Source organism: Brienomyrus brachyistius, chromosome 20, assembly GCF_023856365.1.
Source record: "Brienomyrus brachyistius isolate T26 chromosome 20, BBRACH_0.4, whole genome shotgun sequence".
Classification (NCBI taxonomy): domain Eukaryota; kingdom Metazoa; phylum Chordata; class Actinopteri; order Osteoglossiformes; family Mormyridae; genus Brienomyrus; species Brienomyrus brachyistius.
The window spans coordinates 2,313,894-2,384,182 of NC_064552.1; the positions used below are offsets into that span (position 1 = coordinate 2,313,894).

Below are 70,289 nucleotides of genomic sequence, written 5' to 3' on the forward strand. Positions count from 1 at the left end.
AACTGATGTAATATCTCCTATAAAGTTTTTAAAAATATTTTTTAATTTAAGGACTGATAATGACAACGCTGTAAAACTTCTCATTCCGCCTGCTTTAATCTGTTAGCATAGCTGACTGCTAATTATATACTAATAGTAAATTTTAAGGTCAGTTCCATTAGGAATAATTGAATCTGAGCATTAAACTCTTATTGTATATACCACCGCAGCCCTGCAGGAGGTGCTATGAGTAACATTGAATTGGCTGGGTTCGGGTTAACAAGCCCTCATGAAGTGGGACAGACCGTGTCTCCCAAGGCTCCGATTTTTATGAGGGTCAGATAAAACCTGAGATTAAGCTTCCAAACAATCACCTCGACCGATCGACCAGCAGCTGAGGCTGCATGAAAACCAGCACGGCCCCTGGTCCCTGAGGGCGGCGGCATTTGGGACGTGTGGCCGGAAGGGGGCAAGAGGGGGGCTTTGCTGGATTTCTGTTACAGGACTGACACACGAGCGCACAGCAGAAACGCCCACTGCGGCACCAGCCGTTTGGGAGAGACTGTCACATAAGACCCTGCAAGACCCCTAAGCTCCATGCTGGCTTATTACCAAGAAGTCACACTGTGTATTTTTCTTGCTAATGCTCCCTACTTAGGAGCCTTAAGGGGAAACGCCGATGGCAATGTGCAGGTCAGAGGGGAAGTGGACAGAGGTCAAAGGTCAAGACAGCAGAAAGCTGCTATACATGCACACAGGCAAACGTGGGGCTATTTCTGAAATGAAACTGAAAGGTCTTGCTTGCTGTATATAATAATAAAGTCAGCAATGAGCTGCTGTAAATTCTCCATCTCCACCCAGTCCCAGCAAACCATCTCTCCGGAACCTTCCATCTACAGTATCTCTGTCTGTCCCGACCCCGTGTCATTTTGACTCAGCTCTGTGAGGGTACCGACATGTTACCCTGGTAAACGAGGTCCCTGCCATGTCTGACTCTCACTGCACATACTCTATACCCAAAGGCAGTGACTGCAGTGACAACTGTCTAGCAATCTGCCCGCTTCCATTAAACATAACTTCGCTCCCAGCTCCAGAGAAACGCTAAATCAGGTTTTTGTCCTCTCTGTGTGGTATCGGTGTAAGTACAGTTTAGCTGCCTGGTCTTTAGCTCCTGCTCCAGTACTAACCTGCACTACTTACTGGTCATTCACTGGAAGCTCACGCTGGCCGTATTTATAGCCAGCCTACAGCTGCATGCTTACTGTCTATCTCGCCTGTACGCCACTTTGGACTTAGTATCTGCTCATTGTAATTGTGAGTGCTTTAACTTGGCTGTGCACAGCACAAATGATGACGAATGAGCAGGCTGACAGCTCCTGAGAGTCAGCCTCCTATTCTGTGTGTTTTTCTATCGATGCATCTCGTGTCTGCTGTGATGTGCCCCTCGCCCTGCCAATTGTCGGTAAGTGGCGTCTCCTTTCATCCAAGTTTATCTCTCTCTCATTGAGGTGGGGGGGGGGGGGGACACAATAGATAGCCCTGCATATTTTCCACGTGAGTGTTGGGTGCATGTAGGCAGCTCGCCTGCTGCATGTGCTGGCATTTTTATTTTTGATGTCACCCCATTTCCATGTATTTATGACCCCAGCCACTGGAGTGTGGCTGGACCGTACCATTTAATGGGGGGGGGGGGGGGGGTGGGCAAGGCGGCAGCTCAGAATGAGGAATGGAGAATGTCTCATTATCAAATGTTTGGCAAGTGCTTTGAGTTTAGTTGACATACGAACAACGATGAGTGTGCAAGAGTGCTGGAGTGAATTTCCATAGACTGTTCCAGAAAGTTTCAAATGTTCTCACCAGCATTGATAATCATTAGTCTTGTAATATCTAAACTACAAAGGGGAATGTAGCCTGAATTAAGATTTCATAAATTTACCTGGTATGTTACATGGTAAGCAGCCACAAGCAACACTAGGAAAAGCAATGGGAAAAGAACGATGATGATGACTGATAATGATGTTGATGACGATGATGAGGATGATGACTGATAATGATGTTGATGATGATGACAATGATGATGATGATGATGAGGATGATGACATTATACATGGCCACTATAAGAAAACAGAAAAACAATTTTCATTAAAGAAGTTACAGACATTTACATCAGGAAGTACAGTCGGCGCCACACCTGGGCACACCTGCTCTGGGGGGCATTGGGGGGCATTGGGGGGCATTGGGGGGCATTGGGGGGCATTGGGCTGTCCCGCCCTTGGAGAAGAGCCCCAGCCCCAGGAAGGCCTCTTGACGAGGGTGATGTCGTCATGAGGCCATGCCAGATCCTCTGAGATCAAAATATCTCCAGTGTGTTTATTTTTGAGCTGCCCCCCCCCCCCCCCCCCGTCGCCCTGGGATTTGGTGACAGAGGGCTGATCACATGATTACATGATCGTATAGTTTTCTTTCATTCTTTAATGGATAATCACAGTCCCACCAAGATCCAAAGCAGAGAATAAGTATCCAAGGCTGAGGGTCTTGCCTGTCTTTTTTTTTTTTTTGGGTGGGGGCAAAGCATTCTGATCCATCACATACTATTTAATATGTATTTTTATTTTGGTCTGCTCAGTTTAACCAACCCAGATGAACTTGATGCCCTTCAGTGTTGCAGTATGAGACCAACATGCCTCCTTTTTGCATAACCGTGTGTAAAGGAGAGAATATCCTGAGTGTCGGGAGGCTTTTCGAGGCTGAAAGAGCTAAGAGTTATATCCCTCTGTTACCCATAAATGTGACTTCATTCATGGTATGTAGACTATTACTTTGGAATCATTAAAATCTGTTACGGTGTCGCATTCTCACACTTGATTTATTTAGTCACATCTGTTCACTCCTGTGTGAGACGTTTCAGCAGAGAAATTCAGGGTAACTAAGCCCTCTCATTCATTCTTGTGGGCACACAGGTGACTGTTACATTATTCAAACTAACATAACATAACATTAGATAATGTAATGTGATCATTAGCTTACCGCTGTGTAAATGCACGTGGTGTCACCTGATCGCCGGGATTGTTATGTAACTAACAATAGTGTGATGTGACCCTCAGGTGACGCACTGGTGCTCCTGTCCGTTTTTGGGGGGGGGGGGGGGGGGGTGGCGGGGCTCACGCTCACCATTTATGCTGCTTCCACTGACACAGACATCCAGAAACATTAGTTAATAAAAGGTTAGTCAACCCAGGGTCAGTCAAGCCACAAGGGCAACATAGATACCAGCCTGTGAGGGGCACCAGCCTGTGAGGGGCACCAGCCTGTGAGGGGCACCAGCCTGTGAGGGGCACCAGCCTGTGAGGGGCACCAGCTTGCTCGCTCTCCAAGGAGAACCTGTGGTCTTTGTGGTGCTGGCACAGAACAGCTATGTGATTTTTGGCCCAACTCCGAATTGGCCAGCCCAGTTCACTTTGTCTTCCATGATGAGCATTGAACTGCAGGGCACTGGTGGTGAAACTCACCTAGGAGACCAAACGAGCTTCACCTGGCCCCGGGCGACCCCCCCTCCCCCCCCCAGCCCCGGTCATTTTCTCAGGCCTGCCTGGGCTCTGTGCGAAAAGGGGCTCGCTGGTACCTTGGGGAGTTAGAATAGAAAAATCTGTTAGCCTAAGAAGAGGCTATATTAGCTATGTGAATCATGGAGGCTTGGCATACTGCATATCCCCTTACAGGCCTTATAAGGAGCAGCAGGTCTCCAGCGCTATCGCTTTCTGAACAGGGGGGCTATTCTTAGACTGTCCCTCCAGCCCGGCGATCAGGCAAGATCTCTCTTCTTTTGGCTTTTAATGCATTTCTGTCTTACCTGTGTGATTTCGCGTGATTCTGTAGAGGATTCGGGTACGGGGTCGCAAGGTGCCAGGGCATCGTTTTCTTTTATTTTTGGTCTGTAACCTCAGCCAATCTGCATTTCCGAGGTTGCTGCCATTTACCCTCTCGCCTTGTACCTCTCACTGTTTGTCCCATGGTATCCTGTCTCATCTTCCTGTGACTCCTCCATTCCCCTGTCTTTTCCCCCCCCCTCATCAGGGTCGGAAAGAAACCTGGATCAGGGAGCAGAACCTACGAAGACTCAAGTTTTTTTTTTTTTTTTTTTTTTTTTTTTTGAAAGAAGATGAGCAATTACAGCGTGACCCTCCCCGGCCCGGCCCCGTGGGGCTTCCGTCTGCAGGGGGGCAAGGACTTCAACATGCCCCTCACCATCTCCCGGGTAAGAGCCCCATGCACATCCGCACTCCTGCCCCTCGGTGGGTCGTCGGGTTGCTGTTGCAAGACATACTGTGGTAATAGGGGCCATTTGGTCAGGACTTGCTCCAGTGATTTTAAAAATTCAAACACCCTAAGCTTGTGTGACGACGCAGTAGCACTGTGGGTTTGCTGGAAGTGCATGGCTGCCTGGTTTTAATGACCTGGACCGTTTCCACAAAAAAAGCAGAAATTAGCCTGAAGCCTAAGCAGAGCAGGCTGGGTTCATGCGAGTCGCCGTTAATGCTTTGGTAAAAAAAGCTGATCCAATTCATTTAATTCAATCACAGAATTGTCACAAAAGATGTGGAAATACCAAAACAAGCAGATCTGAAACATTAAAGACAGTAGGAATAAAACAGACATATTTTTAAAGTAGTGGCCATTTTTAACTTGAGTGCCAATTTGACAATATTCAGATGTCAGATCGGTGATGTTGCACCAGTCAAATCAGGCCAGATCATTAAAATATCGACCAATGGTTGCGATGCCTGAAAAGACTCATTTCTCAGGCGATGATCGGACTTCATGAAATGATTTCATAAAATGTATCTCCTGCGCAACTCTTCTGACTGAATAACAGCTAGGGCTAAAAAGACTTAAGATTCTTTTTCGAGCCAATGTTTTGTATAACTCCCAAAGTGAAACTAAATAAAGTGGTACCCACCACTGAGATATTGTGGTACAGTCCAAACTAAATGAAGTGGCGTTTACCACTAAGATATAGTGGTACAGTCCAAATGAGGGAACCTGTTAGAGTTAGGGTTAGGCCAAAAAGAGCATGGTTATGTAAGATGATGGTAACACTATGAGTCCATTCAACGTGTTAAAGGCATAGACATCCCATGTGTGGGTGTGGTTAGTGGCTCGATGGCTTCGTGCGATTTGTGCACTAGAGTTACAATTCGTCAATTATTGAAGTTTACAGGGATAAATTGGATAAGCATATAGCAACATGGGCCAGGAAGGACAGAGTTTAATGGCGATGGTCACTGACGAGAAGAAGTGTCTTGGTGTGTTCGGTCGGTTTTAAATGTTCCTGCAAACAGGCCCTAGCAGCATCAGCAGCAGACAAAGTGAGAACGTCTGCAATTCATGCGTGTGGTGGAATCATCACGCGAAAAATCATCACCTGCTGGATTCCGAGGCTGAAACAATAACATAAAAGCCAATTTGCAAACAGATTATTGCGAGAAAATTCCCTTCAATTGATACGAAGATGTTTTATATGGAGGACTGAGTACATAAAGCTCATATTAAGTATTTAATGGCACTTTTCATAGCTGGAACAGGGCCCCCTGCAGTACTCCCAAGAGAACTGACACATTTCCAATTAACTGTGCCTAAGAAATCCTTTCAAACCTCCCGCAATCAGTTTTAAATATTAAGCTGAATCATTGCAGCCGCAGAGGAAAAATTGACATGAGACAAAAGAGTTAATTAAAATATGAATTAGAAATTAAATACAGAAATCAGTAACAGCTCAAAAAATATTAACATTTATGTCTTATTGTTTCTGACTTTGGGAATAATATACCACTGATTGTCCAGGCACGAAACGCCCTTGTTAACCCTGATGCAGTCCCTGCACACTACTGCCAATTTCCATCGATACCAGAAGTGATTTGGGTTTAATTAAAAAAAAAAATAGATCGTGACTGTTTAAATTGGAGATTGTTAGCAGGTATCCCTGAAAACAGCATAGGCATGAATATCAACCGTGTTTCTGCTACACTGGGCGGGGACCTTTGCAGGCCACCATTTTCATGTTTACTTCATCACGGATTACCTCATCATGTGCTGGTATCAAGATGAAAAAGGAGCCAAGAGAAAATAAGTAGGGGTCGTGTTATGATGCTCATGGTGAGAGGAATGCGATCCCGGGCCGGGCCTGCGGATGCTCGCCGTATGACGTCACCTCAGAATCCCAACGAGGTAGCGCACCAGCGATGATGGCATTTGCTTGCCGGGGTATGTTGGCCCCCACCCCCCCAGCCTGGTCTCAGAGGCACAGCCCTGCTCTACTAGGCATGTCTCAGTGTCAGGGCAGTTTTGATGTCCGCTGGGGGTGGGACTGATGCATTTACCCCATGGCTCAACCAGAAAAGGACATACAATCTCCCGATCAGATGTTGGAACATAGCATTACTACTCCTCTGCCTGGCAGAAGCAGTGACCCATTTATATACCTGAATACCTGCCTGCTAAAGACATCAAAGACACATTAGAAATGCCTCTCAACACCGTTACTTCAGTGCCCCTGGTCCCTACTGAGCCCTCCACCCAAGATTGTTCTATCAAGTCTAGTACCCTGGCCAATACGCCACCTGCTGAATGATTTGTGTAGTTTATGTAATAAAAAGACCAATACCATGGTCTTCATACTGTTACTTGGAGCTTTTTGGCAGCAGAGAACCGTGATTGACTTCAGCAACGCTTCAACTTATTGAGGCCAACTACTGAGTTGCCTGTGGCCTGTGGTGGCATTGCAGGTTGGGCCCAGGCTCTGTCCAAGCTGACATAAGCATCAGAAGGCCTGAGCGCTGTCACACTGTCCCAGGAACCCAGCATCGTTTTCACAGTGTGGCTCGGTTGCAAGTCCAGATCGTAAAGTTGGCCAATGAGCCCTGCAATATTAGCTTTAGGTATGCGAAGGATGCATGCCATATAACACTGGTTTGTGTTTTTCCGGCAAACTAAACTGGTAACATCCACCACCTGCTTCATGGTTCATTAAGATTAAGATAAAATACTATGATGTAATAGCTTCTGTCCCAGCCTCCCCTCACAAGCAATGAGTTATTCTTTTTAATTAGTTACTAGCCAGTGTCGCTAACATTATCCCCAGCCTTTTAGCTATAAAACTGGTGTGCATCACTATTTTGAGTCATATTCTTTCCAAGAAAATAACACAGGTCCAGTGGATTAGCTGCTAGTATACGTTGCTAATGTTAGACTTGCTCTCGCCTCTAAAAAAAGGGTTTTTAATGAATGGACTGCTAACATATATGGCTAATATTAGCCCCGTTCCTGCGGGCTTTGGCATTTGAGCCCGGTGTTCCCAAGCCTTCTGCATGTTAACGGCCGCCAGGTGCCCAGTGGGCTGTTTTTAGCTGGCTGCTGAAGGACGGGGGGGCGAGCATTTTGAGCCAATCAGCAGCTGTAGTTTGGTGTCAAAGTTCCACTCAAGCTAAAGCTAAACTTTTTTTTTTATATATTATGCTGTATATGAAATTCCCCTTTAAACACTTTCAGTTATAATTATAATGATTAAATATGCTTATTTGCTTAAAAACTCGGTTTGTTAGCCGTTAACATATTTTTGTCTCCACTAGATCAGCTGAAAGCCAAACTCCCATCATCCATGCAAAGTATAACAGAGAATATCTGACTTTGAACCAGGCAGACGCCATCAGCAGGTTCTCTGCCGCAGTAAATAACGATATGTGTGCAAAGCAGAATGTCCGTTAAACGACAAGCTGGGGGTGTCCACATATCACAGCAGAACGTTAACGACCATGGACAAAGCTGAGGATCATAGACATCAGTGTTTGCCTTCTGCAGATGAAGGGTTTGATTATACAGCACTAAAGACTTAAGATGGGGATCTAAGGCTGAATTTGAAATTACATGGGGGGGGGAGTGCAGTCTTAAGCCATTCATTTAATTGGGCAGTTAGAGCAGTTAATCTGCCTGTTTGGCTTTCGGTGTTAGTGAGTTTTATCTTGAATGAACACCAGATGCAGTGTGAACTGGAGGTTAATCTCCACAAATTTGGCAGCAGTGGGTCCAAGAAGGCATCCGGTTTGACCATTTGTTCTGTCCTGAGGTGGGTCTCCACAGGTGAATTACTAATTTCTATGCTAGTGTTGGTCATGCTGATAACACCATGAACAAGCCATTAGCTCCTTGGGCACTGGAGGGAGGCCAGAGTGCCTTTGCCGTGTGCTGATGGGATGGGCTCCAGCTAGCCCCACCCCTCACAATTTGGCCCGATCTCAGAAGAGGTCTGGATGATCCAGCCTCTCATAGGTCATTCTTGACCTCATGAACATCATTTTCTCATTCAGTGCACTTTTATTCAAAAGATATTTTATTGTTTTACCCACCGCTTACATATTTTTCAACACCCATCTTAGCTTCCCGACAAGGCAAATTGCAATGGCACTAACCGAAGTGTTGATGACTCTCCAAACTCTCCTCCTGATTCGGAGGTGGATTATGCCCCCTTCGGTGAACCTCGGACGGATTCTGGGTGACTCAGCGAGTCACTAACTGCTCTGAAGGCTTCCCGAACTCTGCTCTACAATTAGAGCTTGATCTCACCCACAAGTGCAGGATGGACTTCCTGAACCTCCATAAAAAAGACCCTCCACCCCACCACAGTGGTGTCAGAGCCGGTGCCGGACTTTTACCCCAATCCAGAACTAGTTCCATGTGTTTCCACAGCAAAAACACTGGCCCTGGACCAGAACAAAATGATTAATAGAAAACTGGTCTCAGAATAACTCCAATGTCAGTGAAAGTGGGATGATGGGATATTGCGTCCAAACCTTCCACATACCCAGAAAATTTTATCTAAAACCGATATATTTTTGTGTAATATCACCACTGCTGGCAGGTTCTTAAAGGGCACCAAGTGAGAACCAGCCCGGCACCAGCACCGGCTCAGTATTGGTGGAAACGAGGCATCAGTGTGACAGGAAACAGAGCCTGGCTGCGTGTTCATACATCACTTTGGGCATAAACTTTACCGGAAATACATCTCGGGGCACTAATATAATTTTCATTGTTCCAGCTTAAGTGTTTATTTCATATGCGGAAAAGACTAAACAAACTAAAGGTTCTGATCCTAGCAAGTCCTTAAAAATGAAACAAATGGACAAACTAGCGGCTGTATTTCTGGGAGTTCAAGAAACTGAAATATCTGTATGTATCTGTTTATTCTTTTCAGCACTTTCTCAGTATGCAAGTGGCTTTAGTTCCACGAACCCCAAGGCATTTGTTGCTGCAGGTTTATCCATCATGCACCAATTTTGAAGAAAAAAACTTTCACAGAGGACATAAAATCATGAAAATGGCTGGAAGATACTTGGACGCTCTCTCATAGATGGATAAACATCCCAAAATCTGCTTAGGGGCTGCCCTGGGATGGATGATTGGCTGTGTCTTTACATGCTCAGTCTACATTTTATTTACTTAGCAGATTTTTTTTTTTCAAAGTAACACATAATTGAGAAAATGGGGGCAGCCAGTTGTGGGGATAAAGGTCTTGCTTATCACTCTGCTGACCTTGGAATCTGAACCTATAACCTTCCAAACATAAGCATAGCATTCTAACTCACTGAGCTACACACCGATCCCCCCAGGAGGAATGTAGTCTGGGTCCAGAGTCCACACTGAACGCAGCTTCTAAAGTACATTAGTGAAGAAAATCATTAACAGGAAATTGAACAAAGTCTGAAGCCTGAGGACTCGATTGGGCCTCCTGTCCTCTAGGTGTCCCCAGTTTGAGCAGACTTGCTTAGAAGCTCAGTGAGCGCTCTGGATGTTTGAGATTAATTTCAGTTGCTTCTTTTAAAGAAATAACAAGCTTTCGCCAAAGAAACGTCTCCTGTCAGCCAAACAGAATAATAAGAACATTGAAGTTAAGAGGAATCGCGTTTGTTTACTTTGGGAAAATTTGAAGTATGTGCGTCTGGTGATGGAATGAATTTAAGTTTGATGTGGTGGGCAAGGGGGAAGGGGCATGGGCGATTCGGGTGCAGGTGAAATTTCTTGGGTGGGCATGATTGATGTAAGAAATATGGAGGGATTATAAAGGGTCTGTGATTGCCAGCTCAGTGAAAGGATGGGTGATGCAGCGCTATCTCAGGCTGGAGGTGGAGGGATCCTCGAGACAGTCATCCGCCAGGCTCTCTGTTTTTTTTAAGGCAGAGAGAGCAGACTCTATATTTTGCTCGATGACTTTCTCCCTAACGCAGATCTCCAGCTTAAACAGTCCTGTCTCTTGTTTGGGCCTATTAATAGCTGTCAGGCACAATCTGCCAGCATTCGTCACGGGTGGCCTTGGAGTGGACTACGAGGCAGCCACGCTTATTCGCCAGCTACACCTATTCCAGGGGCCTTGTGTCACAGTGGATATGTCATGGACAATTAACTGGAAATTAAGAAACCCTGGGGGGCATTAAGTCCATGATTTGAAAACAAAGACTGCCAAACAGCAGCTTGCAATGTTTAATTCACAGGGTTCTACCAAAAGGCCAGATCTTGCAAAGAGCTGTACTGTTATACCTTCAGACTCCATCTTCAAATAAACACAGCTACATAAATGAAGAGGGCATGAAAACTAAGGAAGTGTGCAACAATATCTATTTTTTAATGATAACGCAGTTGGATGTACTGCATAATTACATCATCATAATTGTGACCCCTGTGCTATTCAACCTGATTCAATCTGAGATGGGTTGTTATTGGAAGAGAGAATATTTATGCATATGTATGAAATTTACATCCGTGGTTGCCAGATTGTACAATAGGTGGTGTTCGTAGTTGCCAGATTGTACTATAGATGGTGTGGATGGTTGCCAGATTGTTATCTAAAGTTGCCAAATTGAAATACTGATTTGACACGAAACCCACCTGGTCAACAACATTCTGAAGCTATCAAAAGAGATCCCCCAACATAGCCCAGGCGTCATGAATACCGCGGTTCTCCCATTTTGTTTTAATTACAGGGATTTGTGTTGAATGTGAGTCACACTGACGCCGTTTTCCTCCAGAACAATTGCAGTTTCCCATTTCTAACACAAAAAGATCTTGTCAGTGTTTAAGCACTGAGCGCCACACCTAGCTGGTACCCTAACCCTTTGTCACAACCAGACACTACTTACAGAATGTGTTCTCACACCGCCAAGGTTGTGGGTTCAAATCCCCCTTTCCTATGTGTGCAGGGGGGCTTCATGTTCAGCGTTTATTGTGAGGGTTTCATCTGGGTCCTCTGGTTTCCTCCAACCAAATATAATGAATATGATCGGAAGCTCACACCTCTGGGACCCGGGTTCGAGTCTCCGCCTGGATCACATATGTGTGGAGTTTGCATGTTCTCCCCATGTCGTCGTGGGGTTTCCTCCAGGTACTCCGGTTTCCCCCCACAGTCCAAAAACATGCTGAGGCTAATTGGAGTTGCTAAATTGCCCGTAGGTGTGCATGTGTGAGCGAATGGTGTGTGAGTGTGCCCTGCGATGGGCTGGCCCCCCATCCTGGGTTGTTCCCTGCCTCGTGCCCATTGCTTCCGGGATAGGCTCCGGACCCCCACGACCCAGTAGGATAAGCGGTTTGGAAAATGGATGGATGGATGGATGGATGGATGATCAGAAGCTTGCTGTTCGAATCTTGTGCTTGACAAGTGTAACTGCATCACTGCTGGATCCCTCAGCCAACCACTTAACCCCAAGAAATGCTCCAGGGTTACCGTCAAAATGACCCTTTGCTCTCACCTGTGTGTGTCTCAGAAGAACAAGATGGGATGTGTGAAGACTGAAAATTGTATTACAATATAAAGGCAATCTATTTGGAGAAAAAATAACCATTATTTTGGGTATATAAAGGATTTCCTGACGGTACAAAAGTTTGACTAATGGCAACAGGTGGGTTAGTGGATTTGAGGAGGCGCTGAGGTCACCCAGGGGTCAAACGCCGATTGCAGGCGCATGTCGACATTGACTTTTATTTTTAACATCCCAAGAGGTCACCGGCTATCTCATCTGCAGGACGGTATTTCAGTCGCTGGCCAATCAGCCTTTTTTTCATGACAGCTGCTATATTTTCTGAAAATGGCTCAAAGGAATCCAGTGTGGTTTGCAGGAGGATTATGGTGATGTGATGATTTCCAAGGAGCTGAAGTTTTAGGAGGACCTGCAGTACAGTGGGATATCGTTTCCATGCGTTTGATCAGTAACCTCAAAGGCGGGGACCCGCAGCCATATTAATTAGTAGCTGTAGGAAATTATATCCAGGTCACCTGGCTGTCTGAAGTGACAGAGCAGGAACGTCATGGAAGATCTCACAGCTTCAGGTCAGGAGCATTGTCCGAAAGAATATTGGGGCTGAAGATCAGAGAGGCACAGACAGACCGCTGGAGAGTCACGCAGACCTGCTCCAGGCTGTGGTTTTGGGCTTTGCAGAAGATCTCGACATATTTGCCTTGAGTTGACGGCAAACACGCTGGGCTGAGAGAGGTTTGTTTGGGGGGGGAACAAGAGTCGGTCTGGGATGCGCTGAGTGAGTGGATTTCGGGATATTGACCTGAAGGAACCCCCATGCACTACAGTTGCGTACTGGTTGTTAAACAGCCATATAACGGTTCCGCGCCCATCCTCTGCCCACAGATTACACCAGGCAGCAAAGCGGCATCAGGTAACCTGACCCAGGGAGACATCATCATGGCGATCGATGGCGTCAGCACTGAGGGCCTCACCCACCTGGAGGCTCAGAACAAGATCAAATCTGCCACCAAGAACCTGACGCTCACCATGCAGAGGTGGCCACACCCACACATGTCCGCCCTAAGCATGCAACGATGTGCTGCGGCCCATCACCTCTCTATATTGCTGCTTTATGTCACAATAGTGTACAGTTGTTTAAACTAAAAACTCCCCATCGCCCGCCAAAAATGTAACCTAAATGTAATGAGTTTGTTTTGTGATGCTGATGCTGCGAGACGCGTGTATGTATCTCTGATCCGGATCCAGCGGAGTTTACATTTCATGCACATCTTCATATCCCGCTTGCATTACCAGTTTGCATTTTCTGGTTGCATTTTTGTACGCGTCTCAGATTCTAGTGGCAGATCGTACTGCAGATCATATCCAGAGACGCCTCAAGAAGACTTCCCTCTTCCTGCAGTTACCCGAGCCTTGTCTGCTTGTTTATGATGATGTGGAGAAAAATGAATAACTGTGAGCATCAGCCTGTGCTTATAGCTGTCAGACTATGGCAGCATCACAGGGCTTGTGACCATGTGACCAGAGGTGTTTGAATTGGAGTAAGTATTGATATTAAACCTCAGAGAAATCTGGCTGTGTCAACTATGAAAGATTTACGATCGATGAGCGCAGCCATGCATCGTGAGCTTGATAATATATGGTTACCAGTTCCATTGAAGCTAGAGAAACAGAGATGAAGAGGTCCATGGACACGTCTTAGTGAGCACCCACTAAGCGTTGATGCTACCTTGAACATCTCCATAACAAATGGAAAGTGATTAACATCAAGTCTTTCATCATATATTCCCTCTGAAAAAATGTATTGGCTCTCCAAGGGAAACTCATCTTACTTAAGCAGGGTTGACAGAATTCTACTTAACTACGGCAAATATGCACATCGGGGTGGGAAAGTGAATTGTCCAGCTGTCAATAGTAAGGATTTTCTTCTCGATGCTAAGATCTAGTGCAGTCCTTGGCCTCAGCCTGCAGGAGCCCCCCTCCCTGGTCTCTCATCCTCTTCATAACCCTCCTCTCTCACATCAGAGCCACCGACTGGCGAAGCCGCTTTTCAAGAGGACTACTGCTCCATATTCAACCCAATTCCTCTCAGAAATGTGAACTGAAAACAACTCATTACAGCCACGCACTCATGCAGAATTTAAGACTCCAGTTTGAACTGAAGGATGTTGCCCTACAGATGGGTTCAGGGTTACTGATCATTCCAAGATGACGTCACTTCCATCAGTTACTCCCTTAAATTGATTATGAATCGCCAGCGTTGTTCTTCACGCCAGGTTTTGAGCCCTTTGTTTCATCCAGGAAATTCCAGTTCTAATTCAGCTTGACATTCGCTATCATTCACCAGCCCAGCACTGATTCTGTGACTTTTACATTATTTACAGTCACATTAGCATTTATTTAACAGACACACTTACAAGCGAGACACATAGAACATTGCAAGCATACAGCCATCAAGGAGCCAACAATTCAGACACGCTGCGTGGAAAAGCATCCAGAGAATCACCAGGAACAAGTGCAGGAGTTATAAATCACAGGAAAATCACAGCCGCTGAACGTCCCGGCTTGTTTGGCTCACAATATTGTCCTCATTTGCTCGTCTTTACCTGCATTATATAACCTGCATTAGGTTATAATGAAAAATATATGTTTTTTTCCCCAGAAACAAACTTCTTTAACACTGCTAGCGTTGGTCAATTTACAGCTGGTGTGACTGACAGGTTTGGTTTGGCTGTTGGGAGTCCCACAGCCGAAAGGATGGGGTTTATGGGAACAGCCCCCCCCCCCCCAACACTGGCTCATTGCTCTTTGTTATACTGCTGTGATTTTAAGGGCCTTTGCTGTTTACGGTTCAAAGCTGCTTGGCTTCCTGTTTCCCAGCCTTTAAGATAATTGTTATTGTGTGATGAAGTCCACTGACGACAATCCCTTATTGACAATTTGATAGCTGGGGACACGTACATGGGGATTGGATCCAAACTTTTTACATCTTATAATCTGCCTCCAGGGATCCTTCGCGTGTCCAATAACTCCCATAATCCAGCGGCAGCTACAAATCCTGCTTGAATCCTCCTCCTTGGCAGCCATTTTAAGCATCAGGAAAGATTCTGTTAAATGTTCCCTAACAGAACAGGAAGAAGGGAGCCGTAAATGGACTGTCTTCCCTGCTCGCGTTCATACCGGAGGGGATTATGGAAAGTCAATGTTCACGCTTCCCTTCTGGGTCGGCAGACAGCAGCTATGATTCCTTTTCCGTTTTCTCCCATTTTTTTGCTGCTTCTCTTTGCCTCTGAAGGTTTCCGTACCGCAGGGCCCGTCCAACCCGACACCTCGGTGCTGTGCCCCGAAACGACCCCAAGCGCTGAACCTTCCTTTCCCATTTATGGCTGCGCTGACCAGTTCCTTATCGCAACAGTCTGTTAAAGGATTTTAATTAGCTTTTTCCTTTTCTTACCCCCCCGTTAATGGAATGGACCCCTGTGTCAAGAAAGGGAATATTGTGTTGTTTTTAACTCATCTGTATGATTTGGCTGCCACAGGCCTACGCATGTCACCAGATAGTCTCTCAGACGCCACAATGTAAACAGCAGCTGAAACGAAATATGCCGGAAAAACACACCCAGACACCTTAGGAGCGTCCATGTCTGGTCTAGTCGAGTGGAAGAAGATCTGTCAGTTCTAGCAGTTTCTTCAAATTACTACTGAACTCATTCACCACTGAAAGGTGGTCGTTTGGCCTCCTTAGAGATAAAAACCAGAGGAGCTGTGAAAAAACTTGCTAACCAGCTATCTGTCTCCTTGATGTGGTTAGCAGATATGAAATAATTCCAAACCCTCCGATAGCTGTGCTATGTGTGATGGACGTGTTTCCTGTCATACTGCAGATCAAGACGCCCTGCTCCAGTTCCTACTGCCACCCCGAGAATGGATTCCCCCATGCCAGTCATACCCCACCAGAAGGTAAGAGCACTCCCTGCTGGGCTCCAGCTGTACCTGCAGTGTCCTACACACAGAGCTGTCGCAGAATATGACAGAATAGAAATGTTTATTTCAGTGTGTTAAAACAGGTCAGCATGGAGCCCACGATAGTCACATATAACTCTCACTGTTCCATTAAAACGTACTGTAGGGTTGCTTTTGATGTTATTTATCACATGGTTATTAAGAATCAGCAACGTGGCTGGAATCCCCCTTTTTGTGGCTGTGCTACTAAAACAGAGACAATCGACACCAAGGCCAGGGGCTCCAACAATCAGCTGACCCCTCTAGGCTGAGATGTGCCCAAAACCTCTTTTGGTATTTCATCTGAACACATGGTTGAATAGGACTGAATGGATGTTCCATATCATCCAATAGTGAGTCTGGAAGCTGTTTGAGGAAAATCCCTGGATGGCATGATGGGTGACTGTGTTTCACGACCTTTATTATAACACGATGCTGATGACCGACAGAGACATGGAACAAAATCAGGACTAGAAGTTATTTGCACATTAAACCCTGGGTCTGACTATTTTTCAAGTTCAGTGTAAGCCTCCTTATAATAGCGGTTCTTTTGTGTGATGAGCTGAATTGCAAAGGCCTCGAGCATTTGCTGCATTAAGGGCAGAGATTCACAACATCTCTGACTGCAGCTGGACAACTTTGGCTCCCTCTAGTGGTGATCAGAACTGCTGGCACATCAGACGATATCTAAACATAATTCTGTCATACTGCTTTGACATGGAATGGCTCTATCTGCACAAAGGGAGCTGAGACAGTGCTGCATTCAACCCCCATCCGTGTCCTGATGAAACGTCCGAAATGCCAAGTCAGAGGCCTTCACCTCTTCTTGATCGTTTAGGAGTTCTGCAGTGGGACAAAACCACTCATGAATGTTACCAGCACTAGCAGCATTTTAAGGCTGCCTGCAGGGAACACAGGGCAGGTCCAGTTTCAGTAAGACAACCAGCCCTGGCTCTCACTGCAGACATTCCGGGGTAACGCTACTTATGAAGTTTTATAGTTAGTTGAATTCAGAGCTCAATGAGAAAAAGCTGCTCCATTTTAAGTTAGGTCACCTTAAATCAGCGGGGCAGAGCAGACTCCTCTCGGTGCTGGGGGGCAGGGACACTCCCCTTCATGTAAACCCGGCAGCACCTGCTAATTCTGCTTCTCTAAAAGGCCAAGGAATGTGGAGGATCGAGTTCCTGTCGTCCAAGAGCTCTAGCTGCTCCTAAACACCTTGACTGTAAACTCTTTCCATTTCATCCATCCGGCTAAAATGAATCTTTGGATCTGTTGTATTTGTACTGGGGAATTGTGTTGTATATGAAAAAATGAAGTGAATTCATTTGGTACCTCCTGGTAGATTTTTAGTATTAACCACCTCTCTCTCTCTCTCTCTCTCTCTCTCTCTCTCTCTCTCTCTCCCTCCCTCTCTCTCTCTCAGGTCATTGCCAACACTGCTGCCAAGTTAGTCCCAGCCTCCGAGTGCCTGTGGTTGAGCATGCTGTCCCACAGCGCGCGATTTTGGTTCCCGTTTAATAACCGCTTGTCTGTTATCTGTCCTGTTTCTTTTTCCTGAAGCAAACCTGCCATTTTGACACTTTTGCCTGCTTTTTACAAACAGAAATAATGCTCCACGAACTCAATCAGCGAAGCCTTAATTGAATATTTTGGGTTAGTGGTAATGAACATTCCTATACACTTTGGATAACATATTATATATGAGGATGAAGTGTATCAGTTCATGTGATTATAATTCAGTGCACAGTCCACACAGGGCCTGCATCTTTTGTGCTTGATCAGCTGCTTACGAAATCTGACATTGTTGGCATGTCAGCACTAGATTGGTATTGTGCTGTAGACAGGCACCGGCTTTGGAATACTTCTGTGCATTTCTTCTCAATTCATCCAACTTCCCCGGTAGTAAATGGATCAGCCAATGACTGCTATTATTAACCGAAATGATTAATTCATGATGCCAGTGACTCTGTCCAGGGAAGTGCTGGGAAGGTGGATCAATAGATGAATGGAATTAATAAGTGATATATGAATTACCTATTGATTGTTATTGTCCCCCAAAGAGATAAATTTTACTCACATTTTTGAGGAACTCGAAGGCCTATTTAATGGGCATTTTTAGAATAAGACAGACATGTCAACATTTACAGTGCAGTCTTGCAACGTTTGCGATGAATCCGATCAACGAATGTGAGCAAGAAAGCGCAACAAAACAGGTCAACAGTGTCTTCTTGCAGCCGACAGACACAGCTCCTGTCCTCTCTCCCCTACAAACCCCGCCCTCTAATAGCACGGAGTACATCCCTAGCTTCAACCCCAGCGTGTTGAAGGATTCCGCCCTGTCCACCCACAAGCCCATTGAAGTCAAGGGTCCCGGTGGCAAAGCCACCATCATCCATGCCCAGTACAACACCCCGATCAGCATGTACTCCCAAGATGCCATCATGGATGCCATCGCTGGCCAGGCCCAAGCCCGAGGCAATGAAATGAGGTGAGGCGGCTCGTGACCTGCCCCACTGACACGCCCCCACCCCTCGCCCGTCCGCCCGCCCCTCCCCCTTGGTTCGCATGACCTCGCTGGCCTACAGCAGGCGAAAAGTGTGCCAGGCTTCTGCATGATGAACAAAGTATGTATGTGCTGCTGCGGATTTTTGGTTTCACTTTGATTTATATACTGTTGAGCACCTTGGTTGATTTTTACAGTCAATATTTTAATGTTTTAACATGTTGAGCTCAATGACGTGACGGACTTCACATATGTGACTAGTGCCAATCTGCGTACCCTGCAAGCGGGTCGTGTTTCAGGAAGAGAGAACATTCCAGCTAACTGGGGGTATAATATGTCTGCTGAGGAAGGACAAGCTTCATAGCAGGTGACCGGTGGCTTGGACCTTCTGCTGGGGACAAACTAATCAACACCGTTTTTCTGAAACCCCTCACGACCTGCGCCTACGATCACTGGTCCCCATTATCATGAGGCTGTGACCCTCTGGATGTTCCTCATTGATTATCCCTCCCCAGTGGTCGCGGGACTGCAGGGCGTGTGGGTTGGCAGTTGGGAACGCGCCGTGGCATTCTGACACGTTCCTGACTCCAGCCTGTGCGATCGCGTGCTGTGATTTGAGATGATGAAGAAGGTATCTCAGGTTTACTCCGCTGCGTACTGGCGAGATTCTCTGTTGCTACTCGACGTCCTTCCACTAGCATTTCCAAAACCCATGAGCCATATCACCTCAGTGTCATTAAGTAGAAATATACATGCGTGTGCAGCCAGGCTGCTTGCATTCATGTACCAATGTATACATGTAGATACACATACATTAAACAACGATCAGAAGACGATGGTGCTGGAACCAGCAGCGCCCTGTTTGGGGGGTGAAATTCTCGGGCCAAACAGGTGAGACGTCGTTAGCACAGGTTCCAGCATTCTTGTCTGCTTCAAGCTCATATCTCTACTTTTCCTTCTCCTCCCCCACCCTTCTCTCACACCGTCACCAACCAACTTCATTGTATCATCCACCTCACCCTGCCCTGCTGCTTGCCCCCTCCCCATCCGTGTCATGGCCCCGCCCTGGTTGATCACGTGACAGTGGCGATTCCTCAGCTGTCGCCTCTCCTTTGGCGTAAGTAGACCGTAAGCCTGCTTTAGGCCAGTGCCAGTCCTTGACTCTCTCTCTCTCAGTACTTCCTCCTGTGCCCCTTTGAGAAGCTTCCTCCACCACTCAGTTTCAACCATAGACTGATGTTGGCACAAAATAAGATCTTTCCAATCCCTTTTTGGTGCTGTGTAATGTTACATGTTAGGTCTGTGTCCGTCAGTCTCAGTCTTGGCTCATGGCCGGTCTCTGAAATCTCTCTCATATTCTTGTTTTTTTTGTTCATACTATTTCCCTCCTCTGCTGAGGTCTCGAACCTTGACCCCTAACTAGTCCATGATCAGTGTCCGTCTGGTTGCTGTGAGGGTCATTGTTAATATTTCCATCTCTGGTCCATCATAGATCAAATACTGGACCTGTGTTCCTGTGGCAGGATGATAATGTCACAGAGTGGTTAAGGGACTTCTCTCACTTAAACACACAAACAACCGTTCAACCCATCCTTGAAAGACAGTTTCCAAGTAAATATTTTGAATACAGATAGCAAATTAAAGGCGTCAACATTTTATGAGCACACAGAATTTAAAAAACTTTTTGTACATCTAAAGTGTTTCTTTAATCTTTGAAAAGCTTCAAGCTAAGCGGAGGCATACCATGTATAAAGCTGTTTGTTTGCACCGAGCCATCGATTCATATTCCATCCACAATCCACCTAGTTACAGTTTCACACATTAATTTGCAAACCTGCAGGTTTCTGGCAAACCTGCTGGTGGAATTGCTGGGCTTTGCAAATGGACCCTCTCAGCTGCCAGAGGATGCTAGGAGCATACAGGCATCCTCCACAGCTTGGGAGTCTGATCTCAGTTGCAAGGATGCTGTCATTGTGGAGTAACTGGTGGAGGAACAGTGCACTTAATTGTGTGTGTAAGTTGCACGTGCATTTTAGCCACTCTTCTCTATGTAAACAGTTTCCCGGGACGTCCAGACGATTGTTTTGTACACGAGATGTTGATGATATGTCTCCCGAAGGCTGGACAGGAACACCATGAAGTGGGAGGCTTATAAATATACCAAAGGACTGATGGCGCTGCTGAACTATGGCCGTACGAGTGACATAATCGGCTGACTTGAGGACAGCTGCTGAGTAACTGCCTGACAATTTACGGGACGGAGGGCGAGCAGGACCAAGCCGCGCAGCCCAGCTGCTTTCCCAGCAAGCTTGAATAGAACCCAGCTTAGCTTCCGGTTTGAGCTGGCTTGTGTGCCTTCAGGCTGCTTCAATGCGCCGACTCTTATTGGTTGTTGTGTTTGTGGTTTTTTTTCTTTCTGGCCTTTTTGACGCATTGCACATGCGATGGCTGCAGCAGAGAGAGAGAGAGCCCCCCCCTCTCTGGCTGCGCTGGGGACCAGCACACCATTGTGCTGCCGTGGGACCAACATGAATATAGCAGGAGTGTAAAAGCTGCTGTATCTGCAAACCCCCCACCCCAGTGCCCCAATCTGAATAAGCACACAGATATAGACATTAGCCTTACCCACTTAGTGGGATATTACTGGTTCCCTTGCCAAACGGAGGTGAGGTGTGGATCTTCCAGGTGTGAGGGCGGGGAAGGTGTCCTTCCAGTGCCAGGGAAGCCACCAATACCAGCCACTGGGTGGGGGGTGAAGCCCGGGGCCACTGAGATGATGTCGCTGTCTTTGTGATTGCAGCGCGCTGCCAGTGAAAGACCCTCTTGTAGACAGTGCGTCCCCTGTCTACCAGGCCGTGATCAAGCATGAGGAGAAGGAGTCCGAGTTGTCGGACTGGGCCCGGCGCGCAGCTAACCTGCAGTCCAAGTCCTTCCGTGTCCTGGCCCACATCACCGGCACCGAGTACAGTAAGTCCTGCCATCATCGTGTTTGTGGAAAGCGGCCAAGTTCCATATTTGTTTTTGTAAAATCTGTCTGTCTTTCTATCTTTCTAAACTGTTCATCATCCTTCTTAGATGATTTATCATTTCAGTGAATGTCACTCTCTTGTCCTCAAGGCCATGCCTGTTGCCCAACTCCCTTAATATCGCGAAGGACACTTCCTTAAAATTCCGCTTTGCCTGTGGGGGGGCCGAGGTGCTTTTCTGCAGTGAGGTTTTTATCTCTCTCTCATTGCTTCTCATTCAGTGCAAGACCCAGATGAGGAAGCCCTGCGGAAATCGAGGTAGGGTCCGCGCCCACAGTGCGTGCTGACTGTCCCTAAGGCGTTTGCCTGGGCAGATGCTTACGCCGTCCTCACACATGATCAGCTGGCTTCTCCTGTCCTACACACCTCCAGCTCTGACAATAGAGACACGATAGACGGTAGCAATAACTGGAATATTTTTATTTAAGTCGTTAAGGTGAAGGTCAATATCCCACAGCCTGCTGGTCACGTGTTCAAGTCCCTCAACATCCATGTGGCTGCTGTGTCTTCAGTTCCGTGTCTCACATCTCGACCCCCCCCCCCCCCCCCCGCCTCTCACCACAGGGAAAAGTTTGAGTCTGAGGTCAAAGGCCCACGATTCGCAAAACTGAAAAACTGGCACCACGGTCTTTCTGCACAAATCCTAAACGTACAGGAGTAGCTGCGGCCTGCGAGCAGCATGGAGTCGTGGAAACCCTTGCCAATGAACTGAAAGGCAGAGAGCAAGAGAAGGGGCAGGAGTGGAGGAGAGTGAAGTCTCTAACAAACGGAAAAGTGACTGAAGAGGGGTGGAATAGCACAGTTAAATGATTAAAGGCTTCCCGAGTGCTTTCTGTTCATCCGTTAAATATTTGTAGTCACCCTTCTGCAGGTGTCATTTTTGCCAAACTCATGTAGTTCTCTCTCTGTTTCCTTTATTTATTTTTTTTGCCTGTTCTGCCTATGCAAACTCCAGAGTAATTTGTTGCAAACAAAACAGCGTGACACTCTGAAGACCGCTGTACATCCCCTCATTGCTTCAATGTGAATAAAAGGAGCATCACGTCAAACAAGCCGATTGCTACTGGTTGGTTTTCTGTATCTTTTTCCATAGAAGTGAGTCATTTGTTTCACTTTTGTACTGGAGTGCAGGGGAGGTACTCCGGAAAAACAGCCCTCATTTCTTGTGCCTGGTGAATTATCTGACACAAATGCCATAGGCTGGTATGTTTCATAATTTCATATGAATAAATTTCATAATATCAAATGATAGATAAATACGCATGTAAATACATACGCCGTTCCGATTTAAATTCACGCATTTTATGATTCCATTTCCTGTAGCTATTGTGTTTTTAGAAGCATGTTAATGTGGCAGGTAACTAACAGCCGACAGGCCTGCATATTACGCTGCACAGCTATCACCTAGCCTCAGTAAAACAAACACATTAAGAAATGACAGCATTTTACTTACCTCCACATTTTAATTTAAGGAAGTCCAGTGAGGATAGATGTCATAATTTTTCTCTTCCCTGGCAGCTTTTGGTTCATCGACTTGAATCTTGGTCTTGCTTTTGTCGCAGTTTCAGTTACACTGTTTGTTTTGTCACACTGTGCAAGCCCCTGACAGCATCCTTGACACCGGCTTGCAGGCCGGTGTCCCCTCAGAATTTGCGACACACCTCATGTGCTCTGCGTGGCACCACACAGGGTGTCTGAGGGGTGCGAAACAGCCAACTTGACTTTAGTTTCAGAGGGTGTGTAAGTAAAAAGGGCGCGATCACACAGTCGGTGGGCCTCGGGAGTCAATCCCCTGAAAAGGTGGATATAGGATTGAGTGGCCCTGCATTTAATGGAGAGAAGAAGGAAGTGTATCAAAACAAATACAGTGGAAACTGCTTATAGTGATCGCAGTTATATTGATCAACCGCTTATACAGTATGTATCAAAAAGCTTGGGACATAAGCCTTCCTGCACAAATACTGTTTTAATCATTCGCTTATAGTACTCACATAGTCCCTTTACAGCGTTCATTTTGGGTCATTTTAAGCATGATAACTTATGAAAATTAAATGAAATTGTGGTAATATTTTCTTTTACTTTACTTTGATGGCCTTGCTTTGCCTTGCAGTAACCTGTCTGCTTCTGGCTAGCTACTTGAGGCTAGTGCTGCGTGCACAGAAAACACGACGGAGAAAATGAACGTCATTTTCTCTCAGTCACAGTACCGTCATTTGTAAAGTGTCGGAAACATCTGTCCTGTATTTTGAAATCGCCATTGAAAATAATAGCGACGCCGTCCGTTTTATTACCTTATATTCATGTAGTAAATATACAGATATCAATTAGATATTAATCTGCCTGGGACATAAAGAAGAAGAAAAATCGGCTATAATGATCATATGATGATCCGCTTTAGTGATCGATTTCACCCAGACAGACATTATTACTACAAGCGGTTTCCGCTCTATGCTTTTGGGCAGTGCTGGCCTGATGGTTAGGGAAGTGCGCTTACAATTGAAAGATTGCTGGTTCGAATCCCCGACCAGCAAGGTATCACCCAGGTCCACCCTACTCACCTGGCAATGAATTAGCTGCCCCCTGCTATGTCACATATGGGCCAAATGCAGAGGACACATTTAGTTGTTGTGTGCTGTGGTGTGTCAACAATGCCCACTGATAACGTAATTCTTTGTATTTATTTATTTTACATTAATCCAATCACACCAGTCACACATTAATCCAGTTATGTGGGTAGTGATTAATTCTTCCTTCATTTACAATCTTTTTAGGCTATATCGTACGGAGATTAAGACAAAAATAGGGAAACCAGATTGTTTCAATCCCAAGTTGGTTTTATCATATCGTATACTTTTTAATGTCAGTAATGTTTTTTATTCAAATCTATTTGTAATAGTTGTATTTTAGTTATAACTTAATCTAAACATCAGCAAAATGAAATACATCAGCAAGGTTAAAGTACAGATCTCCGTCTGAAATTCACAGTGGGATTGCACCATTTTTCGTGACAAAATGATCGATCGATTCGAAACAAAAAACTACCACATCTCGCCACTAGGGTGTGCAGATAGCCGGTATCTAAAAATGTATTAACCTGTATCAGCATTTCCGTGTTCTAGCCTTGGCCGGAGCTCTCTGGTGCTGGAAATAAGGGCGCTTACAGGGAGACACAATGGCCTGAATCCCCACCTGTGGTGTCACCACATGCACATTCTTGTCACGTGTTTCCCCATCAGGCAGTGACCCAAACCACATTATCAGTAAGCCAAGATGCTTTTAGGATCACTACAAAACGTGAGACACATTACAGATGCAGAATTTTCGGGGGTGTTTTTTTTTGCAGTCATATTTGTAGTCACTCGAAAATCAGATTTGAGCATATTGGGGTTTTGGGAAATACTGCTGCTGTGAATACTATTTGTTTTAGGACTCGATGACAACAGTGACTCGATGAGAAGTCTGGGGGGGGGGGGGTAATCCAGCTGCCTGTCCTCTCGCCTGCCGTTTGGACGTTTCCTCTCACAGTGTGAACATGTTCTGTTCAGAGGACCGAACTGCTTTAGGGGACCCAGATTGTGCAGGTCTGTATTCCCGTGTTGATGAGTACTATCATGAGTTACTGGCTTTGTCGTCATGCACCACCATCCGTCTCTGCTTCTAAAATTTGTGTGGAGAGCGTCAAAACAGCCAAACCATACCTCAATATAATATAGCGTAGCATCCATTTAATTTCTGTAACCGTGTGTCCCATTCAGGGTTGTGGGTGGTTCGGAGCCTATCCCGGAAACTATGGACGGACGGCGGGGAACAAATTCTTGTTTATTGTCATGTGCATGGTAAACAGTCAGTTACACCATGCAATGAAAAGCTTACTGCGCATAGTTGACACAGATCAAACAAAAGATATAGTACATAACACAAATATGCACGAGGTATATCAATGTGATACAGATAAGAGAGAAGGAAATTCTTCAAGTAGAGATAGATGGGTTGTGCAAAAACTGCAGTGTGGGGCGCGAACTCATCGAAATGCAGTGAAGTTTTAAAACTTTAAAAATTAATATTTAAACACTGAATCCAAAGTAATATCTAATAAGTGAAGATGGACAAGTGATCCTTGGTACTGCAAATAAAGGGGGGGTTTCTCTTGGCATTTACATGCGTTTGAAAGCTTTTCCATCACTAATAATACCGCTGTTTCATAAAGCGTACTGCGAAGCCCGTCAAGCTTCTCTGCCTAGAGCGCCCGCCAGGTGGCGCCGCCGGGTGTCGGGGACGCGCACGTCTCCACCCAGCCCCCGCCAGCCGCGCTCTCGGGTAACGTGGAGCGCCGGGCTGCACTGATTGGAGAGTTCGATCGGGAAAGATCTGGTTTGGCGCAGGAATGTCTCGCAGCGAGGTGGGGGAGCTGATGAAAGCGGCGGAAAAGCAGTAACTCCACCGTCGCCAATCCAGGAAAAATACTCGATATATTTAACGCCGACTGCGTGTGGCCAGGCCGGGGAAGCGCGGCGTAGACGCGCCTGGCGGATCCCGGACTGCCGTCGGTCGCACCACGTAGGTAAGCAGGCAACGCAGTTTCCCTTCGCTCGGGGCGGTGGGGGGTAAAGTTTGCTGTTTTCAAATTTGAGACTTTTTTCCCTGATACTTGGATATTTTCTCGGCTGGTGTTAAACACCAGCGCTTATTTATAGTAGTAATCGTATTTTTTATTGATACGCATACGTGTACGAAATGTAAACGTTTCAGACGGTTGAGTTTGTTAGATAATCCACCAAACTTAACCTTGGGGCGTTTTCCCCCATTTGTTTACCAATTTTCCGAGGAATAATGTGTTTTTTCCGTTATTGTGGTGTAATAGTAGGTTAAGGAGCGCGACAGAAGTTATGGTGGATTTTCACAACAGTGGAATAGTGTTGTGTGTGTTTTTCTGGAATGGGTAATTACTGACATTATTCGGTAGAAAAGTTAGATTCGTTATACTTTCAGGGCAAACACTTGTTTTGTAGCTTGATCGATGAGCTAAACTATTTTAAAGCGAAACTACCTGGAAGCCTCGGTTGCTTATAACAGGTAAGTGACGTTCACCTTAATCGTGACTTATAATAATGCGCATAGACATGGCCGGTTAAGGTGGATGATCTCTTCGGCAAAGCTCTGAGGATCAGCCAGAGACACCCCCGCACAAACACCGCCTCTGAGCCCTCGCTCTGAGGATCAGCCAGAGACACCCCCGCACAAACACCGCCTCTGAGCCCTCGCTCTGAGGATCAGCCAGAGACACCCCCCACACAAACATCACCTCTGAGCCATTGCTCTGAGGATCAGCCAGAGACACCCCCCACACAAACATCACCTCTGAGCCTTTGCTCTGAAGATCAGGCAGAGACACCCCCCGCACAAACATCACCTCTGAGCCTTTGCTCTGAGGACCAGCCAGAGACACCCCCACACAAACTTCACATCTGAGGATCAGCCAGAGACACCCCCCGCACAAACATCACCTCTGAGCCCTCGCTCTGAGGATCAGCCAGAGACACCCCCCCATACAAACACCGCCTCTGAGCCCTCGCACTGAGGATCAGCCAGAGACACCCCCCGCACAAACACCGCCTATGAGCCCTCGCTCTGAGGATCAGCCAGAGACACCCCCCACACAAACATCGCCTCTGAGCCCTCGCTCTGAGGATCAGCCAGAGACACCCCCCACACAAACATCACCTCTGAGGATCAGCCAGAGACACCCCTTGCACAAACATCACCTCTGAGGATCAGCCAGAGACACCCCCTGCACAAACATCACCTCTGAGGATCAGCCAGAGACACCCCACCACAGAAATGTGGGTCCCGGAGCCACCAGTTATGGTGGGAACTTGTTGATACTTTGCAGGGTTTGGACATATCAATGTGGCCCTTGTAGAAACTAAACACCCCCCCCCCACACACACACATACGCACACCCGGTGAAAATGCATGTTCCAAATGCAGACTGTGTACCTGTTAGAGACACCCCCACAGAATTGTGGGTCTTGTGGCCCCTGGAGTTACAGGGATACCGGTTGATACTTTATAGAATTTGAAATATCAATGAGAATTCAAGTGTCATATATATTCTGCAGTTTTTGTTAAGTCAGAATACTGTATCTGTATGAGATGCACACTGAATTCAGCCAAAGCGAAGATGTCTTCATTGTCCTCTAACATAGTGTTTATATAATCCAAAGGTAGCTCGGCGAGGCTGTTAATACCGCCATAATAGACACATCATCACATTTCTTATTTTTAGAATATGGTAAAATTGCTTTAGTGTATTTGTGATGTTGATGCAAAGGTTGAACTTGGTTACGTTAATCAGAGTTTCCAGTTCAGCCACCTCCATGCTGAGGGTGGAGTGTGTCCTACGTGCTGACTTGGTCATAGCTGTCTTAGGTATTGTTTGGGTCATGAGTAACATTTCGTGGTGAATCCCACCTTTGGGAGCCTTGTATACCTTACTCAGTCTTACTTGGTCTTACTCAGTCTCTCTTCAGTTGTTGCAGTAGATATGTCCTTAACAGTCATGAAGCTCTTTCTTCGGTTTGTATCTTCTGCTCTGGAGGTACATTCACGTGCTGCTTGTAGCTCTCTACAGAAGTGTGCATGTCGTGGCTTTGCGTGGATGTCCTCCCCTCGTGAATCACCCAGAGTATGGGCAGTTTTTTACAGTGACCATGCTTTTGTTTACTTAATTCATGTGATGAATCTCAGAAGGTACAGTGGCAGTGTCCTTATTTGGGTTAAAATCGGGTCAGTCTTCTGGTATCTAACATCACACCCAGGTTGCCGTTGTAAGTCATTGACTTTGTTGCTGTTTTTAAACGCATGTGTACGGGTGTATTTCAGGCAAAATCAGGAGGCGTTGACCTACTGCATTGGCGAGGTGTTCCTCTGCTGATCTCAGATCTGCCTGCACACCAGCTGTGCCCTTAAGCATTCATGTCGAGAGTGAATGTTCACTTACAGATTTCTGTGGCCTGAATCCCTCCTGCAGCAGCAGAAGCTTAGCGTACCTATCATATAGGTCCTTTTCACCACATATTTATAATACTCTGCCAGTGCTCTGTGCCAGTGTTTCCCGACCTGGTCCTCGGGTACCACAGACGGTCCACATTTTTGGTCCTACTCAGTTCCCTGCCAGCCAATTTACATTTTTACTTCCTCCCAGCTCTGGCACAAACTTGGACTGTGTGTCGGTCCCTGAGGACCGGATTGGGAAACGTTGCTTTATACCATTCCTTGAAATACTGAAGAAAGCTCTGTGAATGGGCAAGTGAATAAAAGGCATCAGGAATTTCTCTGGATTCGGGAAACTGTGGCTGTCTCCTCTCCTGCTGCCACCCCCCCCCCCCCTTTGTCCTCAGGCTTTTGGGCCCCTTACATCCCCCTCAACTGTAAACCTCTAATTCTTCGCTGGAAATGGCTCCACAAATTGTAGCATGGAAAACATAAAGGCTGTTGCTTTGTTGAAAGACGACCCGCAGTCGCGCTCTGCCTCCCTGTTCCGCACCGAGTAACACCACCTCTTTGCTGCATTACTTCAGCAGCCTCTATGCTGCCTTTGGATAATGTGCTTTGATTTCGGTCGTGGGGGAGGGATTGGGTTGCCTTACTGGTGCCCCTGGGGGAGGGGTAGGGAATGGGAGGGGGGGCGCTCTCAGGAGGAGGAGGAGGAGGAGAGGTTCATGGATCGGGTTTCAAGGTCCTGCGGTCTTCTGTCTGCCTTTCTTTGCCAGGATGGAGACAACGTGGCTGGGCCAAGGAGTACGGGGGGGGGGGGCGTTGGGCCGGGGGTAGGTGTGGCTGGGCCAAGAAGCATGCAGTGGTGGGGGCAGGTGGGGGACAGCCAATGAGCATGCAGGAGGGAAAGGTGAGGAGGGGGCAGGTGGAGGCTGGGCCAAGGAGCATGTGTGCATCTGGCTTTTCTGGTCTGACCCCTTGTGGACAGTGGGGTTCATTATAAAATGAGTAGGTTGTCTCCCCCGCTGCCCTGATGGCGTGTGCGGTGAGCCTCCGTCAGGCGCGGGCTAATAACAGTGCTGCTATGTATAAGCATGCAGATCTCCTCCAGCCAGTCATGCACTGTCTGAGCTGCCTATCTGCCATCTTAATGGAAAGGAATTTACACACACACTATAAAAGCCGTGCGGGGCTACTTCACGAACAGCCCATGGGGACGGGTCTAAAGACGGGGGCAGCATCCAGAGGGCGACGGAAGGAGATGCCTTCAACCTGTGCTCTGCCCTGCTATGCCCTGTTCCGCTGTGCCCTGCTCTACTGTGCTCCCTGCCTTGCTCTACTCTGCTCTACTGTGATCCCTGCCTTCCTCTGCTGTGCTCCCTGCTCTGCTGTGCTCCCTGCTCTGCCCTTCTGTGCTCCCTGCTCTGCCCTTCTGTGCTCCCTGCTCTGCTCTTCTGTGCTCCCTGCTCTGCTCTGCTGTGCTCCCTGCCTTGCTCTGCTGTGCTCCCTGCCCTGCTCTGCTGTGCTCCCTGCTCTGCTCTGCTGTGCTCCCTGCTCTGCTCTGCTGTGCTCAGCCATACAATGTTGGCTGTTATAATTCCATGCAGAAAAACAGTGCTGATGTGCTGGTGGTCTCTGAACATTAGAAAGTCTTCATTCTCTGCTCTTTTTTTGAAGATCTGAAGCTGTTTAATTCCATTTATTTCACATTGAATAGTCATAAGTATTTTGCTTTGTTTGAAGTTGTCTCTCCAGCTTCAGCACTGCTTACACTGCACCTGGGTCACTGGGAGCCCAGTGTAGCTGCACTTGTGCCTAGTCGACTCACACGTATGCTTGTAATGTGCTGCTTTCCTCACTTGAATGTAATTCTGGGCAAACGTTTTTCCTAAATATTTAAATATGAATGTACATTTATTTACCCAGGGAGACCTTACGCTGGTCCTTACTGAAATGGCGCCTGATTGGTATCCTGTATTTTCTGTTGCATCAGCACACTGTACAGTGGCGGAGAGACTGGGCTGGTGATGTCGTTGGCTCTGAATTCAGCTGGAATCTGTAGTAGATCAGGGGTGGCCCATCTTATCCGCAAAGGGCCAGTGTGTGTGCAGGGATTTGAGGTAACCTGTAGGTCAGCTATTCAAACTCAGGTGTGAGGACTCTTCAGACAATCAGTTTTCTCATTAGTAGTCTAATTAGGGAGTTGCAACAACAACCTCTCACCCACAGTAGCATTTCCGGGATATGATTGGCTACCCCTGAACTAGATATTCTGCAGTTGTAATGGATGTTTCAAGTACTAGAAAAGTTAGTTGGGTAAAAATGTCTACAAAGAGGCGAGATCTAAGTAGTAGTAAAATGTTTTGATTTATCTCTGGTGGCTCTCGAGGTGAGGGTTATGAACGGGCAGGAATTACCCTCCGAGGTGTAGGGCGGAAATGTAGGCTTGTCCAAGAAGCTCTGCCCTCGACTGAGGATTTCTGGTCCCTTTCACTGAAGCAGCTGGAGTTGTTTTGCCCTGAGTCATGCTTAGATGCTGTCTCCCGTAATCGCTTGCGATACTCCGCATGTTTATGGTTGCTCTTCATCTACAATGAAGTAAGGGGGGGGAGTTTTCCTAAGCGTTGAAGGTCATGGAGCCTCAGTGTTCGGGCCAAGTGAGCCCCTCTGCTACCTTTTATTCTGTGAGTTTGTGAAGGTTCATGGGTTGTTAGTGGACCTTGTTAAGATTTGATGGTGCTCTGTATAGGTACAAAATGATCAATATCTCTCAATGCAATACACACAGGACAAATTTTTCTTTGGCCAAAGGTAGTATCAGTGCGTTTTCTGATTTTTTATTTTTTTATATATATATATTTTTTGTTAGTTTTTTTTGTGCATTGCTTGTCCAACTGCAATTTATTCCTGGATTCAACATTCAGCGGCCAGCATTCTCCATATGCCTTAACGTTTGCTGCAAATGTTAATGGCGCATTTAGGTTTCGGTCACCGTCCTTTGTGTATCGGTCCTATGTGCCCCTTAAGAGGAAGTGGCCTATTGGCCAGCTTTACACAAACAGTATAACAGATTAAACCTGCATGCATCTGTGCCCTGACACTTTTATGACCGTCACAAATTTGGCGCTGATCGATTTTAAGGAGATTACACAGGCAGAGGAAAGATTTCTTCCATAGTCGTGTGTTTGCTCATAATCTTTCTTTATTGAGAGCTCTTGGCCTAAGAGCGGTTTCTTAAAGGGGGTCTGGGTGGGTCAGATGAGCCCCTATGTAAGTGTATTCCGCCAGTCCAAAGTGTGTTCGCATCCCCACAACACAAGGGAGCCTGGCTTAGTGTTTAGTGGTTGAGGTGTTCCTGTGCCTGATGGACATGGCGTGAACACAGAGTAGGACTGGTGTTAAGCTGCCGGTCCAGTCGAACGCGGCCTTTGAAAGAACAGGGAAGTGTTGGATGTAAAGTCATAAGATTAACTGGTCTAAATATGGCTCATGGTTCTTCATTTCCCCCCGAAGGTTGATTGCGTCATTCTGAAAGTAGTGTGCCGTTCCCTCCAAACCTTTAGTCTCTGTTGCTGATTACTGTGTGTGCGCACATTTGGAAACAGTTATCCTGGGATTGGATGGATCTGTAGTTAGTTACTGGCCAAAAAGGTACCAGCCATGTTCTCGCTGTTCATACGTTAGCTTTACAGTTAATGGTGACACTGCTGGCTGTACTGGCCAATGTCTCCCGCCCTCTACAGGCCAAAAAGAGGAGCATGTGTCCATCTCATGACTCGCTGTCCTTGGTTTTAGGCGTGGTTTGGGTGTGTAAAGGGAGGTGTTTCCTGCTGTGGAAATTTACTGTGCTCCTTCTCTGAGGATGAGGTCCTACCATCGGCAGCAGGCTTGTGTACCTGCAGATTTTCAGTTCACATTAAGCAGTGGGAGGTCTGGGCCGGTTACCCATGAATTCCCCATCCTTCATTCTGGAAGGAGCTGCTGATGGTTCAATTTGGTCAACTCGGTCCTTCTTCTCGTCTCGCTCATCAGCCCACTGGGGGCAGATGGTGCGTTAGACAACGGAGCGTTACAGATCATTGCTTAACTGGTTCACAGAACCAATTTAAAAATCATGAATAGTACCAGTGAGTACTCGGGTTGTAGTTATGTCTGCACAATATGCGTATGGCAAGATAATACTATAATTACTATACTGTCAAATACTATAATTACAACTCCACTAAGAGTATGGATGTCTGCCTTTTCTCTCCCTCCCTCCTTCCCTTCCCTCCTCTCTCTCTCTCCCCCCCCCCCCCCCCCACATACACCTTCCCTTCTGGCGCCGGAAAGGACTTGAAGGGCTCCACTGCAGTTGTTTTCGGCCAGCCCCCAAACGCTTCGTCACCAGGACCATTTCAGGCTGGCAGCTGGGCCTGTTCGGTGTGCAGGGCACGGTGGGCGTGGATGTTAGCATGCCGTCGTTAGTGGTTAGACTCTGCCTTTTTGGATGAAGATGGAGCGCCTCAGAGTCGTTGACGTTCCTTATTTTGGGGATTCTCTGTAGTCAGTCCCTGTGCATCGAGCCAAAGTTGATTCGCATTTCCATTCTGCAGACACTGGCATTAAAGAGAATTTGCTTTCGTTTGTTTGTTTGGAATGTGATGTCCATGAAATACTATTGCTTTGGGGTGGTCTAATCTGAGCACAGCTGCCAGATGCTGCCAAAAAAGGGCAACAGCACAGAGAGCAACCCCCACGTTCGGGGGCTCGGCCAGGGCCTCATCCAGCAGCTGACGCCTCTCTGCTTTTTGAATAAGGCTCTAGCTGCGCTGCTGGACTCAAAAAAAGCCCCTCAAACAATGAATCTCACCGGGGCTCCGTAGGGCCAGGAGGGCTTTTATCTCTAGTGAATTTATGTAAATTATGCATGGACACGAAAGTCAGCCGGCATCCATCACAAAAAATTAAGGCTTACTCAGCCGTTGCAGTTGACCTTATTCGGGAAAAGTGGGGATTGATTAACTAAGGACGGACTACTCGCAGAGAGAACGCGCCGTCTTCGAGAACGTACATCCACCATGGGATGGGACCCTCATTTCGACGTGCTGTATTAACTAAGGACAGACTACTCGCAGAGAGAACGCGTCGTCTTCGAGAACGTACATCCACCTTGGGATGGGACCCTCATTTCGACGTGCTGTATTAACTAAGGACAGACTACTCGCAGAGAGAACGCGTCGTCTTCGAGAACGTACATCCACCATGGGATGGGACCCTCATTTCGACGTGCTGTATTAACTAAGGACAGACTACTCGCAGAGAGAACGCGCCGTCTTCGAGAACGTACATCCACCATGGGATGGGACCCTCATTTCGACGTGCTGTATTAACTAAGGACAGACTACTCGCAGAGAGAACGCGTCGTCTTCGAGAACGTACATCCACCTTGGGATGGGACGCTCATTTCGACGGGCTGTATTCAATGTGTGCCTGTGAATGTGTTCTAGCTTTTTGGGGTTCAGACTCTGCTTCAAAGCACCATATTATCTTGTCTAGACTCGATTTGTCACTACAAATACCTGGGTCATGTGACAAAGGCGTACAGTTAGCATATCTGTTGCTTTCCTGAGGCACTTCAGACACGTCGTTGGTGTTTCTAGGGCGCATGATGCTGGGTGGGGCGGGGGGGGGGGGGCGGGGGCAGTATGTAAGGTCATGAATTTTTCTTTTCACATTAATGATAGACCTCCTCGCAGGAAAATGAGTCTGCCTCCAGGCTTCAGTTTGTTCAGTCCAAAGCCTCCGGAACAGAGCTGGAATGCCGCTTCCCCCCCACCCTCTGCCCCCTCCCCCCCTCTCCTTTGACTGCTCCCCCTCTCTTCTGCCCTCCCCCCCCCCCCCCCCCCCCCGCCTTGTTTCTTCCTAGCCCTTCACACCTTGAAAGAAAATGACTCTTTCAAGTGCTAGAAAAAAATATACAATGATCTGCTGGACATGTTTTGGTTTGCTCACCCATTTTCATCTGGAGTGCGGGTCAGTTCTGAAGCTAGGGCCACGTATGCAGGCAGGGGTGGCTTTCGAGTCGACCTGGTCTGGTTCTGGTTTTGATAACAGTGAATGTCATTAAGCCCTCTGTCTCGTTTGGACTGTGATGGGACGTCACTAGTGCTGCACAGTTAACTTTTCTCTCAAGTTATTTGACTGGCAGTGAAATACTATTATTGCCTCTTGTCATTATTTCTTTTGGAGAGCTGGGTATGGGCGCTCGCAGTGGGTTTCCGTAAAGTATTTTGACAAAGGAGCCACTCTTCTTGCCAAAATCCCGGCCACGCTCCAGTCCCCACAGACGCGGTACTCTGCCATGAGTCATCGTCAAGCCCTGCGCCCTCGCCTGCTCACTCGCTGTGCCCCTGCTCTTTTCCTTTTCGCCTGCTTAAGGCCTCTGGCTTGCGACAGTTTCCGTAGATCATGTAGCGCTCTTCCAAAAGGTCTTGCGATATTTAGAGCTATTCTGCCAATTATCTGCGGTCTTGGAGCCTTCGAACGATTGATTTCCACTTCCTGACGCTGGCCGTCTCCTGTCCCAGTCTCGGCTAACACCCTGATTATTTACACAGTAACTGAGCATGGCTCTCCTCCCTTCCCATCAGGAACGTTGCTGCGTAATGGGATACCACTTGCACAATCCTGACCTTCACAACACTGTACGTTTACGTTCGGAGCCTGTGATGGATGGATTATGACAGCTTTGAGTGGTAGCCGAATTAGCTGATTCAGTGACAGGAAAAGTTCACCGATATGCCAAGTGTCCAGTGTATTACTGGAATACGACGGACCAACAATCGCAGTGGTACGCAGTGAGAGTGTATTTCTGCTGCTTTGTTTGTTTGGCATTGTTTTAGAAGATTAAGAATATTGTGTTTATTTTGACTATTTTAACTATTTGAAACAGCAGTTAAACAGGAAGCCAGCCGCTGGTTTACAGTTTGAGTCCCTCTCGAGCTGTCGGAAAAATTTGACTCAGACGTCTGAGATACCTGGTTACTGTGAGTCATGTGGCTCAATCTGATAAGGCATCACTTGGCAACCATTCCAGCATTCCTAAACACCCTGAAGTAATCAGTCCGTTGAATTCCAGCCCATAAACAAGCGCTGTTGATGTGCTTTCGTTGTGCAAACCTGTCTGTCTGTGTGCAAGCCTGTCTGTGTGCATGTCCGTCCGTCTGCCATTCTGTGTGTGTGCCTGTCTGCCTCTCTGCCATTCTGTGTGTGTGCCTGTATGCCTCTCTGCCATTCTGTGTGTGTGCCTGTCTGCCTCTCTGCCTGTCTGTGTGTGTGCCTGTCTGCCTCTCTGCCTGTCTGTGTGTGTGCCTGTCTGCCTCTCTGCCTGTCTGTGTGTGTGCCTGTCTGCCTATCTGTGTGTGTGCCTGTCTGCGTGTGTGCCTGTCTGCGTGTGTGCCTGTCTGCGTGTGTGCCTGTCTGCGTGTGTGCCTGTCTGCCTCTCTGCCTGTCTGTGTGCGTGCCTGTGTGTGAGTGTGTTCTCTTGACTAGGTTTAGTTTTTCCTCACAAAGCATTTTTAGGAAATGACATCATTGGTAAGAGGATGTCGAGGTAACCATGTTACTATACTTTAGAGGTTGGATCTCAACGAAGATTTCTCAGTAGATTAAATGTTGGCTCTGTTATCATACTGTGGGTACTGGTCTCTGGGTCGGCATCATTCTGAGCAGGATTGCCATACTGGGAGTGGACCAGTGGTTGACTGGTAATTAACTCGACACGATTGAGGGACCCTGTCTTCTGATGGCCTCAATCGCTTTGTCATGACACCAAAATACATACCTGAACTGCATAAGGCAGAAAGATGTTCACATTGAACTGTGATATAGCCAAGCTGCTGGAGAATGTGCTTCTCTGTGATGCGGCTTTGCTCCGAAGGCGGGTGGCGTCCGCTTGTAGCTCCTACGTCGTATCTCTATCTGCTCAAATGGCTTCTCGCGTCTCTGCAGTGACCATGTGTAATGTAATTTGCAGCCTTGCCATTTTTCTTGGAATACGGTCTAGCTGTACCGTCCTCCCCCCTCCCTCAGGTGCCTGAGTGTGGCGCGCCGCCCCCTTAGAGTCCTCTCCTTAGATCACCGGCAGAGTCTGCCTGACTCTCCAGCTCTGCATTTCCGGAAAGGTAGACCATGAATTAAAGAACGTACTGAAGTCCCTGTCCGTGCCCAAAACGCACCAGCAAACGCTGTGTTCCCGATTCGGCGTCGTTTGGTGCGATGACAGCGTGGTGGACGGCTAGATGTGCCTTGGTGTGAGTTTTGTGATTTAACCTCACGTGGCCCGTGTTTCTGTTCAGTGGTGGGATTTTGATCGATCTTCTCTATGAGGAAAGCACCCTTGCACACTTCCTTTAGAGAGGTTGTGTCTCTCCCTGAATTAGTATTATTGCTTTAAATTCCCCTCGGGGATTAACCAGGTTTATCTGTCTGAAACTCTGAAATGCACTTTATTTGAGAACAGATGCTTAGATGCTGATAACGACTGTTTGTACTTGGGACCTGCTCTGATTGCATTTTCAGGATAAGTTGATTAGTCAAGCTGATTTTGGAGGATGAACTCATTGTCTAAGGAGACTCTTCTGCTTGGAGCTGGTTCATAGAAGCAAAGAGTCGCTGCCAAGACTTTGAACCTTCTCCCCAAAGACAGTAATCTATCTAAAAAAGCCTTCAAATGAACATCAGAAACTGGCCACGAAAGCTTCTGTTTCATAATATTTGTGTCATACTTTGATTAGAATGAAAGAAATGAGACAATAATAATCAAACGTTATACTGAGACCTGCCTGCCAGCGTATTGCGTTTGTTTTAACAGACGCCCCTTTCATTCATGCAAATAACTTATTTTCTTGTACTTTATTTACCAGTCATTCTTGTCTTTGGTGGCCTGCAGAGGCCGATAACAGAGCAGATGCAGATGTTTGGTTAACCTGCGGTTATTAACCTGCTAAGCTAGGTGAGTGCAGAAGCTGGTCTTTGAAAATTACTGGAAGGTGAAATGGTAAAGTGTCCATGAGGAGCGGGGGGGGTCTTGGGTCTGGGGGGGGGTCTATGGGAATTCTGTGGCAGATTTTCAAGAGCTGCAGCTTCCCCGTGTTTGATGTGGCCTCAAGGGCTGATCCATGCCGTCCTCCTTTCTGCTCTCTGATGTAATAAAGTGATTTGGAGCTGCGGTTAACCCCCCCCCCCCCGCCCCCCCCCCCACCACGGGTGATACAGTAACGCCAGAAAATTGGGAGCTTTGTTGGTTTTTATTCATTTTTTGAGGCCTTTGGCTGCTGTTATCCCCATGTCTGCACTGTTTCCGAAGGTCATGCAAGGTCAGTCCTCCAGGGAGCTGGGTGTGCAGTGAGGCAGGGCACCGCTGGGCGTGTGCAGCACTGCGCTATAAATGACATCTTAGAGCCCGCCCCATTTTCCCGTCTGGGGGAGGGGGGGTGTCGTTGGAGCGGGAGTTCTGCGCTAGGTGCACAGAAAACGTGACCTGGCCATTTCTCTGCCGTCGTCTTTTGTCCTTCCCCTTCTTCGTCTTCCATGGCGTTTCCAAAGCCGCAGGGCAGTTCTCCCGGCATCCTGCTTCGGTGAGTCCGGCTGCTCCTCCGCCTTTCTGCTCGCCGCCCTTCCGTGTTCTGCTGCTGTTGGCCTCTGATGTCGTCACTTTCCGTCGCTGTTCATCTAGAGTTTCATCATGTCACCTCATGGTAAAAAGACAGCTAAACTTCAAGGGCTTCTCTTCGTCTTCCTGGGGCAATTGGTTGTGTTTTCGGTGTGAAAAAGTGCCATGTTTCTACCCCCCCTCTCCCTCTCTCTCCCTCTCTACCCCCTCTCTCTCCCTCTCTACCCCCCTCTCTCTCCCTCTCTACCCCTCTCCCTCTCTCTCTTTCTCCCTCTCTACCCCTCTCCCTCTCTCTCCCTCTCTACCCCCCTCTCTCTCCCTCTCTACCCCCTCTCTCTCCCTCTCTACCCCCCCTCTCTCTCCCTCTCTACCCCCTCTCTCTCCCTCTCTACCCCCCTCTCTCTCCCTCTCTACCCCCCTCTCTCTCCCTCTCTACCCCCTCTCTCTCCCTCTCTACCCCCCTCTCTCTCCCTCTCTACCCCCCTCTCTCTCCCTCTCTACCCCCTCTCTCTCCCTCTCTACCCCCTCTCTCTCCCTCTCTACCCCCTCTCTCTCCCTCTCTACCCCCCTCTCTCTCCCTCTCTACCCCCTCTCTCTCCCTCTCTACCCCCTCTCTCTCCCTCTCTACCCCCCTCTCTCTCCCTCTCTACCCCCTCTCTCTCCCTCTCTACCCCCTCTCTCTCCCTCTCTACCCCCTCTCTCTCCCTCTCTACCCCCCTCTCCCCCCCTCTCCCTCTCTACCCCCCCTCTCTCTCCCTCTCTACCCCCCTCTCTCTCCCTCTCTACCCCCTCTCTCTCCCTCTCTACCCCCCTCTCTCTCCCTCTCTACCCCCCTCTCTCTCCCTCTCTACCCCCCTCTCTCTCCCTCTCTACCCTCTCTCTCTCTACCTCTCTACCCCCCTCTCTCTCCCTCTCTACCCCCTCTCTCTCCCTCTCTACCCCCCTCTCTCTCCCTCTCTACCCCCTCTCTCTCCCTCTCTACCCCCTCTCTCTACCTCTCTACCCCCCTCTCCCCCCCTCTCCCTCTCTACCCCCCCCTCTCTCTCTCCCTCTCTACCCCTCTCTCTCTTCCTTTCTCTCTCTCTCTTTAGGCTGTGATCTGTGTGAGGGACCCTCAAGTCAGTCGATTTTTACTTTAAAAGTTGCCCAGACTGTAAAGATTGAGATTTTTTTTCTTTTGCATGGATCTCTCGAGAGTAGTAGGACTGCAGCAGAGCGGGGCTCCCCTCCCAGCCCCCCCAGGGACACTTGTTTGCTGTCCTCCTGAAGATGGTTAAAAGCAGGACAAACACACGCAGTTTGATTTCACATGCGGGGTGAAGGAGATCTGATTGGCGTGATTGGGGCATGTAGCCTTTCCCAGTGGGGTGCCAGGTCATGCCAGGCGTGCAGCCACTCCGCACGGGTGGGTGAGACCCTGGTCTCCCTTCTCCAGAGGCGGCCCCAAGCTCACCAGGAATAGGCCGTCTGTGCCGTGCCATGGCACGTCGACAGGCCCCCATCTGTGCGTGTCCCCCCCCCCCCCAATCGTCTGCCTGATGGGGCTTCACGCCGCTGAATGTGCCCGCGCCGGCTGGCTGAAGCGCTTGTGGCATTCAACCCCAGAGCACCATGGGATGTGTAGTAAACAAAAACAAACGGGAGTCCCAGGAGGAGAGGCTCTTCTGGGCATGTGCTGAGCTATAAATGTCTGACTCCGCCCACCACTGCTCTTCACAGGGATGGAAAACTTGACATGCCTGTGTGTTTGTGTGTGTGCGCGCGTGTGTGTGTGCGCCTGCCTGTGTCGGGTGCCCCTCCCTCTCCCCCAGTGCCTTTACCAAAAGCTCAGTGAAATTCTCCGACACGGTGGAAAACTCTCACACCCTGATAATGTTTAAACATACGTTACGGCTCTCAGTATTTTATCCCTCCCGCCAGTCCAGCAGGCTCTCTAAAACAAAGGATGCAAGTGCCTCCCCCCCAGGAATGAACCTCACTTATGGCTGCACTTATCAGCTTGCCCTCGGCCGCCGACGCCGCAGGGTTTTATATTGGCTGTTCCGTCCGGGCGTGTCTTCAGAGCTGGGGGGTTCTGGCCCTCCCCAGATGTGAAACGTGAGCTGGTCTCTGTGAAGCGCAGCAAGGAGGCCTGGCATGCAGCAGGAGTAAGCCCCCCCCCCCCATCCGCTGCCGAGATTACCGCCCGAGCCGTAAATTACTGATTACAGGGGGGAGAGAGGGATCCTTCTGGAAGCTTGTGTGTCTGGAGGACGGCTTGGGTGCTGGGGGGCGGGTTGGCGTCTGCAGGGTCTGATAGACATGCAGCTGCTTGTGCTGGACGTCTGAGCTCCGAGAGCAATGACGACAGGAAGGCAAAGGCCACCCCTCCCCCCAGGAGGAAGAGAGCCGGGTTTCAAGTCACTCGGGTCAGCCCCCCCATCATTTAACTGTGTCCTCGTTCCCCAGAACCGCCCCGTCCCACTCCTTTCTTCCCTGCCCCGGATGTTCTATTGGTCGTCTTATTGGGCTGGTGTTTGTATGCGAGCCCTCGTCTGACCCGTCACTTGCTGACACACAGCGCATGACATCCTCACGGGGTTCTGGGCAGACGCTGAGCGGCAGACCGGGCTGATGCAGTCCGGCATCCGTGATGACCGCAAACGTGTGGCAGCTCACATGTAGAATAGCGCAGAATGACGTTGTGTAGTGTTTTGGCCAGATTTCCCCCAGCTCAACCCCCCATCCAAAGGCCTTTTTGTTCTGTGCTTATCAGTCCCCGGTCGGCCGGGAAGGTGCTCTGAATGTATCCTGGTATGTTTTTTCTCCCCTTCATCCTTGAGTCTGACAGGTAGCAGAGCGTGGCCGAGATCCAGGCGCGATGGCGGCCAGGCATGTGGGGTGGGGGCAGGGGCTCCAGTGCAGCACAGTCAGGCGAGAGCCAGAAAGTCTGAGAGGGGGGTAAGCAGGGGCCCCCAGAGGGGCTCAGGATCTGTGCCAGGAGCGGCGGGGGGTGGGGGGAGGCTGGGAGTCTGCACCGGGCTCAAGTTACAGGCCAAGGAGCGGGGAGCAAAGCAGGAGGAGCGAGAGGACGACGGTGGGAGCAGGGCCTCCCTGTAAGGGTTTCTGTGTGTGTAAGTCAGTGCGTGTGTGTGTGTGTCTGTGTGTGTATGTATGTCTGCGTGTGTGGTGTGTGTGTGCGTGTGTATGTATGTCTGCGTGTGTGGTGTGTGTGTGCGTGTGTATGTATGTCTGCGTGTGAGGTGCATGCGTACCTGCGCATGCCTGCTGACTCTCAGGAGGTAAACTTTAAACTGACTTAACGATATTTCTTTTATAGATTCTTATAATTAAAATTGCAAAGTTTGCGTAGTTTTCTTTTCAATGAGTGAAAATATTTTAGCAAACCTTAACCTCCTGTACTATAATGTCCGTATGGAATTTATAGTAAGAAAAAGCCTTATTTTAATACAACTGATTAGAGATGTAAGAATTGCATGTGCATAACATGCGGTGTTGCTATTAATATTGCACATTGTCCAGTCTACAGCCATTTTTCAAATTCAGTACAAAATACCTTACCTCTCGCTGTGATGTCATTCAGCACTGGTACCAGTTTTTTACCAGGGGAAACGAACACCTTGAAGTACTGTACTTTCGGTACTTTCTCGAAGTACCAAAATTTCGGTACCTGGTGTGGTAGAAAAACGCCCTTTGACCTGCCTGAGAGTGAATAGTGTTCCTCTGTCCCATCTTAACACGCTGCAGCATTTTTACATTACACTCCGTGAATTTTCAGCAGAGGCAAAACCAAACTTTTGCATAATATCCATTGATATGTAAGGTCACACACTGTTTAATACGCTGTCAGTGAACTTATTTGGCATGTTTTCCATCGGACATTCCGGCCAGTGATGTTTTTACCTAACAGGAGCATGCACACGATGCCGGCTCACACAAACTGCGGGACGTGTTTGATGTCTGCGAACCTGCTGGCCAGAAGATTTCCGTCAGGATTGTAAATGTGCTGATCCTGAGAGGTGGGGTTTCACTTCCGGGTCTGGTTCCTGGTTGTGTCGCCCCCCCCCCGGCCTGTTCCTCTGGGGCTCGGTCCTGGGGCGTCGTCCGTGTGTCTCATGACTGCGCGTGCATGGGCCCCCGCAGCACTACCATAAACGCTCAGGGCTGCAAACGGGTTTGCACGCTGTTCTGGGTGCGAGCTCTGTATGTAAACACCTCCCAGGCTTTCAGATGAAATGAGGACAACGAGCCTGTTACAAGCACATGCAAATTCTCTCTGGATAGTAATGTTCAGGCACATTCTTCTACTGGTGCCAGTGTGATTCTCCTTTGGTCAGAGCTCTGGAGCGCACCCCATCCCCCAGCCCGACCCGGCCTTCAGGAGAATGTCATTGTTCCCCCAAAACCCAGATGGAAATGGTGCGTGAAAAGTAGGGCTGGGGTCAGACTCTGCCCTCCCTGAAGGAAATCAGATGTGACAGACTCCATCCGGCTATTGCATTACCCACCCCTGCCAATCCCCAAACCCCATAGAGACGTGCTAAGTGTGTGTTGGGGTTGGGGGTTAGGGTTAGGGTTCAGAGCGAGGGCTCATGGGAAACCGTAGCGGCTGCCAGCGCCACCGCGAGGCTCGGTGTCCTCTAATCACACCCACTTCTCTCTTTGACTGACTTCATTGTTTTTGTTTGATAATCATACAAGGAATCTTTTTTTTTAAGCCAGGGGCTGAGTGATTTTCTTGGGGTTACTTTGGGGGGGTGGGGGTGGGGGGTTGTCAAAGAACAACAAGCCGCTTAATGTTTGAGGGCTCATGCTCATAGATGTCTGGCTGTGACCCCTGACCTCTCGCTTCTCGCATGTGACCTCTGGCACCGTTGAATTCAGTTATGGGCTCCACGGTAGCCGTGCTGTGTGGTCCACTCTCATTAACCTTTTCCGTCTCTCTCGGTTCCAGGCTTGTGGACAAGGGGATCAAGTGAAAAGGAACGTTGAAGCCTGCCACCCCCCCTGCTCCGGTTCTTCGCGGCCTTTGGGGGTCCCACTCCCTGCTGCTGCTCCTGCTGCTGAATCCTTTGTCCGACTGGGTCCTTCGGACAGGCAGGATTCCAGGTGTCTGGCTAGAATGACGAGAGTCTTGCTCTGCATCTGTGTTCTCGGGGCCTGCTGTTCCCTCGCGTCCGCAGTGGATGGTGAGTCTGTCTGCCTGTCTGTGTACACCTGTCTCTCTCTCTCTCTCTCTCTCTCTCTCTCTCTCTGCCCATGTATCTATGGTTACGTCCAAGGGCCTCTTTTTTTTTTTTTTACATTTTTTTTCAATTTGTGGATTCCAGTTAGTTAAGATTCTCACCTGCAAGATCCTACTTGTCCCACGGTTACTCAGACTCACCTGCATGGATCATCTGTTATTTCTTGATTTAATCTGTTATTTTTAACTTTTATGGGGGATGGAGTGTGGCTCAGTGGATTAGAACGCTGTGCCTGTGATCAGAGCCTCGCAGGTTCTAATCCCAGGGTCGGCAGACTGATATTGATCTTGGGCCCTTGAGCAAGGCCCTTAACCCCTAGTTGCTCCTTGGGTAAATGTGTGTCGTGCGTCACAGGCTGCTCTGTGTGGCTGTGCCACTTCTCCTCCTCCTCCTCCTCCTCCTCCTCCTCCTCCTCCTCAGAGCTCTGTTTTCTAGTGGCACATTTTCTGTGACCATGCTGGCCTATTTTTGGAAACGGGAAAGAGTTTCACTTCAAAAGCCGGAGCCGGACTCCCATCAGTCACGCCGAACGTGGCGCTTGGAAGGGATTATAGTAATTTAGGAATTACGCGAAGAATGCAGGAGCCGGGCTCTGCGCTCTGCGACTTCAAGGGGCGCCGGCAGAGCTCAGGGGACTTGGCTTTCTGCAGCTGGACTCAGTAGCGGCAGATAGTACAGTTTGCTGCTTCTCTCTGCCCTGAAAGTTGGAGCTGTCACTGGAGCATCTCTGAAGGTCACCTTTCTGTTGGCCTTGAGCTTGTGAAAGGGCTCAGTGGTACGTGGGGGGCTCTTAAGGGGGTGGCTGCTGCTGCTGTGAAAGCAGAGTCAGCCAGTCCCTGGAGCAAACGAGGGTTAAGGGCCTTGTTCCGAGGCCACGTGTCCGACAAACCGGCCAGATTGGCAGTGTCAAACCCAGGTTCTTGGGCACTACAATGATCACCAAGCAGCTGAGCTGCTCAGTTCCTTTGCGGATACGTGGGCATCACGAGTGAATGTCTGACTGCAGACGAGTCCGGCAGCGGTGTGGGGTTGCAGTGTGGGGTTGCAGTGTGGGGTTGCAGTGTGGGGTTGCAGTGTGGTGTACGGAGCACTGTGGCCGGCTGCTAACGTCTCCCCCATAGCTTTTATTGTTTTCCTGAGCTCGGCCTTGTAGCGTCTCCCGATCCGTCACTGACATCCGAGATTTGCAGTGCTTGATTTATGATGGGCCTCCTGTGCCCCTGCGGCTCGGCGCCCTCCTTCCTGCCTCCCTGCGCCAGCCTGCCCCCCCTCCCCCCCCACACACACTACAGGAAGCTTGTTGGGCTGATTGGTGCTTCCTCTGCACATTAACCATTTCCTGTTTGGTGTCAAAGGCTTGTTAATAGCTGGGGAAAAGTGTGTAAACGCACACATACAGTGCAGACGCACTTGAAACACTTCATTGTCAGTCTTGTTCACAGAAATTTCCAGAAAGGAAATTTCTTTTTTTTTCCCTTTTCCTTCTACGGCCTGAAATGAGTTTTTTTTTAATCTTCATTTTGAAACCTCTGCGTAGAGAAGCTGTATCGTAACGTCCTGTGAGCTGCTGGCTTTAGAGACAGCTGTTTGTACAGGTGTGAAGACACACACACAGGTAACCACTCACCCAAGCCCCGACTAGATGGAACATTCTGGAATTGTGGGCAAGGCACGGGGGTGGGCTGGTTTCAGCTCGCCACTTTATTGCCATTTCTGCCCCTCTTGCGTGTCACAGTGAACGGCGCCTCCTCTCCCCCGGCCTGGTCCATTAAATGGGATCTGAGCAAGTGGCTGTGTGTTTCGGGAGGCAGTGGACAGAATGGCCTGTGTTTCTGTCTGTCTGTGTCTATGTCTGTGTCTGTCTGCCTGCCTGCCTGCGTGCGCCTGCCAGACCTCAGACTCCATGGTGACGGCACTGTGAATTAAATGCACATGTGGGAGCAGAAGCTTGGTGTAGGGCAGAAGCTTGGTGTAGGGCAGAAGCTTGGTGTAGGGCAGAAGCTTGGTGTAGGGCAGAAGCTTGGTGTAGGGCACGCTGCACTCCCTCCTCCATTTTGGACAGGGATCCGAGAGGCACAGAAAATCATGGCCACCCACTGAACACCAGACCGCTCCTCCCTTCAGAGGTGCCGCCTTTTTTTTTTGAGACTTTTATCAGTTGTGATTTTCACAGAGCAAAGAGAGGCTGTCCTTGTAGGTTAGGGTGCTATGGGATAGTCCCACCCAGGTCTCTGGCTGATTCTGAGACCAATTCCACTGTCCATGCAGTGAATTTAGGCTGATCTCTCCTCACAAACTGATCTGCAGCGTTGATTGTGGATCATTATCAGTAATGTGTGATTAACATGTTATCACAGAGAGTGTCTTTGCATGGGACTATAACGTATGAAATTGGTGGTTAGATATCGCAACTTCCTCGGGTTTGGCTACGCTTCTCCCTCGTCTAAAGCACCGTCTTAATTGCCCAAGCATGTAAGATTTAAACACTTCCAGCTTATTGCGGTGCAAGACTTCATGGAAACTCAAGCATCGTCTGAAACCGGATGGGCTGCAGTGAAGTGAAGCTGTTGGTTTCCTTTGAGTGCAGATTTAGGGCAGCAGATTCTTTACCTTTATAGCCCTGGCAGGCAGATGGAGGCAGATTCCGGATCTGAGGTACTTTGGGGTAGTAATTAACAAAACCAAAACATTTCAGTGGTAATTGGCTGATAGCGTAACACCGAAGACATAAACCAAGGCTGAGTCTGGACTTGGAGCCTGAGTTCCCGTGAACGTCGTCCACGTCAAAAGCAGTTGAATGGACCCTTAAGGTTTTTTTTTTTTTTTTTTTTTTTAAAGTATATCTCTGTGCAATCGGATTTCTTCTCGGGGAAACGGGGGAGGTCAGCCATCGGCTGCACGCAGCTATGGGTCGCTATTTCAGAGCAAACGGGCCTTCGAGCGTGGCACCATTGTTGGGCGACTGAACAGACCTGCATGTGTCTGCTTTTGTTTTCTCAGGGTGTTGCCGCAGGTTACGGAACAATGACTCCCCACCCCCCCAGTCTGAATAAGTGCTGTTTTTCATAGTGACTTCAAATCGCATTTGCATGTGCGCTGTTTGTTTATTCGATAGTAGTGTGCAGGGAAAGTTCGGGCCGCTCTGCTAGTTTCTGAGAGTCGTATTTTGTGGGCGTGCTAGTTACCGTCTGTACCTCGTCCTGTCGCCAGACATTAGCAAGTCAGACCTTTTAGATCAGCCTGTCTTTCTTACACATACATACACACACACACAGACACAAACACCAATAAGTTATTATAATAAGTGACCAAACTTAAAATAATGAGGAATCTCCGGTCCTTTACAATAATACAATAATTTAAAAAGTGCTGGTAACCGTTTTATATTACCTGGTCAGAGATGTAACTGATACCCACAGAAGAGCCTTAACTCTGCCGGGTCGGTTAGCTGTATATGACCATCCCTGTTAAGACCGTACATGTGCTCTGTGAACACGGCTCAGAAATGGACCTGGCGGGCCATGCGGTGCGGCCCAGGAGGTTCCGGCTGGGCTCTCGCCAGTCCTTTAGGGCTGTCGGTGCTCGTTCAGGCCCTGGTCCTCCACCCTGTCGCATAGCTGCACCGCGGCTCTGCGCGCCGGGTCACTCGTCTTCAGGGTCATCAGCTTTGAAGCCCCTTCCTCGTCCCTTACAGTTATCAGTTTCTTCCAGATGGAATCGACATCGTTTAGCAGTGCATGGTATGAGCCATAATTACCATGGTCCTTGAGGTGAACTTTCATTTGTCCCGATCCCACCGACCGTCCCCCATTGGACGACATAAATGTGATGTCACACATTTCGTCAGCAGCACTGATTTTGCAGTTACTGGCACACTTTGCTCCGTACTTTAAATAACGTAAATTGATGCATATTCAGGCATTAACAGGAAATGCTGTGACTGTGTGATGTTTGCTGTAGAATGAATGTGTTCTGTCAGCGTGTTCCCTCTCTGTGACTCTGCTAGCGTTGGACCAATAGGGGCTGTTAACGAAGAGAGAAACTTCCATTTTAAAAGAGCTGTCGTCTCCTTTATTAAAATGACGGACACGCTCCACACAGCACGTTCATTTGCCTTCTGTATGTGGGTCTGCCGCATGGAGCACATTCTGCGCCCTCTGCGATGGTGGCGTGACATGGAGCGAGCAAGTGTAAGCATGCGACCGATTGTTCCCGCCGACGTGTTCAATGTTCCATTTCATTTTGTCCAGACGCTCTTTGAAGTTTACCGCCACCTTAACACGTGGTAAAGGCTGGAATGAGGCCTGTCGTGTCTGAGCCTAGCCGCTCACGGCCGGAAATAGATCTGCCCCGAAATGTCAATAAATATCGAAGTGCTTAGTGTAAGGGTGCAAAGAGCGCCGCCCCAGTGTTCATACTCACAGCCGTCTACTACGTGCCGGATTTAACCGTGGACGCTATTTGTGAGCATTGCGTTAACGCTGCTGTTCGCCAATTACCATTATCACTGTTTATCAATAGGCCCCTGGTGTCGTTACGGTAACCGATAAGCCAGATTGCCTTCAGAGAGGTTTGTTTACAGTGCTGGTTTGGGGTGGGTTTTGTTTGGGGGGGGGTGTCATCATATTAAAGCCCTTATCTAACTACACAGGATGTGGTGTGATTGTATTCTGTCAAAAGAATCCCAACCATCAGGGAGGGAGATGATGAACAAAGAGCCTGGGTTTGTTATTGTTGGTTGGGGGGGGCAGATGTCTTTGGAAATCCTTCCCTGCTGAGGCGCGAGTAGCAGTCGGCTTTTTGTTCTCCGTTTTGGCCTTCAGTCTCAGTACCAGCTTGCTCTCTGTGCCAGTTTATTCTAAGCCCTGTCAGAGCTTCAGAGGCGAGGCGATTATCGCGTGATGGTCAACCAGAGCAGGCAGATGAGGGTGGTGGTGGCCACTGTCCATGGTGGGCGATGTGACACCCTGCTCTGCTCTCCTGCTGAAGCTGCCCCGGGGGATCTGGCTGTCTTTGTTGGGATGAGCTATCAGAGCAGCAGGAGGTTCTGTAAATGTGAGCGCCGAGCTATCATTGCGTTATCCGTTTCCCGAATGTACTGTAGGTGTGACGTCATTTAAGGAAAGTGTACAAGCCATGGAAATCGGACTCGTCGGGCTCTCGCTCCATCCATCGATCCGGTTCCTTTTCCCTGGCAGCAGTGCAGATCTGGGCATGGGCTGATATCCTCTTTCGAATGGTCTGATGCTCACTCCTCTTCCAACACAGGGGGGCAGAACCCTGACCATGTGCTCCAAGGGACGGGGGCAAGGCCGGGCCCCGATCCCCGGCAGTCCCGCTCTGGGGACGGTGCCACTGTGGCCCCTGAAGATGCAGCACGCTTCCTCACCTGCTACTGTTCAGGCCACTGCCCTGAAGATGCCACCAACAACACCTGCAAGTGAGCGCCCCCTGCTGTTCCCACACCCAGGGCCCCATTCGTGTTTCAAATTCAATCCTCATCCATCATCTTGCCTTGAACTAGAACCGCACGTAGTACAAGTGCTCCATGTTTTTAATGGTCCTACTGACCTGTGCCAAGCTAATCTGTGTGCCCATCCCCGGTCCTGCAGGACCAACGGCCAGTGTTTCGCCATAATTGAGGAGGATGAACATGGCGAGCAGACCCTTACCTCAGGGTGCATGAAGTACGAGGGCTCGCATTTCCAGTGCAAGGTACCCCATGGTCCTGGAGTCTTTTACAGAACTGATACGCTATAAGCAGCTCCTTCACTAAATTGCGCCTGTACTTGCATGTGTCCGAAATGCCTACATTTCCCAGGATTCCCCCAACGCCCAGACGAGGCGGACGATCGAGTGCTGCCAGACTGACCTTTGTAACCGCGACCTTCGGCCGACTCTCCCGCCTCGTGTCCTACCAGGTAGGTGCAGGGTGACTCCTCCTCTCGCTCTCAGCACCAAAGAACTGCCCTGGTCATGGAAAACGATTCTTCAAAGATTAATTCCTCATAAAAGTCCAATTTGTGGTGCGTTTCGGGAAATTAACTCGCGCGCTCTTTAAAGAATTTTCCCCATCCGTATTGCGATTTCTGGTTCAGTTTCTTTATGAAGAGCCAAATCCACACCCTCTACAAATCCTCCATTTTTTCCTGATCTGGTCACCTGACCGTGTTCTTTAGTCCATGTAAACTTGGCGCCCTCCCAAAATCTGTCCCTCAGTTTGCCATGAATCATTGAAACTCTGTCAGAGTGGGTTCCACTGTTCACTATGGGTGGTATATAGCTGCCTTGGACCATTCAAACCGTGGACCAGGACCTGGGGTGTGAATTTAGCTCGGATGAGCTGGTGCTCTGGCTTCTCTAGAGACCCTCACCTCACATTCCTTTGTCCCGCAGACCTGCTCGCCGGTGCGCACTGGGTGGCCTTCCTCGTGTCGGTGACCGCCTGTTGCTGCCTGCTCATCATCATCACCATCGTTTGCTATTACAGGTCAGCCAGTCACCAGTGTCTAGGACAGAAGCTTCTGCTCACATTTCAGCTACCGTGGTTGCATCTTGTGTCCTTTTCGCTCCTCTAGTAAATGTTTGAAAGGGTTTTTTTTTGACTGAGCGTGACAGTTAATGACCGTCTTGTTTGACAAGTTGTTTGAGAGATGATAGTGGTGGCAGATCTGCTGTTCGGCTTAGCTGGCAGATACCAGTAAAGAGCTCATTTACAGTTTATGTGTTTGACTTGGTGGCTGATAGCGGTTGATGTCAGATGTAGTTGACTGGTGGGTAACGTCAGTGCGTCAACAGCCCGCTAACAGTGGAGGCGGAGGTGCTGTTTGTCTAAGTGAACGATGCATACTGCAGGCTTTATCTACTGGGCAGCCAATCATGGTCAGGGTGGATAACTCAATTTGGTCTTTTGATATCTATTGTGAGAGTAGCTTTGTCACTTGAGGAATAGTTAAGGTTGATGTTATAGACTGCGCGATAGATAGTGTCGACGTTCTCCATGTCTGGCTATCAGACAAGCCCGCTCGCATCTTAACGAGCTTTAGTGGCAGCTGCTATATACCTATCGGACCCTCTGTCACGATTGGCCGGCCGTCGGCGGCGTTTCTGGCAGGTACAAATGGCAGACGGAGAGGCGACGCTACCGCAGGGACCTGGAGCAGGAGGAGGCCATCATCCCGGTCGGCGAGTCACTCAAGGACCTCATCAACCTGTCCACCTCGGCCAGCGGCTCTGGTCTGCCCCTACTGGTAAGCATGGGAAAGGCAGCTGAACCTGGAGGCGGGTCCCCGCTCCTCCCGCCGATCCGATGAATGACATTTGGTTGAACGTTTGTTGACAGGGTCGAGTAGTCCTGTCCAAAACACGGGGTGCTTCTAGCACCAGTGCTAACTGGTAATGCTCCAAGCCTTTAACCCGTCAGCGCCCGCCATGTTTGGTATTTCTCTGTGGAAACAGTTCAGGTTTCGCTGTGTCAGCGGTGCTCGTTGCTCTGGGTTCTGGCGTGAAGGTTAAGAGTGGAATATGAATGATGAAGCCAACACAAGCTCAGCTAATACAAGGGAAAGTCAGTTTGAACTGTTAGAATACGGCACGAATGTTGTGGAAACTCTTTAGCATTGGCTAAGGTATTTAGGAACATAAAAAATTTACAAACGAGAGGAGGCCATTCGGCCCATCAAGCTAGTTTGGAGGTGAACTTAATAGCTCAGAGTTGTTAAAATCTTATCTAGCTCTGATTTAAAGGAGCCCAGGGTTTTAGCTTGCGCTACACTAACAGGAAGCCTATTCCATACTCTAACTACATGCTGTGTAAAGAAGTGCTTCCTGAAATTCATTTTAAAATGTTCTCCTGCTAATTTCCACTTATGCCCACGTGTTCTAGTTTTTAAACTAAATATTGAGATATTTAAATAACTATCCTAAGGAATTATTCAGAAAAGGGTATTTGTCCTTCAACTGATGTTACTTTGGCACCAACTGAGCTAACCGGGAAAGTTGAAAGGGTCTCCTATCTGTTTGCTGATCAGCCTAAAGGCTGTGATTTCGCAAGACGAACGTGGAGCGCCGGTCACGTGACTGGCATGCTGATGCACCTCCAGGTACAGCGCACCATCGCCAAGCAAATCCAGATGGTTCGGCCCATTGGCAAGGGCCGCTACGGGGAGGTGTGGCTTGGCAGCTGGCGCGGCGAGAAGGTGGCCGTCAAGGTGTTCTTCACACGTGAGGAGGCCAGCTGGTTCCGGGAGACGGAGATCTACCAGACAGTCCTCATGAGGCATGAAAACATATTGGGTATGTGGCCAGTGGTCTCTTACCTCTCTAATCGCATAACGCGGCCTTTAGTTTGGATTTACTGTCTCTATGAATGACTGTTTAATTAGATAACAAAGAAGATCTCCTGCATGAACTTCACAGTAGATGTTTGCAGCACTCTTTAGTGTGAAGGGTGTAAGAGGGATTCTAGTGATAGCTAACTTTATTACTGAGTGTTGACACTCAGAACATGCCTTTGAATGAAACCTCACCCAGTCTAATCTTTCCAGGGTTCATCGCGGCTGACATCAAGGGCACGGGCTCCTTCACGCAGCTCTTCCTCATCACGGACTACCACGAGAACGGCTCCCTACACGACTACCTGAAGTTCAGCACGCTGGATGCGGCAGGATTGTTGCGGCTCGCCTACTCAGCGGCCTGCGGCTTGTGCCACCTGCACACCGAGATCTACGGCACGCAGGGCAAGCCGGCCATCGCCCACCGCGACCTCAAGAGCAAGAACATCCTGGTGAAGAAGAACGGCACCTGCTGCATCGCCGACCTGGGGCTGGCCGTCAAGTTCAACAGGTACGATCCGGGCTGGAGGTCGAGTTTAGCGGCTGCCGACGGGCCATCGTCAGTCGCTCAGCTAACGACGTGCTGCTTGTGAACTGAGAGAGAACGAGCTCTGCCCAGAGCAGCAGTGTCTGTGTGCCCGGCTGATTCGCGGTGCATCATCTGATTCAGATGCTTAAGATTAACTATGAAGTTTTTACCTTTTTGCTTCTTCACTCTGCTGTAATATTTACTCTACATTTACTCTCGCCATGAATACAGCCCTAGTCGCTATAATGGCGTCAAAAATCAACATAATCAATCCAGCACCACTTTCATATTTCTAAGCAGTTTTTTGTTTGGTGGGAGTCTCGTTGCCGTGGTCACGGCATTAGGGGGACCCACTACTCACCACTGCATGTTGCACAAACTTACCGACAAAAACACAAAAAACACAGACTTTAAAAAGATGACTTCAGGGGCATTGAGTCCACAGTCTGAACTGCTGGTTCTGCCCCCCCTTTCCCCCAGTGACAGCAACGAGGTGGATGTGCCCCTGAGCACACGGACTGGTACCAAGCGCTACATGGCTCCCGAGGTGCTGGACGAGAGCATGAACAAGAACCAGTTCCAGGCCTACCTCATGGCGGACATCTACAGCTACGGGCTGATCGTGTGGGAGATGTCGCGCCGATGTGTCACCGGAGGTCGGCCTGCCATTCAGTCTCCTCTCGCGTTCATGTTTTCCTCGTGTGATTGAAAACAGCTTAGCGTTTGTGTTATTGCTGCCCTCTGCTCCCTCGCTGTGTTGAGTGTGTGACTCTCACCGTATCCTTTCCTTCCTCTACGCATCCTGTCACGGCGCCCCGATTTCGATCATTGCTGCCTTCACATCGTGTCCATCCTCTCCTCTTATCGCTTCCATCCATTCGTTCAGTTCTTCCGTCCGTTCAGCATTACTCCCCATTACCATGACGTACTCCTTGTCTTCATCTGCTTCTTATTTAGTTATCAGGCATACTATATTATCCGGAATCGCCCAACAGATGGACGTTTAGCTTCTGCGGTTCTGGATTAATCGGCCCTTTAACCCCCCCCAGGCATTGTGGAGGAGTACCAGCTGCCCTACGCCGGCATGGTGCCCTCGGACCCCTCCTATGAGGACATGCGGGAGGTGGTGTGTGTTAAGGGCCTGCGACCCGCAGTTTCCAACCGTTGGAACAGTGATGAGGTAAGTGGGCAGTTTGGTCGGTGGTTGTCGGGGGTTATGGGGCCTGTCTGCTGGTCCAAAGCAGTTCCGTTCATGACCGGGGTACAGCCGGCTCCTTTTTGGGAGAAGAAAGTTGTCATTCTTTAAGAAAGATGACATTCATTAGGTTGATGTAATTAATCAGACAAATGGGGTTTTCTTTTGCTGGTGTCAAGCTCTTAGAAGCGAGTCCTGCAGGCTTTGGGGGCGTTTCTGTCTTATTTCCAACATCGTAACATGCGAGTTCCGCAGAAGAATGTTCTCTTTAAACGTTAAGGCGAGTTCGCCGGCCGGTCTGCCCTCAGGATCTCACGCTGCACTGGGTCTCTCACGTGTCCTCATGGGGGTTTCGGCTTTCAGGGCTTTTATTGATGTTATAAATCACTGGTTGTCTCTCTGCTCCGCCGTCGGCCTAAGCCTGTAGGAAAATGGCACCCGCTGCTGGGTACTTCTTGCTTGTTTTTATCCACTTTAACAGTGCCCACCCCCACCCCCTATGTCCCCCCCCTCCCCAACAGTGTCTGAGGGCCATGCTGAAGCTGATGTCGGAATGCTGGGCCCCTAACCCCGCCTCACGCCTCACGGTGCTGCGCATCAAGAAGACACTAGCCAAGATGGTGGAGTCTCAGGACATCAAGATTTGAGCTGCCTCTCTCTCCCCGGCTGCGGCCTGGAGAAACTCTTCCTTTTTTTTCCTTCGCTCCTCATGTTACAATTACAAACTACAGCTTCACATGGTGGCAGAGGGGAGAGATTGGTGGTGAGTTATGCAGGCAGGAAAGAGGCGTCAGTTCCCAGAGCCATAAGTCCCTCCCCTTCGCTGGAGAAGGCAGCGATGCGGGGCGTGAGCGCCACCTGCTGGACGGTACAGGCAGTGGCGCCGATCTTTGTGCCTCTTGGGAAAGGACCCTCCAGAGCCGGACACCGATGGCCAGAACAGCGGAGTTCTTCAAGCATTTAGTCCTGCTGTGTGAGACCTCCATCACCACTGCTTTCTGTGAAAGCTGTGGGCCGGCCCGCCAGCCAGCCCTGCGGTACTGTGGGTCACACAGGTCACTTGCCTCACCGTGCTGGTCCAGAGATCTGTGGGCTGAAGTTTTCTGACTCCCACACCCTCTCGGCGGGGGGAGGGGGGTGGTGATTGAATTTAAAATGTGTGTTGTCCCCTATTAAAGTAAAAAAAAAAAAAAAGGTTGTTTTGGGGAAATATTTGACTTCTGAGTATTTAAAAATGAATCTTCCATAAGTACATTTTTTTTATTATTGTTTTAAAGTTGCCCTTGTCAGTCGTACATAAACAGCCTCCAAACGTCCTTGGAGAGGGAGGGTTTTGGCGATAGTCACTCGGTCATGTTTATAATCTCTATACCTGTTCATTTTCTTTATTTTTATAATGTGCAAGATTTCATGGGATAGTTTTCATGAAACTCTTAGTCTTTTTCCTGCCATCTGCATTGTTAATATGTAGAAACACTTTTATTGTCGTCACATAACTGCTTTTAAAGAATTATTTCCAGCAACCTCTTCAAAATGACTTTCTAGTCAGTGGGATTTGGTCCTACCAGAGAGAGATGGATCGTCTGTGCCTGAGAGAGAGACCTTATCTGACTCGGCCCCACCGGTTCCAAACCTGTAATTATTTTAGATTGTTTGAGAATCTGCATGTCTGTATATATTTTTTTAAAAAAAGAGAAACAGTTTGGATATACAGCAACAGATACGGGCATGAAAATTACCCATGCAAGCGTGCAATATAGTACAGCTGTATAACTGCAACTTATTTATTTGACGTTCTGTCTAGATAAGCTCTGTAAATACTGTAGGTTTGAAGCGGTTCACTTGAGGGATATCTGTGGGGGGAGTGTTCTGTCATGAACCCGAGATCCAAGTGCATTTTTCTTTACTACTTTGACTTTACCTCCAGCAAAAGTGCAGGCACACCCCTCACCCCCTTCGCGATAAGGTGCCCAAAACGTCAGCACTAATCAGAATCCTGCCACGATGATTGTATGTGAACTAGTAATGGGCTGTCCCCCCAACCCTAACCCCCATTCACGTATTTAGTGCCTGATAATAGGGCATTCCTGTGCAAATACACCCCCCCCCCCCCCCCCCGTGGGCCCAGTGCTATGCATATGCGCTGGTTAATGCTTCGTTGATGGTCTCTTTTAAATGATAAAATGATAGTTAGTACCTGAACTGAACCCCTCTGACTGACACCACCTCCTGCAGTCAGACATCATGCCAAATGATTTTATTTAGACAGACGCATGAAACTATGAAATGTGGACAAATCATGTGGGGGGGGGGGGGTGTCTTTCGGGGGTTTTCTGTCGGCCTGTTCTGTCGTCTTTCCCCGTCCGAAACCTTTCAGAGGTTCACGGTTCCAGCCTGCAGTCCTCCTGGTTTCATCCTTCATGCAAAAATGTAAAATGATGCTCAGCTGGCCTCGATACCTCACAGGAGAGAAACGAGACGCCGCTCAGAAGCCACATCACATTGCTGGAAACCACACAGCACTACGGTTATTGTGTGTAATGTCATGTAGCGCAGAATATGGTCAATACTTTGACTTAATGAGTTTGGGTACGACAAAGCAGTACTCGTTTCTGTGTATCTTATGTGCAGAGAACCTTACATAGAATATCTTCTAAATATAACTTGTATTTTGTACAGAATCTAATTTTTTTTAATAGGTGCCTTATGTTTACCATGGAAAGTTGTTCTGTACTCAGATTATGTCCAATGTATTGATTTATCAATTAAAATCATCTTATTTTAGTACACAACTTGTGCTGTGTTTTTGGTTCAGCAGGAAGACCACCTTCAGCTTTCAACGGTGTGGCAAAGTTGTGGCAGTTTGCTTGTTAAGTTTGGCACCAGCTACCCCTCCTGGGATTGGAACCTACAATGAGATGGCTTCGCCGGTTACCCCCGGTGCCTCCTGGATAATCTGATGCATCGCTGCCTTGGCTGATGTGGATTTGCCTGCTGTTTATTTGAATCAATTCCGAGAAATTGAGTTGTGATTCCAGGAATGTTTGCCTTTCTGGGGGCTCTTGGTTGGCTTGGGGGGGGAGGGGTGGATATTGATTTTTATCTTGGGCTGGATTAAATTTCGTCAGATCCAGAATGGCATTTCTTGCTGATGTCCGTCTGGATCGGGCACCCTGCTGGCCGTACACTGGGCCAGAGTTTTATCCTGTTGACCATTTTAACGCCGTGTGACTGGCCTGGTTCTGGTGTGGTCTCCCCTGAAGCTCATCACCGTGGTCTGGTCATACGGAACATCAACCCCTGCCTCCTTTGAGGGAAATGGCCGTCTTGAGTTCACGGTTTCCTTCCACATCTCGCCACGGCGCAACCATCTCATCACTTCCTGTCTCAGCCAGGCTGTGTCTTCTCCGAAAGCCAGAGCCCCTGTGTGTGTACAGGAGCAAAAGGACTGCATGAACGCAGGCAGCAGCCACATGGAGGACATTCCCGAGCAGTGTTTCCAGAATCACAGGTGACTGGTGACGTTACGTAAACGGCGTGGGGTGGTTGGATGCAAGGTTCTGCATTTTTATTCTGTACTGGAATGTTAAGCAGGTTAATTATGGGGTTAGATGTGAACATCCACACAGCACCACTGCATTGGGTCAGTCATGCAGAGAGCCAGGGACACCGTCCGTGTGACACATGTGGCCTGGCCTGCTGCGGCTAGGCTACATGCCCTGATCACGCTAATCCAGGGAAGCCGACACACGCGCCTGGCATGACGCTCACGCTTACACACACACACACACACATACAGGAAATTTTATAGCAGATTTGTGTCATTTCATCATACCACATCAAAAACAGTGGGGCAGTTTGCAAACCCTGCAGACTATTTACAAGGTAAAAAAAAAAAAAAAACTTGCATACAAGTATGTGCATGTGTGAGCAGGCTTGTCTCGAATCTCGAAGATCTCACTCCAGCCAGATAACCGATGTTGGCGACGTCGCAAACCCTGTGGCTGAGAGATGATCGGAACCAGAATTTGGCATGGTGTGTCGGTGAAGTCACAAGAATGTAAATAAAAATAACAGTAAACAGTTATATAGCAATGAAACACTACATACAATGGGGTCATCATCTCTGCTCTAGAGGAAATTTCAGTTGAAACACGGGACAAAATCAGCAATTATGGTCGCCGAGTCACCGGCAGCTCGCGTTTTGATGTCTCTCGTATTTATCAGAGAGCATGTCCGTGGTTTGGCCTCCTCGTCCCTGTGATGATTCAAAGTTCTGTTTGTCACTCAGTCATAGTCAAGAAAACGATGTATTAACAAACATTAAATGGTAATCGTGAGAATGGCGACGTAAGGGACCTTAAAGCAGAGTCTGACTATGGACCCAGCAGTAGGTTGAGCACTAGCTAAGCAGATTTCCAGCTTTTTGGTAACGTCACCTGCGGCTTCTGGAACCTTCTGTGACACCTGGACCACCTGCAGGTGGCTGCTCCGTGAGTCATGAGTCTGGCTCCTTTGCCGCATCCTGCGTCACCCAAGTAAACAGGATGTGACCAAACCTTCATTCTCGCCACTGAAGGAATCTTACCCACAGAGGCTCTGTTTGGTCACTGGTGTTTGTGGATTTGGATTCTCCGTACTGGCTGCTTGTATGAGAACACAGGAAGAGGCCAATTCAGAATCCACAGTCTCCTCCCCCTAACTCAAAGCGCCTCGGTTTCTCCAAACTCCTCTCATTGGGCTTCTCCTTCAGGCTATGCGGCCATGTTTTCCTAAAGGGACTCCTGAATTAGTAAGCAGCTCGAGATGGCATTACACTGGCGCAGTGTCGTTGTGTAACTACATGCAGAGCTCACATATTTAGGTATATTATTATGTCACTTCATGTTATATTTATGGACATTTAAACATCGTACCGCAAGCAGTCTGGGCATTTTTCATTCAGACAAAATATACAGCAGTACAGAAATCAGCCATGTTAACATAAGATCCTTTCTGTTACGTTTCCTTAGTGCTGAGCTTAAGTAGCTATATTACTTGATGCATTTAATCTTAGTATATTTTATACGCGCCCCTTTACACAAGCTTAATGTGTGACTGTAATTCTCTAATGGAGCCGCTCATTCTGACATCATAGGTCCTGTGTCAGCCGCCCGTTTCTCCGCGGTCTGCGGCTGCAGATCCAGAGCAGTACTATCCAGATCCTTCCATCCTTAGCCATGTGGACTCTGAGTGCTGACGTCAGGTTCATTCTGTGGCCAGCAGGTGGAGCCATAATTGCACTTAAAATACCAAGACCTCTTTTTTTACGGTCACAACAACGCAGCTGGCCGATGAGAAAATGTCCCACCGCCGATTAGAGACATGGTGACTGGAGAAACATTCAGAGGCACGTCTTTATGTGCACTTACATTTTTGGATTTGTAGTTAAACCCCGGTGACTAAGTACCATCCAGCAGCCTCAGCTGATACTGTAAAAAATTGAATTTGGCCCTAATGTGTTAATTTTCCATCATTTATACAGATAAAGCCAAAAATATTTCTGTTGAGTACCCAGATGTGGTCCTCCGCTCCTTTTTGTGAAAAGGACAGATGTTCTGGCATCCATAATGTTATCCAGCTAATGTTACCCATAATGTTATCCGGCTAATGTTATCCATAATGTTATCCGGCTAATGTTATCCATAATGTTATCCAGCTGTTATCCATAATGTTATCCATAATGTTATCCAGCTAATGTTACCCATAATGTTATCCGGCTAATGTTATCCATAATGTTATCCGGCTAATGTTATCCATAATGTTATCCGGCTAATGTTACCCATAATATTATCCAGCTAATGTTACCCATAATATTATCCAGCTAATGTTACCCATAATGTTATCCAGCTAATGATATCCATAATGTTATCCAGCTAATGTTATCCATAATGTTATCCAGCTAGCTGGCAGCGGATGATTCACATTTTTGTTCTTACATTAGTTAAGATCTGTGCCACATTGTAGACACTGGCCACCGATTAGGCCGTTATGGGTGACAGGATAGATGTGATACTGGGGATTATGGGTAATGGGTTCTGTGCAGACACACGCGCTGCTACGGCTTTTGCTTGCACGGTCCACATTTATTCCTTTCTTTGGTGGCTGTGGTTTGGCAGGTTGCTCAGTGGTTACAGGTTACAGAAATAGTGGATGCATGTTTACCCTGATCTCCATCTTTAATGCACAATATCTGTTTACTTATTCCCGTTGCCCTGGGTGGAGGTGTCTGCAGAGTGACTACCTGTCACTGGGGTATTTATACACAGGCTTCTGTCATGGGCCTGCCTTTGCATTACTATAGGCATGACTGCCCCCTGTTGGACCGTGACACTGTATCAAAACAGAAGCATCTGTCCTATAGATTTGCACTTTTATACAAGAACTCAGCCAAACGCTGGGATTTGAACTGACAGCCTTCTGAACCATGGCACAGATTCCTGCCACACGCCGCCCCCGACTCTGGGGTCAGTGCCAGCGAAAAGCCTTTTGCATCGAGACGAGCATATCCCATTGCGGAGCTGCGCCGTGTGGAATAGGATCCCGACGTGACGTGGGTTTGTTTGTTTGCAGAATAGAGGAGTAACCTTCAGATGAGTTTCCATCAATCATGTTGGGAGGTAAATGGGTCTCTGGGAGGGGGGACCCCGCCCAAATCGCTGGAAAAGACTCTGCAGGGGTTTGACTCAGGGTGCTGTGCCCTCCGCTGACCTCTGTGTTTATTGACAAATTGTATTAAATCATATCTTATGAATCTGACTCCAGCTAGAAAGACGAACGTAACTATCTATACATGCAAATGCTGGCTGCTTGTTTCAGATCTAAATGTATACCTGGATCTTGTAAGCTGCTGAATCCTTTGGCCTGTTTCATCCGAGCGACTCCTCCTTCGCATCTCCTGGCGTCTGCAGCGCTGCCTGTCGGGGGTCTGAGCTGTGCTGGCGGTCTTTTCGTCAGCCGGGGAACAAGCAGCATTAAGGTATAGACCCCCAACCCCCACCCAACAGCAGCTACAGATCATCATTCTGCCTCATCGCCCCGCCGCTGTCTCGCTTTTGGGTCTTATGGGAGTGGGGAAGAGGCAGATATTCACCCAATCCCCTTTGTGTCTGTAATAATGGAGGCGGGACAAGGCTGTGCCTAGCAAAGCTCCTGCCAATGGGCTGCTTCCTTCAGCACAGATCGGTTGGCTTGAGATCAGTACTGCAGAGCAGAATTGTGCTACGAAAAGCGCTGGACACAGATGGGGGCAGGTGTGGTGGTGGGGGGGGGGGGGGTTATTTATAGCAGCTTCATCCATGATCCCGAGGCCTCACCCCAACCCCTCCTGCATTCCCAAGGCTGGTTCTTACTCCCTTGCTTAGCGACAGGGGCCCTTTCAGCATGAAGACGGGGGGGGATGGGGGCTTCTCTCACAGTTTCATAATTTGATTTGACCTGTAGTGCAGTGCTGCGCTGGGGGAGGGGGCTTCTCTCGCAGTTTCACAATCTGATTTGACCTGTAGTGCAGTGCCGCGCTGGGGGAGGGGGCTTCTCTCGCAGTTTCACAATCTGATTTGACCTGTAGTGCAGTGCCGCGCTGGGGGAGGGGGCTTCTCTCGCAGTTTCACAATCTGATTTGACCTGTAGTGCAGTGCCGCGCTGGGGGAGGGGGCTTCTCTCGCAGTTTCACAATTTGATTTGACCTGTAGTGCAGTGCTGCGCTGGGGGAGGGGGCTTCTCTTGCAGTTTCATAATTTGATTTGACCTGTAGTGCAGTGCTGCGCTGGGGGAGGGGGCTTCTCTCGCAGTTTCACAATCTGATTTGACCTGTAGTGCAGTGCCGCGATGTGTTTGTTCCACACGCTCGTGTCCGGTGAACCGCTCTGCCGCCGTCCGCTCTGTCTGACTTATAATGACACTTCAATCGATCTGAATGAAAACCTGAATGAATGTGGTGCATCGTCACAGTCAGGTTTTACTGATGGGCTTGGCAGGAGAATGAAAATAAACACACAAGGGCGAATAAGGGCTCTGATGGCATCGTTTGCATCAGCTTCACCCAATGGACAAGCTCCTTCCATCCACCAAGATAGGGAATAATTGTGTTGCTGCAAACCCACCCCATGTGTGCCTTCTCATTTAGGTGTGATGTGGTACTAATCCCCTGGGTGGTGCCATGCCCCCTGTGACCTTGAGCACTGAAAGCTTCCTCACCAGCTCTTATGCCTCCGCTCTGGGGAGGAGCACAAGTGGGCAATATCAGTGACACGGATCTTATTGAGAGGTTTCATCTGTGTCGGTGATGCTCAAAGTTTTATGCAGTGATTAAAGAGCATGTCCTGGAAGGGAATTTATAGTGATGAGGGGGTGTAAACTCTCCAGTGTGGTTGAGGGTTGGACTTCCTGCATGGGGGGGCTACTCTTTCACTGTGTAGCAGCTGAACCTCCTGTTTCTAACATGCTTTAGCACGGAGCTGCAGGGACTGCAGGGAGGGTTGTGTCTTTCATAGTCAGATGTCGGCAGGCTCTGCAAATGTGCATGTTAGGGTCGCCCCCCAGCCCCCACCCCGTCCACTGCTCCCCAGCGCCCTGATTCATGGGCCCCCCAGGGGGAGGCGATCAATGAGCCGCCTCAGGTGAAGGAAGCTACCGCCGGCTGCAAATGAGAAACCTGGCCAATCAGGGGGCCACATGGGGAGGGCAGTGGGGGCTGGTGCAGGAATGGGGGGGGGGGGGGTACAGCAGATGGGGATTAAATGCTGAGATAGGAATGTGAGGAACACGGGATACTTGGACCTGGTTACGGAACCAGGAGTATGACTCAGCTGTCCTCCAAGACGCCTTCACAAAGCGGGACTCCGCTGTCCTGCCTGCTGATAGGGGCTCGTGATCCGGAGTCGGGCAACGTTCCTGCGTCACACATACTCTCTGACCAGGGACACCACAGCCAGCCTCCCTTCAGGGAAGCTGAGGCACTGGTTGGTCCTGGTGTGCAGAGGAGATGATGCGGGCTGCACCGGCAGCTCCTCTTCCCGGTGTCAGGACAGTTTGGTGTGTGTGGAGGGAGGATGTCCCGCCTCCATGACATCAGAAGCCGCCAGTGCCTGGCAGGCATAAAGATACTCAAATTGTTGCCTTTATTTACAAAAGGGCTCCTTCTCTGTGTTTATAATGAAACAGTGGATGGTAGCACCTTCATTTTAATGGAAGGTTTTTGCAGAAGACACAGTTCTCTCTTCACGCCTTTCCTTTCTCCTTATAGCTCTGCAGTGCTTTTTGCAAATAAAACTGGCGGCCGTGCGGGACGCCGGCATGACCGCGCACAGTCCGCAGCCTCCGCAGCCAGATGTTGGCTCATTCCTGTTTTTTTTTTTTTTTTTATGCCTGAGTGATGATGTCAGTACATGAGCCGAGATGCTTTGGCACCTTAAAAAGCAGATCGGGACACCCTGCACACTCCCACCAGGATGCTGGGCGCCTCACGTGCAGCCAGTCAGCGCCACGCCGCAGGGCTGTGTTTCTGCGCCCTCTGCGTGTCTCTGTACTGGGGGGAGGGGAGGCTGCAGTCTGATTTAAATACTCAGCAGCTCCCAGCATCTCTGCATCCCGACTCCTCGTCCCTCTCTCTCTCTCTCTCTCTCTCTCTCTCTCTCTCTCTCCTCCCCGTGTTGCTTACCCATTTGCTCACTCCTCGACGTCCTGGTGGAGAGGTACACCAGGCTGTCAGCTGTTCTCTCTCTCTCTCTCTCTCTCTCTCGCTCGCTCTCCCCCCCCGCCCCCCCCACCTCTCTCTCTCTCTCTCGCACGGAGCTGCAGCAGCAGCAGATCCGTGCAGGCAAACGCACCAGCACAGACTCGCGGTGACACTCAGACTCAGACAGTGACTCCTCGTCCCACCGTCTGCCTTTCGCCTCCACAGTTTCACCAGCTTCCCGTGGGACCAGCACTGCCCTCCTCCATCCAGGATGGATGTACTGATGAAGGGATTCTCCACGGTCAAGGAAGGCGTCGTGGCTGCCGCGGAGAAGACCAAGGCGGGAGTGGAGGAGGCAGCCGCCAAGACCAAAGAGGGGGTCCTCTATGTAGGTAAGGAGCAGTCAACAGAGCGGGGGGGAGGGGGGTCGAAAGGTTGAGGAAAGGTGTGCAGGACAGTAACGTGGTCACCTCAACAATGATCTTTCCATCAGGAACAAAGCAGGTCCACCTTCACCTCCACCCCCCCGAGTAGCTCCCCCTCGCGTATTAATGGGTCTGGTATGTGGGTCTCCAGCAGGTGCGAGAAGTAGGACTGAGGAAGAAGGAAGAAGAGGAGTGCTGGTTATTTTTGGAACATGCAGTCACATGACCCAGGATGCAGTGTGTTAGGCTCCTGTGTTTATACCAGTCGCAGGTGTACTATCATCCTGCAAAGCCACCATCCAAAGCCTGGCTTTACAGTGCAGGGAGAACTGCTCTGAGATCAGAGCTCAGGGTTTAGGGATGTTGTGCAGGGCCAGGGCAGGATGGACTGTGCTGCACTGCAGTGAGGGATCGAGGAACATCGCTAGCTGGGTGCTTCACGCTCCTGACTTGGCTCCTGCATCGCATGCTGGTAACATCCTGTTTTCCGCCCCAGTGCACCCTGCCGGGGGGACACAGAGTCCGAGCTCAGAAGCGCAGCACGACACACACACACTCGCACACACACCAGTGCGTCACTGCGGCAGGATCCCCACATCAGAAGACTGACACTGCCCCCTGGTGGACACACCCATGAAGCGTTTGTGTTTTACCAGCTCAATGCTGTGACTGTGGCTTTATGGTCTTTCTGAGGTGGGGGGGAGAGAGACATGAAGGAGAACATTTCATCGCAGAATGTACCGCTTCTACTTTAAAGTTGTCTCAGGAGGCGACCCCCCCACCCCCCCGCCCATCACCTACGGGTGGGGGTGGGGCAGGGGGAGGCAAACCGTACATGTCATGGAGCCATGTGACCGGCAGGGCTCAGGATGTGTTATTAACTGCAGCCTGGATTGGCAGCTGTGTCTCTGCGGGGGGGGGGGGGGGGGGGGGCAGGGACTGGGGGGGGCTCAGCAGCTGTCAGTAGAGTCTCGCAGCCCAGACCGAGGCCCAGGGGCCACCGCCTCCGTTCCTTTACGCCCCTGCTCATCAGGACACGGTAAACGGCGTGAGGAATGCAAAGGGTGCTGGGTACTCAGTATTACAGCTAAACATGTTACACTGAATTACAGCATGTCCTAAGGAGGTCATCGTAAAACAAAATGGTACATTAAATTATTTAATCTTAATTAGTAATATGTCCCTGTTGGTGAATTTAATGGTAATGTAATGACTGGTGTGGCCCCAGACCTGAGTCTCAAGGTGACGTCAGGGTCACCTCTGTGAGGGGGCGGGGCTTGGATACCGCAACGCGCCGTGCCATAAGAATCGGGGGGGGGGGGGGGGGGTATGTTTTTCTCCTAAACAGAATAACGTCACACATGACACTTGCGTGCGTAGACGTAGCTCACTGGTTACGATGAATGAGGTCAGCCATCACAAACAGCCATTTTCGGAGGCAAAACCTGGGTCTGTGGTCTCTCACTCTCTCTTACTGCTTTCTTCTCTCTCTCCCTTTTCCAATTCCCTCCATCCCGTTCAAGCCACTTGCATAATTTAATTGAATTTTAATTATTGGGGGTAGGGCAGTCTCAGTAAAAACATAGACGAGCAAAAAGGCAGCCACATCGCGAAGCTGCATTCTGCCCCCCGGAGACCGTCCGTCCTGCCCGCATCCCCTTCCGATCCCCCTCTGCAGCTCCCATGACGACAATGCTACTTGCTCCAGAGGTGTAGGGAGAGACACAGCCCTACGGAAACACAGACATGCACACGCACTCGCCGAACGCAGCAAAGCTGGGTCGGAACCACTCACAGTGTGCTCAGCTATGTCTCTGGGTATACTGACACTGGGACCGATGGACAGGTCCTGTCCTCCATTTGGTAATGCCACAACCAGGTCAGTCCCAGTCTGCTCTCTGAGTTGATAAGCTAGCCCAGTGTTTCCCAGTCTGGTCCTCCAGGATCCGCAGACAGTGCATGTTTTTGTTTTGATGAGGAAGCAAAAATGTGTACTGCTTGGCAGGGAGCTGGGAGGGAGCAAAAACATGGACCGTCAGTGGGTCCCCGGTTGGAAAACACAGAACTAACCAGTCAAAAAAAAAACAGTTTGTTTAGCTGTGTGTGTAAAAGGCCGTAATTAGAAAGATGAAATCACACTTTCAGTCTCTGCTATTCAGAGTGAATGATGAACCTCACAAACATTGTTAGCCAGATGTTAATATGCAGTTATATCTGTGTCTAAAACAAAGCTAAGTCAAAGGTAATTATCTGGCCTTTGTCTTAACGACCTGCTGGTGTTTCTGTAGGCGTATTAACAGGCAGACACCACAAACGTGCACTCAGATGTCATATCAGGCCAGTGATGATTCTTTGCCATGTGATGGTGAATGAGGCCAGCAGCAGGAATATGAGATAATGATATAATTACAGTGCCGGAGCTGGCAGGTGTGGCATGATCATTATGGGCCTGTTAGTTACTGCAGACAGACTTGGGTGTTTCCTTTAGTGCTGATGGCCTGGGGCAGAAAAGGAGGCCCGTGTTGCCCAGGCCGAGGTGGGGGTCCACCTCCCATTCAGTGGGACGTCACAAATCCAGTGATGGAATGATGTAGAATTGTTGTCTAACATTACAGAAAACAGCCCGTTTTAAACCACTGAAACGTAAGTAAAATGACAGTAAATCTGTAAATTTAATTTTAGAAATCTGCCGTTCTCTCCCACAGCTTCAAAGCTATTTGTATCCCACTGATTTTTTGCAGATGGAAAAAATTCAGAAATCTCTCCCGAAACCTGCCTCCCTCACTCCCAGTCAGCTTGCATTGATACATGGATTCACAGATAACTAGCTAGTCAATGTCAGCTGACCTTTCCATCACTTAACGAAAGACCCGGCTCAAATATTCATGCTTATTGCTGCATGGTGCTGAGGCAACACCCCACACACTCCTGGTAATCTCCAAGGTTTTATGGCGCTTTCTGCATTTCAGACTGGCACAGTGCACATTGTGGTATGGAATGATGTTACTTCCCAGAGTCTTTAGTTGCAGGACCTGACCTGTGTGCCATTTAATACTCTGGCCTTTGACTTGGTCAAGAAGTCATCTTTTCTAGAGAAAGTTCAACCCCCCCCCCCCCCACTTAGTGCTATACCAAGAAGCTAGAACTTATGCCTTTTCTGTTTTTACTCTGTTGTAGGATCGAAGACAAAGGAAGGAGTGGTATCAAGTGTAAATTCAAGTAAGCACATCCATCACAATGCATTAAACAATGTACTAAGCCATTGTTAAGATACCTTAACACAACTGTGAATACAGCAGGCAATGAACATCACTAAGCAAACAAACTAAACCAGCTTACAAGTCAGGATAAGACTTTACCATTGCATACCTACAAAGAATTTTTGCAGCACAACTCACAGGCAGAAAACCACAGTAACTATGAAGACAGATACACATGAAAACAAGATAGAAGCATTTCTAACGATACACATGAGAAGCATTCAAGGACAAATAAGACAAATTATGGTTAGAAGACGTTGCACAGTCAAGGTGAATTGGATTATAGTATTGCTGCTACCTTGATACAATGCAGTGAGTTATCTCTATAAGTAACGCAAGTAATATAAATGGGTAAAAATGTCAAGAATCGAACTGTAAAAATTTAATCTTGCCCTCTCCTCACAGTGGCTAACAGGGCCACTGAGCAGACTAACATAGTGGGAGACACGGCGGTCGCAGGAGTCAACGACGTGTCCCAGAAAACGATGGAGGGAGTGGAGAACGTGGCAGCGTCCACTGGCCTGGTTAACCCGGTGAGTGTGGAAGCCGCACCCACCGAGCTACTCATCACGGTCCAGCAGGTGGCGCTGTTTGACCACAGGATTTTAGAGTGAGAGCTGCTCAATTTCGCCATAGTTGGTCAAATAGCCCAATATATATTCTAATAGTTAGAACTGAACTCATAATATAAAGCATACTTTCCCCTAGAGCCACTTATATATATATATATAATATAAGTAATATATATATATACAGGCACACACACACATACATTGATAGATTGTTTTCTACAAAACAGTCAGAGAAGATGTCAACTGTAAAGAGTCAACAGGCACAAGTGTTGTTAGGCTGAGCCTCCAGTGAATGACCAGTAATAGGTGCAAGATCACTGGAATCAGAGCTGCACAAAACACTGACTGAAGAATCCGGTAGAGAATCTAGTCGAAAGTTTAAGCGCAAATGACAGTGGAGCATCCAGTAACACCAACTGAAATCATTCTACTGGAATGTTGACGATAACAAGGTCGGGAAGGTCAGTTGTAAAGTGAAGTTAGTTCAGTAGTTCTCAGAAGAGATTGGTCTTAAGATGTTTCTTGAAGACTATGTAATTAAATTAATGTAACTAAAGTAATTGGGTACCTCACTCCACCATTGTGGCACCACATGAGAAAAGCAAGACCTTCCCATGCATTGACGGAACCATTTGGCAATCTTTGCTTATCGTAGAAGATGAGATGGACTGTAGGTCCTTAAAGAGCAACTTGATGCAGGTAGGTGCCATCCCAAAAAATGATACAAGAACCTATAGAAAGCCGGTGGAGAGAGAGAAGGATGGGGTCTAACATCACAGCACTGCAGCTGACTGACTTTTGAACCACCTGATGTGGTTTCACAGCACATTCTGTAACCCATACCAGCAGGGGGCCATATAGGGGCACGGATGCCCTAGCAGACTCAGGGGGCCCTGCATTCTGAATGATAAGTTCTGATCTTCTTGGTTTTATACAAAGTAAATCTGCAAGACTGAGAGGCACCAAAGAATAGCCAGTCATCTCGCATTACACCAGGGTACTAGCAAACCTCGAAAAGACAGTGTTGATGATCCAAGCTTGACTGTGATGTCATGTTTCCTGGTAAGGTTGCCAGGGAAGACACGAAGCTACAATGTTCAGTTGGTGACAGTGATCCCTCTGCCAGGTTCCAAAGTCAGTGAGCCACAGTATATGGGAAACCTAGCAAGAAGCCATGTACAATTTTGTGTTTTCTCTGACCTTCTTGTTTTTAACCCGCTCTTTTATCTTTCTGGCAAAACACTGTGTTGCTGATGACAGGATGAAGCTGTTTATGAGGTGGCTATTCAAAGATGGAGGATGGGGTTGGGGGGAGGGATGAATGCACAGCATGTAGTTTGCAGCTTTTCTCAGCATGTGATGGGGGGTTTGCAATTGTACAGTATGAAATATTGACCTTTGGCTGGTGCCAGTCACTCTCATCAGGGTAGGACAATAATCACCATAGACTGGTATGAATCTCGGGTAAGCCTGTTCCAGATTGCTGTGAATCCCAGGTAAGCTTGTCCCGGATTGCTGCGAATCCCGGGTGAGCTTGACCCGGATTGTTGAGAATCCCGGGTAAGCTTGTCCCGGATTGCTGCGAATCCCGGGTCAGCTTGTCCCGGATTGCTGCGAATCCCGGGTTAGCTTGTCCCGGATTGCTGCGAATCCCGGGTAAGCTTGTCCCGGATTGCTGCGAATCCCGGGTAAGCTTGTCCCGGATTGCTGCAATTGGCAGTTAAGCCCTTCCTGGATTGGTGCATGAGACTTTCTGCAAATGGCTGCAATTTGTAATATTTTGGAACTTTGCATTGACAGTGTGCAAAACATAAACTAACCTTGAAGCAGTGATCTAACTCTCAGTGCTTGTGGGGACTGCATTTATTTTTTCAAACTTATTAAAATAAAAATCCTGCTCTGCCTGGTTCAGAATGTTCCAGCCATAATATTGTGTTACTAATTGTGTCTGAGGGACAAAAACTACTTGTTATTTTTTCTGGGATGAAGGGTGTATGACATTGTCAGTCCCCAGTGGCTCAATCTCAAAAGCTATGACATCATGGATCTTAAAATGCAAAATACTTTACACATACTCATCTTTATTTTGATGACATCTGGAAAGCAATTCAGAAACTACTTTCCTGTTCATCTTCAGGCTCTGTTTGTATCTTCACCCCTGTGAATGGGGCAGACAGTTTCACTGAGGTAAACAACTGCAATAAGGCAAACTGTTTCAGAGTGGGGAGGATGTTGAAGGTGACCTTGAAGGGGAGGAACCAAGCTGTGCAGGATGAGTGCGCTCACGGCCTGGGCAGGGATGTTCTCTCGGAAGTGGAAGCGTGGGACTTTCGGGAGACTACCTCTGGCCAGTTAGTCTACAGTGCTGTTTTGTCCTCTGATTACTGCCCACTGTCTCACTCTCTTTGGGGACAGAACCACTTTGTTATTGCATGTGTGCGAGGGGGAGGAGGCAGCGTGTATGATTGTGAGGGAGCAGAGGTGCGTCAACGCTTCTGTGTGCATCAACATACACCATATCTTTGGGGGGGGGGGGGGTAAATCTGTTGGTAATTAACTTCTGTGTCAATACGGAGCACCCCCCACCACCACTTTGTCATAGCCCCCTCTTATCTAACGTCTTTATACATGTTTTTATTTCTATCTGAGGGAACAGTAATTACTTATTCCAAAAGAGCAGCGATGTGGTGAAGGGTGGTGTGTGTGTGTGTGTGTGTGTGTGTGGATTACTTTTATATTACTTTTTGGGGACCAAATGTCCCCCCCCCCCACAATGTAATAAAAACCTGATTCTTTAATGTTGTCGGAACCATTTTTCAGGTCCCCACGAACATCTGTAAATACAATCAAAAAAGTAAAAATGCCAAAAGTCTTGTATTGCGTTTGGTTACTTATGGTTAAGGTTAGGGCTGGGTGGGGGTTAGGGTTAGGGCTGGGTGGGGGTTAAGGTTAGGGCTGGGTGGGGGTTAGGGTCGTCATGTTGTGATTAGAGTTTTCCCCGTAGAAATTAATGGGGAGTCCCCACAAAGATATAATTACAAATGTGTGTGTGTGT

At 48.5% G+C, this 70,289-nt stretch overlaps 3 protein-coding genes across 6 annotated transcripts in view; all 3 read left to right on the forward strand.

Annotated features, from left to right (window-relative positions):
• Positions 1–3,831: 3,831 nt before the first annotated feature.
• Positions 3,832–22,360, forward strand: ldb3b (LIM domain binding 3b). Of its 2 annotated transcripts, XM_048987802.1 has the most exons (9): positions 3,832–4,234; positions 12,660–12,811; positions 15,659–15,734; positions 17,203–17,225; positions 18,067–18,267; positions 19,367–19,399; positions 21,083–21,249; positions 21,530–21,566; positions 21,873–22,360. In XM_048987802.1, exons 1-9 carry the CDS (start codon positions 4,139–4,141, stop codon positions 21,967–21,969), a joined length of 882 nt encoding a protein of 293 aa, XP_048843759.1. In that variant the 5' UTR covers positions 3,832–4,138; the 3' UTR covers positions 21,970–22,360. The 2 variants fall into 2 exon arrangements, with proteins under 2 accessions (XP_048843759.1, XP_048843760.1); XM_048987803.1 differs by lacking the exon at positions 19,367–19,399 and having other exon boundaries at positions 3,834–4,234.
• A 3,234-nt stretch (positions 22,361–25,594) lies between these two features.
• Positions 25,595–56,054, forward strand: LOC125715313 (bone morphogenetic protein receptor type-1A-like). 2 transcript variants are annotated; one of them, XM_048986629.1, is made up of 12 exons: positions 25,595–25,869; positions 42,914–43,148; positions 48,474–48,645; positions 48,818–48,920; positions 49,027–49,126; positions 49,602–49,695; positions 50,320–50,455; positions 51,308–51,500; positions 51,752–52,049; positions 52,548–52,723; positions 53,117–53,247; positions 53,784–56,054. In XM_048986629.1, the coding sequence occupies exons 2-12, from the start codon at positions 43,082–43,084 to the stop codon at positions 53,907–53,909; spliced, it is 1,596 nt and encodes a 531-aa protein (XP_048842586.1). In that variant the 5' UTR covers positions 25,595–25,869; positions 42,914–43,081; the 3' UTR covers positions 53,910–56,054. The 2 variants fall into 2 exon arrangements, with proteins under 2 accessions (XP_048842586.1, XP_048842587.1); XM_048986630.1 differs by lacking the exon at positions 25,595–25,869 and adding an exon at positions 37,774–37,924.
• Positions 56,055–63,081: 7,027 nt separating this feature from the next.
• LOC125715315 (synuclein-like) overlaps positions 63,082–70,289 on the forward strand; it is an 11,220-nt gene continuing 4,012 nt past the window's right edge. Inside the window, exons 1-4 of one of the 2 annotated variants that reach the window (XM_048986633.1) lie at positions 63,082–63,369; positions 66,580–66,621; positions 67,068–67,195; positions 68,495–68,512. In XM_048986633.1, the coding sequence (XP_048842590.1) occupies positions 63,249–63,369; positions 66,580–66,621; positions 67,068–67,195; positions 68,495–68,512 (309 nt within the window). In that variant the 5' untranslated portion in view covers positions 63,082–63,248. The remainder of the gene's footprint in view (positions 63,370–66,579; positions 66,622–67,067; positions 67,196–68,494; positions 68,513–70,289) is intronic. The other variant, XM_048986634.1, reaches the window with a different exon arrangement.

Excerpts from the sequence above, each read along its gene's own strand:
- ldb3b (XM_048987802.1), top strand. The coding sequence starts at position 4,139 with ATGAGCAATTACAGCGTGACCCTCCCCGGCCCGGCCCCGTGGGGCTTC. Across the intron at positions 15,735-17,202 it reads CAGTCATACCCCACCAGAAG|GTCATTGCCAACACTGCTGC; the intron begins GTAAGAGCACTC and ends TCTCTCTCTCAG. Across the intron at positions 21,567-21,872 it reads GAAGCCCTGCGGAAATCGAG|GGAAAAGTTTGAGTCTGAGG; the intron begins GTAGGGTCCGCG and ends CTCTCACCACAG.
- LOC125715313 (XM_048986629.1), top strand. The coding sequence starts at position 43,082 with ATGACGAGAGTCTTGCTCTGCATCTGTGTTCTCGGGGCCTGCTGTTCC. Across the intron at positions 48,646-48,817 it reads GCCACCAACAACACCTGCAA|GACCAACGGCCAGTGTTTCG; the intron begins GTGAGCGCCCCC and ends CCGGTCCTGCAG. Across the intron at positions 50,456-51,307 it reads GCTCTGGTCTGCCCCTACTG|GTACAGCGCACCATCGCCAA; the intron begins GTAAGCATGGGA and ends ATGCACCTCCAG.